Source organism: Rhinolophus hipposideros (assembly GCF_964194185.1).
Source record: "Rhinolophus hipposideros genome assembly, chromosome: 26".
Lineage (NCBI taxonomy): Eukaryota > Metazoa > Chordata > Mammalia > Chiroptera > Rhinolophidae > Rhinolophus > Rhinolophus hipposideros.
In genome coordinates this window covers 11,067,084-11,138,450 of record NC_138072.1, presented here as the reverse complement: position 1 = coordinate 11,138,450, position 71,367 = coordinate 11,067,084, and the positions used below count along the sequence as shown (strand labels likewise).

Here is a 71,367-nt window from a genome sequence, read left to right as displayed (position 1 = left end):
AAAGTAGGGATGCTTAGGTTTTCCCACATATTTCTTTACGTTTTTCTTCCTGCCAAGCTAGGTGGTCTCAGAAGAGGCAACTAATTGCCAGAAATCAGACCATGAAAGCCACCAGTCACTCTGAAAATCTCTAATCACCTCTCATTGTACAGGGAGGGAAACTGAGGCTCAGATGGAGTCAGCAGATTGCTCAAGATCTCATAGTTGCAGAGCTGGACTAGAAGCCTGGTGATCTGACTCCTACACCGGTGGTTTTTGCACGACACTGAGACTTTACATTGATACTGATTAATACTGAGGTCCCCTTTGGTTGAGCCTGAGCCCTGAGGGGGACATGTCCCTGTCTGTTACACTGCGTGGTCCCCCCCCAGGCATCTTCTCCCCCTTGTGTTAGGCATTGTGGAGGTATTTACTTCTTGGTCTGGACATTCACAGGAGAGAAGATCCATAGTGGGGAGTAGCAGCTGTACCTGGAAAACTAGGGAGGGATTTCTGGAGTTCTAGAGGCCTATGGAAATACAGTGTGGTGACTGTGGAAAAGAAGTGAGCTGGAGAGAGGGAGGCTGGCCTGGGGGAGAAGAGACCCTTTACTGATACCTAAATTGGCTTCACCTAGGTGATCTCTAGGAGGCCTTGCCTCTAATTTCCCTCCTGAGAAAGGAGAGTTTCAAGTAACCCTGGTTTTGCACATGGGACTTGGAGCTGCTAAATGAATTGCCTATTAGTTGAAGTTCTTCCAGGAGAACCAAGGAATGTTAGCATTCCAAGGAAACCTGAGTCCTGCAATTCATCCCTGCCTTTTATACTTGAAGAAACGGAGGCTAGGTGTGTGTGGGGGCCAGGGTGTGGGGTGGTACCTTGGCCAAAGTCACATAACAAGGTCAGGAGCAAGGTCAACTCCTTCGCTATTTTGCTTATTAAGAAGACGCCAAAGAAATACTGAAAGTGAGAATGAGGGAGTAAAGGCAGGTGTGAGGAGAGGATATGGAAATTTGGAACAAGGGCTCTGCGTTTAGAATAATCAGCACTCTGAATTCACAGGGGTTCTTCTTTTTTTTTTTTAAAGAAAGAAATGTGTTTTTATAATCCCACTTCATGGCTGGTGGGAAAAAAAGGCCTTCAAGTCCCCAAGGAATGTTAGGAAAACCTCCATTAAATTCTAGTCTTCAAATCTGTCTGAGTCATGATAACTATAATAAACTCTGGGAGTGTGTGTTTTCTTTGGTTTTCTCTTTTGGCCAGTCATGTGAGGGGTAGGGAGGGCTGACAAAAGGGAATAGGCGAGTTTTACGAGTATAATAAGAAAATGTATAATTGGGAGGGTTGTGTAATAAGCATAGCCTCTCTGTGTTGCATTGTCCCAGAAAAAGAAGGTGTTGGGATGAAGGCTAGGAGTGGGTTGGGGGTAGGTGGACTATTTATGGCATTATGTCATACACGTGCATGTTCCCTTTGCTGGGATCGCTAGTCCCCACTTCTGAACCCAGCCACCACCACCCCGTCCCTCGGCTGAGGCATTATACTTCCGGGTGCAGCTGAAACGCCTCCCTGGCACCCTACGCTTCCTGTTCATAACATGCACTACTCTTCCAATTACTGGTATCCCCCACTTTTTGAAAGTTCAAGTTATGCCTTCGTTTGTTTTTTAAATTAAAAAAAATATTTTTATTAAAGTATAGTTGGCACACAACATTATATTAGGTTTCAGGTATACAACATACTGATTCGACATTTATCTACCTTACGATGTGATCACTACACTGAGTCTACCGTGTTTCCCCGAAAATAAGACCGGGTCTTATATTAATTTTTGTTCCAAAAGATGCATTAGGGCTTATGTTCAGGGGATGTCATCCTGAAAAATCATGCAAAGGCTTATTTTTCCAGTTAGGTCTCATTTGGGGGGAAACACAGTAGTAACCATCATGCCTTCACTTTTGCAAAAGATCATTCCTACCTGTTTTTGCTAGCTGAAAGACATCCAAAGATGATTTTGCCTTTACAAAAAAAGACGAAAAGTGAAAAAAGCTTTGAGCGTTTGTTTAGCACAAGCCATTCTCAAGGCAGCAGGCACCACGAGCAGTGAGACTGGCCCCAACAAGCGTCTTCCTGGGAACTACATTCAGCATCTCACCATCAAGCTCCAGAGCTCTGAACCAAGACGATTAGCACCTGGGTTTTCTCTCGATTTACTCTGTGCGTCGGTTAGCAAGGTGTGTCCTAAGGTGATTGCTTCTTTGCTTTATACCAATTAGGCGTATGCAGTACAGGTTTCGTAGGCACGCTCTGCTCTCACGTAGTGGGGGAAACCTGTAATTCTTTGGGTCATTAGTTGCTTAATGCCTGGTTTCCCTACTGCGTGAAAGGTTCCATTCGTGACTGCTGGGTCTGTTGTGTGCTGCTCGTGACTAACCATGCCTAACCCGTAGTGGATGTTCAATGCATATTTAGTGACCAGCTTTAAGGTCTCTTCCCTGCCTCTAATATCTCACAGTCTTTATGGAGCCCATTCAGAAGGACACTCCTGGCATCTTCACCCTCTCCATACTACCCTGGCCCATCACATCTTCAAACTGAGCAGGGTGCTTGACAAGGCAGGTCTCACAGAGAGGGGGGTTCACTGGCCTGGGTGTAAACGAGCAATGCAGAGAAAACTTCTAGAGGCTTGACTGCTGTGGAAGAAGTGAGTTCCGTGCAGTGATCCCGTCACCGCGGTGGACGTGTGACCCAGCAGGACAGAAATGCCCCCGCCCCCAGGGGACTGAGAACAAAGTGATTTCAGATATGAGCCCCCAGATGCCATCCCAAGAACCTGGCTTTCTGTTGCTGCTTCTCTCTTCAGTATGAGCTCTGGGCAAGTGGTGGGGCTGACTGACCCAGCCAGGGTAACAAGTCTCCTTCAAGATGCCCTCAAGTATTATAAAAGCAGACCTTCTACACACAGGTGTTCTCCGAGTTCTTGGTAACGACTTACTTTCCACACACCTCATAGTACGCGGGCTGCCCACCTGCACCAGAAAGCTAATATTTAGGCAGTCTGCAGTTTGCCAAGTGCTTTTAACATATACGCCATCAGATCCCCAGGTATACGTGAGGTATTAGCATCAGCTAATGTATGTTGTGTTATCGTCATCCCTATCGTCATCCCTATTTTATGGATGTCTGAAGAAAGGCCCAGCAAGGTGAGGAAACCTGTCCCCGGTCACACTGCCAGCAGAGCCAGAGCTGGGCGTGGACAGGCTATTTGGTCTCCCAGCCACTTATCCTTCCCTCTCACCTGTCTCTTGAAGTCCAAAGTTGTTCCAAGGGAACCAGTTGATGTTGGTGTTGGAACCGGGAGTGCTCCCTCCAGAAGGTGGGCAGACCTGGCCATTAGTGATCATGTCCAGTTGTGACCCAAGACAAGGAAAACCTTTCCACAGGTGTACAACACTGGTATTAGGCAATCTTGACCCAAGACCCACGGTGACACCAGCATGTGGGGTCTCCTATGTGTGGGGTCCGGGGTCCAGCTGGTCACGTAGCCTTGGGCTCTTTGCACCTGTAGAGGTGGGGGCAGGGGTGTGAGCTTGTGGAAAGCCTGCCCGTGGCTGGCTCTGGGTAGCACGTCCAGCCGGCGGTGTTGTGTGGCAGTTCACTGCAAAGTACAGGGTGCAGGCCCAGGAGCTGGGACCCAGGCCTGCTTTTCAAAATCAGCCACCAGGCTGTTGTCCCCAGAAGAGGAGATGTCAGGGGAGACCTTGGTCCTGAGCACAAGACAAAAGGGCAATAAGGGAGGAAGCAAATGAAATGGCTTATCTCATTTATTTATTTTTCCTCCCCCATTTCCGCTTAGGCTCCTTCAACCCCAATCCCCCTCACCCCTGGTTTCCCGGCCACTATCTGGCTAATAACCTCCCACATTAGCATTGTCAGCCCCTCTCTGCTCCCCTAATCACTTCTCCAGGCTTGGCTGAGGGCTGTATTTACCACCACACAGGATTTCCGTAGGTGATAACCGCAGGGCCTGGTTACTCCCGAGCAATCCCTCCTCTCCTTGGGGGTGTCTATTTACAGCAAAGGGAGAATTCTAAACTCTCCCAAGAATGTGGCTGTCCTCGGGTGTCTCACCTACACCCACAACTGACCAAACCTCTAGGTAAGCAATACCTCACTCCCATGTCCCCTCTCCGTGGTCTCTAAGCATGTAGCTGCCCGAAATGGAGAGACGACAGATAAGGTACCCACGTGGATTTTCTGAGGTGAGTCACTCACTCACAAATCTCCAGTCTGAGGACGGTGGGTGGGGGGGACCTCCAGAGGCCACCTTATCTGGGCCTCCTTGACACGCCTTGTCAATCCAGGTCCCACAAGAAGGGGATACAGCGTCCCCAGGTAGCCATCCTCACGGAACACTTCACCCAGCCCACTGCACTCACTCACTCCAGGACTGTTAGCTTAACAGTCAAAAACATATACACCTCACAGGGTGATTGCTGTTTTGTGTTTTTTAATTGTGTGTTGATATGCACATTCAAAGACACACAAGTCACAGGCTCAGAAAGTTCCACCAAGTGGACACTGCGGTAATCTGTATGGACCAATAACAGAATAGTTCCCACTCCAGAAGCCCTCCCTGCTCACCCCCACAAGCTCTGACCACCACCAGGATGACTTCCAACGTGGAAGGCCAATTTTGCCTCTCAGGGTTTACACTGAAGAAGCTGGATTCCAGAGATGCACAGAAGAGACTTCAGTTTTTCTTAATCAACATATCTGGGAGGCAGGGGAGCTTGTTGAGCCTGACCTGGGTGTCCTATTCTCTTTTCAACTGTCAAGAACCCTAACTCCTTAACACCACACAAACTGCAAGGAATTTGGGGAAAAGAGTTATCTTAGTGAGAAACTTAGCAGTGGGCAGAATGCCAAGTGTGGAGGAAACGTGGAATGAGATAAAGATGAGGCACCGTGAAGAGATAGGGACCAGATGAAGCGAAGGCCTCCAGGGGGCTGCAAAGATGGCAGGAAACTGGAACACATGTACATATTTTTACCAAACGGAGAGACAAAAGCGTGCCAACAGCTCCCAGCAGTCTTCAGCCCATCCCTGCCTCTTTCTACGTTTTTCCCTATTTCTAGAGACACGGTTTTAAGCAAGGCCATACCTTCTGCCTCTTTACCTTAAAAAAGCATGAGTAACAGAAGTATAATGTGCACCACCTAGGTCATTATTCATTGTGTTAAAATACACATGACATAAAATATACCATTAGTGACATTTAGTACCTTCATAATATTGGGCCACCATCACCATGAGATCCAGAATATTTTTATCACCCCAGAAGGAAACCTCACACCCGTGAAGCCGTCACTCACCTTTCTCAAAACCATGTTGAGATGCTACCTGACAAGGAGATGGCGATGCCTTAGCCATCTGTGTGTTATACAGGCCAAGGATGTTTCCATCCTTGTAAGAGGACTGCTAACCTCCTATCCTTTACACCACACCCACACATGTAATTTTAAATTTTCTAGTAGCTACATTATCCAATTGTCTAGTAACCCCATTTATCCAATTGGTTATCATTTCAACACGTCACCATGACAAAAATAATTGCTGAGGTAGCTTGCACTCTTTTATTTGTACAAGTCTTTGAAATCTGGTGTGTATTTTACACATACGCTGTATCTCGATTTGGACCAGCACATTTCAACAGCTCCATTTCAATGGCTACCATGCCGGACCATGTGGCTCTCAACAATCAGTAGAATACTGTCGATACCCTAAATCACCTTTTACAAGATGATTATTAAATACACAAACATTCTGAAGCGAGAGTATTTTTTTATACATTCTTTTTTCTTAATTATAAAAAGTAATATATTTAGAAACTGCAGTTTCCAAAAACTTAAGAAAAATTAACCAGAAGCGCCAACACAAGAAAAACTATAATGACTTTCTGGCAGTCCTTATGTTATCACTTCTTTGTCATTCTTTTCTCACCATTGTCTGCACCATATAGTGGCATAACCATCACTTGCAGGTGGATAACTGAAGGCCCACGACCATTTACCAGAGGCAAACATGCAGCTTTCTCCAGGGTCATGACTATCATCACACAGGGCCGGGCTCACGGACATGACCTGGGTGATTAGAAAGTTGATGAACTAGATTGTGCCTAAGGTCCTTTCCAACCCAAACATTCCAGGGTGCTAGGATGCCATTCATCCACTCCACATGACAGACAGACAGACAAACAGACACACACACACACACACACACTCACACACACACACCTCTGCCCACTGCTGCTCAGGTCTCCAGTTCGACTTCCATGGAACAGCCCGCAAAGGAGTAAGAACGCCCCTACTCAGCCTTGCAAACTCTCTGGGGAAATAGAGAGAGCTAAACAGAAGGACTTTTATTTAGCGTTCCTGTTCAAAAAGAAGAAAACCTAGCTACAACCAGGCTTGGAATCCAAGACTGTAAAAACATTTTTCTTTTTTAACATTCCCAGAAGCTTCATGCCACAATGCCCCAAGTTGGAAAAAAAAAATGTGCCATTTCATGTGTTTATAACAACATCTGATTTAATATGATACAGTTTTGCTTAGTCACAAACCAGAACAAATACTTTCAGATTTATGACATCCTTCTATTCAGAGTCTAAAGTGATCGTAGCTAATAACGTGGCCATTCCACAGCCCAAGGAAAAGCTTTATAATTCTTTGGGACCAAAGATTGCTGAGAGACAGGTTATTTTCAAGAAAGTTTTAAGGTTTTAAAGCTCTCAATGAAGCTTGAGATTCATCTTTTCCAGTTCACATGAAAAGAGTTTCCTCTGAAGCTTAGTTGGGAGGTGGAAAGAGGAAAACCAGTTGGCACACACACAGTCTCCCTGAGCTCTTAGAGAACAAGGCAATCACTCACCATCTTTGCAAATCCTTACCTTGTCTTAAAAATAAACAAAACGCCATACCTTTGGCTCTCATGTTCTTTATATTGTTAATGCTGTGTTTGAAGCCTCGTATTTGTCCGTTCATTAAAAGGCACTATCTGATTTAAAAAAGAAGCACATATTCTTACAAAACATCCTTTCTCATTTATTTCTACCACCACACACATGCACACACAGGCATTTGGTACACAATTTGTACACAGTTAGTAAGCCCCAAGCATTGTCTTTTCCTGGCTCATGAATTCAGGTTTAGTTAATGATGGGGTAGTTAATTCAGTTGCTTGGAGGCCCAGGGTGTAGGCTTGGTACCTGCAGAGCTCTGCTGTTTTTCAAGGCACAGATGCTCCTCCACATATCCCAAAGTGGGTCCTGTTGTCCCCTGAGGGCTAGGGGACGTGTGTTTGGATTAGTTAAACCCAAAATGGACACATCCACGTTTAACCATGATATATTCGAGCGAGTTCTATTTTTCTAAGAAAGCCAGGATTTGTCATGCCTGTGTTTCCATACCATTAAAGAGAATGTCAACATTAAAGTGGGGTGAGGATGTGTGAGAACCTGATCTACAGAACATCAGGTAGGAGTTTAGAAAGTTGGGTCCATATGAAAACGAGAATTCCTGGGTCTTAGCGCAAACCCACGCTGGGATGTCTGGGAGTCAGATACAAAAATGTCCATTTCAAACAAGGTGCCCAGATGACCCACATACACACTACAGCTTGCACACACCAGTCTTACAGTTCTCTTTAACCAATGTTTCAAAACAAGATTGTAGGATTAAACCAGTTTCTAGTTGAAGATACTACCACTCTTCATATTAATTCTTGCCAACAAGTTGGCGTGATAAATTGCATTAACAGCACGTTGCCAGAACTCAAAAGCCTTGAGTTCTAATTGTAGCCGGTCACCTATAACATGGGCAAGTTACTTAACCTTTTCAAACCTCACTGACATGCATTATGCCGTTAGGGATACACGTGATTATCATTTTGGAGCAGTTAACAGACGGCTGTGACATCCATCTGGCCTCACTGGATTGTCAGGAAGATCCAAAGCATGCATTGGGCAAAAGTCCTGGGCAGACTTCTTGGCACTCCACAAATGTGAGGCACAATTAGGGTGTGGACGTAGTTTTAAAGTTTAAAACAATCCTTTTTTTTTTTTGAGATCAAAATATCTGTTTTATTACTGACAAAAGCTAGGCTGGAGGACTTGATTTAGGACTATAGAAGCAATGGAATTTCTAATACTGAGTCACGGTACAGCTGGCCCTTGAACAATGCAGAGTTAGGGGTACTGAGTCCCACACACTTATACCTATATAAGTTTTGCCTTCCCCAAATCTTTACTAATAGCCACTGTTGACTGGAAGCCTTACCAATAACATAAACAGCCGATGAACACATATTTTGTATGTTATATGTATTACGTACCGTATTCTTACAATAAAGAAAACATTATTAAGAAAGTCATAAGGAAGAGAAAATACATGACTGTATGTATTTATTGAAGAAAATCTGCGAATAAGTGGACCTGTACAGTTCAAACCTGTGTTGTTCAACTGTGTTGAGTTTAGTCTCCTCGCCAAGGCAGCGCTGGACAAAACTGCAGGCCTCTCCACGTAGGGCAGGGTTTCTCCGCCAAGTTCACACTTGGACTGGAGAAGTCAGGGTCCCAACACCTTGAAGGCAGCCGGAGTCCAAGAAGCAAGGGGGAGGCAGAGGAGCAGAGCTCAACTGTGCTCCCAAATTTACCTGTTAGATCTCTCCTGAGTAGGAAAGTGTGCAGAGGCAGACAGGGGCCAAGATTAATTCCTATCCCTCCATTAGGACACATGAGGGATACGTGTGATTATAATACAGAAGCAGCTTGTAGGGAAGCTATCAGCTCTACCCCACATTCTTCAGTTGTTTTTGTTCTTTGAACCCATTGTGTTTAACCATCATGCCTGTGGTCAACAGGAAGTTCTCACATCTTCAGAGAGGGAACTAACCCCCACCGCAACACCAGCCGCTGCTCCATTTATAGACCTTCCTGGTCCCATAAGGTTTTGAAATGGGTCAGGACAGTACATGATATTCTTCAAGGTCTTTCTATAGTCAGGAAGGAAAATGTTGATCGTCTTCTATTTCCCAACTCAACTTATTTCCAGCCACATTGACCAACATCACCTATTAGAGGTTACGCAGTGAAACCCAATGATATCATAAAGCCACTCCAGCAATAAGTTGACGACAGTACAAAGTTCTACCCTTGAACTTAACCCCCTCAAAATGTCAAATTACCAAGGAATCCCAAGTCCAAAATTAAATCCCCTTACAAGTTAAGGTCCAAAGAAGTTAAAACAAGAAATTAAAGTCTGAAGTTAAATTATGTTACCCTCAATCAAGGTTAAGTTCAAAGACATTACATTTCAATTCTTATTATCTTTAGTCTCAGCAAGAAGATTCGTTCTTGATGTTCTGGGTAGGGTTGGGTTCTTTCAGTGGCAGCAGCCGGGGCTGTCTTGCCAGGAAGGGGCCTTAGAGTTTGAATTAATTCAACTCCAAGTCTCTGATGTGCCTCACCTTATTTTCTTTATTATTATTATTTTTAATAGTAGTAAAATACACACAACTGAAATGTACCCTCTTAACCAATTTTAAGAGTACAGTTCACTGTCATTAAGTACATTCACACTGTTTTGCAACCATCACCACCCTCCATTCACAGAACTCTTTTCATCTTGCAAAACTGAAAGTCTACACCCATTAAACAATAATTCCCATTCTCCTCTCTCCCAGCCCCTGGCACTCAGCATTCTACATTCTGGTCCTATGAGTCTGACTATACTAGGTACCTCAGAGAAGTGGAATCATACAGTATTTGTCTTTTTGTGACTGGCTTATTGCACTTAGCATAACGTCCTCCATTTTGTAGCATCTGTCAGAATTTCCTTCCCTTTTGAGGCTAGTATTTCATTCTATGGATATACCACATTTTGTCTATGCATTCATCTGTTGGTGGACACCTAAGTTGCGTCCACCTTTTGGCACTGTGAATAGTGCTGCTATGATCCTTGGTGTATGTGCCTCACTTTTAAAAGAGATCAAAAAGTTTTAACCACACAGCCTATTATCACAGCACTGGCCTCACACCAACACAATTTTGAAAATAACCCAATCCCTAGTCCTAGGGAAGTTCCAGGTAAAATCACATTTCTAAAGCCCAATATGTGGTGTTGCCAAAGGCCACAGTAGATTTGGAAGAGAAGATTCTTCTAAGAGAAGAAGGGTACATGGTTTTATTGGAAGTGCTCATCAGTTATAGCCAGGTGACCATCATCCCCACAGAGGTTAATTACGACACTGTGTTTACCCCATCTGGGAGAGAGGAACTAAACTTCTGTGAACAGTCTGCTCTCTCAGAGAGAAGCATTTGAGACATTATGGTCTTCAGTGCATTTTTATGGTTCAAAATAAAAACACGATTCAAAGGGGTTTCTTAAACAAGGATTTATATCCTGCCTGAGAAGCTTAAAATGTGGACACCAGGAATAAAGGCCAATACTTCTGAGTGTGGCGTAACGAGGAGGAAGACGGAGTGTTTGATCCATCCTACAGCTTATGCCCAGAACATCATCTGCCAACATATGGACTGCCAACTGGAATGATGCAAAATGTCAGACAAACATCTGAGGGAGAGGGACTCCTCCCACAGGAAGCGCAATGTGGGGGCCAAAAGGATTAATATAATTAAAACGTGAAGACACCCTTGTAAGACTCAGGAAAATGTGGTTAAGCAATATACTGCTAAGACTTGAAATCTTTATTTCATTTCTTTTCTAAAGCCCTGTGAGGATAATGAGAAGAAGATGGCTTTAAGAACTAAGATTAATGGTGTCCAGAAACTATGTGAACAATCTTACTTGACATCCCCGAGACGTTTATATCTGTCCAACGTAAAACCAGAGGGAGAAACATGTTAATTTTCTCAGCCTTTTGATAGTACATATACAAGATCTCTTAGCTCCACAAAAAGCTCCAAATATATTCCCTAGGACTTCAACTGCCTTAAAATATAGACTTGCATTTGTCTTGGCCACATTAACGAGATCTGTTTGACCAATACATTTATATTTATGATGACTAAGGGCAGATTATGGTTGTTAAAATTTGTCCTTGGGACATGAAAACACTCCTCTGTCATTAATACATTTTGTAATATAAACTATGATGTCAGGTCAACGTAAAGGGTAAAAACGTTCCGAAAGTATGCACACATCATTTTTTAAAGCAATTGAGCCTAATGGAATAACAAAGGTCATCATAACAAACCATTACAGCCTTGGTCTTGGCAACTCTAGCCACAGAAGAATCTCCAAGAAACGATCATCATTCCTCCAATGTTATGGCATCCAGACGACAGGAATAGCTCGCAAATGAGTCAGACGGGCTCAGATCCTCGGTAGCTATGTGAGCGCTGGACGATCAATTATTCATGTGTTTACAAAGAGCTTTCCCGGTTGATGTTAACCAGAGCTGCTTGCAAAGAAGAGCTCTCCAGCTGTCCTCGGCCGTCCTGGGCCTTCAACTAACGAGCCACTTTAATTGCTAGGCAAGTCATCTGGAAGGCGGCCCTCCCCTAGTCCAAGGAAATGCAATCTCTCTGAGACTTTATTAGGTGTAAAAATATTTATCAAAAATAATTATGACAAGAATACTTTATCGACAGTACTCCCAGCAAATCCCAAAGAGAGAGATAGAGGTTAGAGTTGACGTAGAGCCCACAAGACTCCACTAGGACTGGAGTCTGGACTATTGAAGACATAGGTCAGGGATTGGTAGAGGGAAGAGAGAAAGGAATGCAGGGAAAATATCAGGGACCGTGGGCTTAGGAGGGAGGTAGGAGGAAGAGCAGCTTAGAATGTCGTGGAGGTAAGGGAGCATGACTGAGGACCACCAAGGGTAAATAGATTAGGTTGGTCAATAGCCAAACGAGAGTGTGAACTTGACCTACCCATCAGCCTTGGAAGAAGTTGGATGGGAAGTCATTTCTCAGCCCTTTTTGTTACTGAATGCAACCTACAGCCTGTCCATGAAGACGAATAATGCGATTAAGGCAACTCCTTCTTCTCAGCTAGCCGAAGAGCATGGGACCAGGTGGCCCCACCAGGTCCCCATCAGTTGTGTTTGAGGGAGAGCAGGATCATAGTCAAAGCTCTGGTCTGGGCTTCTTCCTCGGAACAGTGCAGTCAGAGCCAACATTGAGATACCTCAGATTTTTAAAAAATGCATTTTTATTATCCCAATTCCAAAAACATTTACGGTGCTGAGCCAGATTCTTTTCCTTGCTTGAAATGGGGTAACTTGAGATGCTAGCATGACTCACTTGTCCATTTCTAAGAACATGGCGGAAGCAAACAATATCTGTTCTTGCTGGTATGAGATCAGAGTATAAAGTGCATATTTGCATGTGGTCCTGGGGTAATTCTGGTGGGAGGTAAGTCTACTTGAGAGGAGTTGCAGTAGAGAAGTGAAGGATGGTACCCCTCCCTGGTGCATGGACCATCCTGGAGTGCCTACATCACATGGTATTCCTGTAAGTCTGGGACCAGAGTCTGGGTTACTCCCTCTCATCCTATCCATCCATGAATGTAGGTTTAGAAAATGAGTCCAAAGAAAGGGAATGCTTCTCCCTAAGACCCATAACAGGACAGCTGGTCTAAGATACCCTCTCCATACTCTCTTTAATCTTTTAAGCCCCAGTCCCATCCTTCTACAAGGAAGACAAGAGGTAGCATTATCCCCAAAGAGGCCTCCTCCATGTGGCAGGAGCCCCTTTTAACTTCTTCGACCTTCCCATGACACTCCTCTCCTGCTGACCACGATTCCATGTCCCTGACTGATGCTCCCTCTAGAGGTCAGAGCAACGTTTCTCTAAAGGAGTCAGAAATAGAGCTTTGGGGAGGGTGGTGTTAAATACCAATACAAGTTCTCATTGCAGAGCTCCAGCGCCTTCAGTGAGCTGCTGGCCTTTGAAGAGGAGTGAGGCATGCAGGACTTCCCAAAGTGACTGGTCTATGAGTTTCTTTGAGAAGCATCCCTTCAACTTTCAGAATTCCAGGGACCAATAGCCCTTTTCAGACAAACTTTCAGAATTCCACAGACCAAAAACACTTGGGGAAGTGCAGTGTTAGGATATGGCACCGACACCCTGATTACGCCTACAATGGAGGACTGGTCTGAGAGCCACTCTAGCACCTTGGAGTGACCTCCCACGTCCACTGTCTGCCCTCATGGATTGTTTTAAAGTGTCACACAGAGTTCCGGAGGGCACCTGCCTGGGGTTCTAGCATGCCAGCCCTGGTGGTGACCGCCTCATGGGTGGTTTCACAGAGTCACACTTGGCTAGTCAAACTCGCCCTGCCTCCACACCAAGTTTTACCAAATTGGCGGCCCTCCCCCCAGTGTATCTTCTTCCCCTCCCCCCCATCACTAAGGGTGGCAGCAGTGGAGGGGTAGTTCCCGTTGTCGGACAGCTGTTGCACCTCCAGCAGCCCATCCTGAGTTTTCTTTCCCATCATGTGCAGAAGTTGCGGCTTCTACTTCCTGCTTGTGAATTTCTAACTGTTTCAGCAGAACAGCCGTGAACGGGAGCCTTTACACAGCCCACCTAGAATCCTTTTCAAGATCTCCAGGTCTAGGTTTGTAACTCTCTGCTGTGACGGCAGGCTCAAGTTGCCACCCAGAATGAAACAGCCACCAGGAGTGGATGTTTTGGCCTGACCTCAAGTGTCTACCACCCGCAGCTCTAAGACCTTTCTGAAGGGCTGGATGGTCTGTATCCCTGATCCTATATTTCAAGCGGAATTGTGTGCACACGTTCAGTATCCAAAATAAACGAGACCTCAGCCCTGCCTCTGGCATTAACCGACTCATAAATATAAAATAAACACAAGTAAATGGCTTTTAAATCTCACTGACAGAAAGCTTGGCAGCTAATATGACATTCTAGAGGTCACTGGAACCTTTCTCTTCAAATGGTTGCCTTCCGCACACTCTGAGGAACAGAAGACTCCCCCCAAATCGGGAGGGTGTCTGGGTACGCCCTTCCATTTTAACATTACCCTGCAATGCAGAGAATGACTGGGTCTGCATGCAGTGTGGCCTTTGCACACACTGGGCCACGGGGGAAGCGGATTACTATTTACAAGAGGTTAGAAATTCATGACTAAGGCATTCAGCTTGCCGCTCATTATAAATCCCTAGGAATGGCCACCAGAGTGACCTTGAGTTTCTCTGCAGTCCCTAACTACGGGCTCCTCTCAGGAAGCCAATATTTCTTAAATCCTAAAGAAATAGGATTTGAGAAGCTATGGTTTCTTAAATCCTATGGGCATTCTCCTATCAGTTCCTGAGGTCCCTTAGTAAGACTACTGGCTGAACTCTTATTTTTGCCACAATCTAGCCATAGTTTCACCATAAAGTGGTTTTACGGGGGAAGGTGATGGGCCAGAGGAGTCGATTATTTTAATTCTTCACATCACATCAAGAATGCAGAAAACAAATTGCAGTAATTCACCAACCAGAAAACATATATACATGTACCTGTTAACTTGTAACTTGACCTCAGAGCTTAGGCTCGAGTCTCATGTCTGACCCTTTTTATAAAACCAGCGAAAAATGGACAGCTTTTGGTAAAAAGCATGGATACTCGACAGTCCTTCAAAAATGGGTGTTTGCCCAGGGGTGCTGTGTGTGAGTGGACCCATTTGTAAGAGACGCAGCTGTGGTCAGGTAGCAGGATTACTGGCTTTGTCCGTTCACCTCAGTCAGCTCTCAGAGCCTAACTCAGTGCCAAGAATTTAGTAAGATCTGAAACTAGTCAAAGTACCTTCCATTTATTAACAATTTTGAAATATTTTTTTCCATGATTCAGTCAGCTTCCTCATACATTCAAAGAACAAACTGGCAAGAAAAGATACTTTATCAGATTTTAGTTATATAATTCCATCAATGGAAACCTTGGATACTGATATTTAAACAAACTGACTTACGTTTTCCTTTTCTCCTGTGAAAGGTCTTCACTGGTTCCTTCGGAATCACACAGTCACGTTTCTTCTTATCCGTGGACTTCAGAACGTTTTCACCGTGAACTTGAAGAGAAGCACCCAGTTATGAATAGATGGGACCGGCAAGGATCCAAGACTATGTGACAGTACAGCCATCCTCCTGTGTGCTGTTAGAAAATCAAAAGCCTAACGCAGAGAAGCACAAAACACCTGGAGGGCACCCGGCATTCTTTAAAAAAAAAAAATTATAGGATAAAAAAACTAAAACCTATCCATCCACAGGTATTTTTTCAATCTTTTCAACGGTTGGGCTGAGCTCCCGATCAACGCCACTAGATGGCATCACCTCCTTTCAAAAAGGTGCCTTTTTGCTCTTCCGTGAAGAGGGGCATCATTTCCCTGGTAACATCCAACAGCATCTCAGACATCAAACTAGGGGTGTTGCCCTCTCTAGTGCTACTGTTCATTCACATATTGGAAGAAGTTCGGGATCATAAATGGGATATATATGATACTTCGGTTCATGGCAAGGAAGGTTTTTATTGATCTTGCTTTTCACACGTTCCATGTCAGAGTCTTACAGCAACACTGCTCTCAGAAGTGGTTTTCCCGCCTCACATTTCTGTTGTCCCACAGCCCAGAGGCGCTGTGTGCTATGAAGGATTCTTCCAATCCTCTTGGACACTGTCTACAGAGCAATGGTGACAGATCTAAGATGACGTATGGTTCTTAAGTGTTTCCTGAAGGTCAAGCTCTACATGGCTTTTCAAAAGCTAGCCTGGGCTTAAGGAGAAAAATGAAGTGACATTCCAGCCTTATTTGGGGACCTATTTAATTTCCATTGCATGCCCTGTGCATGAGATAATAAAACCTTCCAGGACTTTCCTCTCGCTCACCCACTATTCCCCTTTCTTTTCTCTGCTCTTTCCCTAAGGAGTGGTAATGAGATGATGGAGGTTAGCACTCTAGGTAGGTGAATGAAGAAGGAGAAAGAATTATTCCACAATCAAGAGTTAAGCAGGGAGTTTTCAAAATCTTGTCATGTAAGTGGCTTCCTGAGGTCCTACTAAGTTATCAAGACGATATTTCTTGGCTTTGAGCGCCAGGACACTGGAAGCATTGAAATACAAAGATGTGCAAAAAACTTGGAAATCACAGACCTAAAGAAAATGCTGAGGTTCCAAAACACCACACTTCAAGTGTTGACACTTTTGAGGACATTTTTAGAAGACATCTGATGATTCCTATTACTGGTCCAGCAGGTACATGGGGTCTCCCACTTTGTCCCTGGGTTTTCTAGAACAAAATACTGTCCACAGAGGTGATTTTCCGTATAATTTTTGTATCCCTCAGGCGATAACTGCAAGTTAGAAGTTAGACGAGAGTCCATGATGAGTCCCAGCCAAACAGAAGCAAGAGCTCAAACAGCATGTGGTTTCTTCTTGACTGAGGTAAGTATCCACCCCACACAGCACCGCCCTGTTGCCCAGCTGCAAAGACCATCATTCCATCAAAGGCTAACAGAACAGCGCCTCCTAAGCGCAAACACTGCAGAAGTGTCGCCAGTGGCGGTATCCCCACGTCTTCTCTCCACATGATAGTCCCTTTTTCAAGAGGTTGGGTGCTTGATATGATAGACATAGGCTGTTACCTTTCTTTTCCCAGACATGGCTCCTTCTGACTCTTCCATGTCTGTCACCAGAACCACCATCATTCCAGTCACGCAGGCTTGGAGCCCTGGAGTCATCCTTTACACCTTTCCCCTGGCTTTCCATCGCTTGCCCATGGCTGCCAAGTCCTGAGGTCCTTCCTGCACCACCTCATTTGAATTCGCTCCCTTTTTCACCCACTATCACAAGCGTGCTTTGTGCATGCTTGGATTAGGGTAATAACTTCTTCACCAACCTCTCTTCCTCATTCTCCCTCCCCCTCCCTTTCATTTCATTGTTGACCCTACACTATATTACGTTCTTAATTTTGCTCTGGCCCAATCATTCCTAGGCTCAGAAACTTTCAGTGGCTCCCCATTGACTCAAAATAAAACATTCCAACTCTTTAGTCTAGCGTGCAAGGCCTCCTACCAGGCCCCAGCCAGTTTTTTCAAACCTGTCACCCTCCGCCCCTTATATGTACCTATGCAGTTCCACATTGGATTCCTCAGTGTGATTTCATCTTTGCATTTTATTGACCCAGCCTGCCAGGGCTTCCCTTTGGTGCGGGCCTGCCAGGCCAGGCCTCCCCAGTTCTTGCCCCACCACCAGCTCCTGCTAATACCGCCTCTGCAGGGCTGTGGGAAGACTCAATAAATGAGATCAGCAACGCCCCCTTGTGGGGATCAGGAGTTAGTGTATGAGATAATGAATTCATGTGCACACCAAGCCTCGTTCAACAGACGGAAAACAGTATTGTCTCATACATGGATCTATGGTTCTTTCAAATAGATACATATGTTGGGATTAATAAATTACAAACTCTATTTAACTTAGAGGTCTCCATACTTCAAGGGTGTAACGAGTGGAAACCCTGTTACGTGTAAAGCGCTGTGCACCAGTGAAGGCTGCTCATCACTTATTCTGCCTGGTTTACTCATTAACTGGTCAGTGACTCGGCCACGACTAGAGACGTTCTCTGGTCACTGCTGGGTCCCCACCTAGGGGCACAAGCCACTTCTGAGGGTCACTACCTACTACCTGTCGAGTCAGGTTAAGACCTAAACAGAACTGTGGAAGTGCTGCAGACTGAACAGGCTGCGGCTGGGTTGCAGTTAATGCAGCCTCAGAGACTGCAAAGAAGTGTCTGCAGGCTACTCCTTTGCCCAGGTGTCAGGTACAGAAACTAAGACTGTCAATGACCAGAGCCTACATGGTCATTGTGTATGGTATTTTATCATCTATTTTTAAATAAATCATATTTATTGCCTTACTCTGACTAATGAGGAGAAGTAGTATTAGTCCAGTTTTTATAAATAAAGTAACGGAGACTATAAGAAGCGAGGTGACTTGTCGCTGTCACACAACGAGCAGGTGCTGAGCGGATTGCGGTGGCCTGTGTTACCACCACGATATCCTTCCCCCATTCGCTCAGCACAGCACAATCTAACACACGGAGCCAGTGACAATTGGCTTTATTGTCACAGTATGTATGCATCCAGCAAAAGCCTTGCGTCCACCGAGCAAACGTGCTTCCTCCTTTCTGTTAGGAGCAAGATATTTTGGAAGCACCAATGACAACCTCCTGCCACTTCGAAAGCCATGGGGACCAGCATGGAAGTCACTGTCCCGTAAGAAAGAACAGACCAATTCCCTCTCCAGGAAACTGCTGGCAGACAGGCCGCGCTGTGCCTCCTGCCTTGAATGTTTTACAGACAAACGCTCCCTTGCGCCTCTGGCCTGGGGATGACAGGCATCCTGGGTAAGGCTAGCAGAGACGTCTGCCTTCTGAGAACTTGCATTTGGAAGCAACACAGCCCTGGGGTACCATGAGGACACAGGAGAGGGAAAGCAGGGTGGCTCTGAGCATCCTGCCCCTGAGTGAAGAGGGTGTTCTCCACACACTGTTTGCCTTCCTTCCTGTGATTTATGGCTTGCGGCTAGGCCTTTCTCTGCCCGATTTATGGCCACCTGTCCCGGGGAGGACATAAATTACTACCTCTATGGCAGTTTAAATCTCAGTGAGAGATAGGAGAAGACACCTAGGCTGGCTGCTCTGTCTCCTGGGGCTTAAGGGCAGGTAGGGGGGATTGTGGGGCTGCACAAAGTCTGCAGAAGATCAGGAGAGCTGGACCGGTGCCCTGTGACCCCTGCCTGCCTGCCCTCACTCTGTGTTTGGGGTCGATTATCGTCTTTCTATAAACACAAACTCCCAATGCAGGAGCGGGGCGCTAAAGATTCAGAGGAGCAGCCCAAAGTCATGACATGCTTTTAGGAGGCTATTCCTGCCAGTGCAGACACTTTCTAAATCCAGAGAGAAAGGTGCCAGACACCAAGTGACGTGTTGGTGGCTGAGAGAACAAGATGTATGAAAAAAGGTGATGGTCAATTTCCCAAGCGACTTGGCTGGTTTGTCACAGAATCATTGCATTCTGCCCCATTCATTTCATGGGGAAGAACACCCAGGGCTGAGCGACAGGGAGACCAGCTGGTGATTGTGTGTGGCAGAGCAGGGCTTCTGACAGGGAGGGGACAGACAGTAGCTTCTAGGATGGCAGGATCAGCAGAGAGGGTGGGTGCTGACCAGAGGAAACTAAATTGTTGGCACCAAAAGGGCCATGAGCTCGGTGAGAGATTGAAAGGGAGGGGAGACAGCATGACTCACATTCCAGGGGGTCTGGTCCCACAAACCCCAAGTATAACCCCCCTCCCTTAATGTGCTCTTCATGATGGCTTCGATGCCAGATGGCCACACTGCAACTTCATTCCTTCATCAAGTCTTTCACAGGGCTTTGCCCCAAGCAGAGGTCACCACCCCCACGCCGTCCCCATCTACAAGTGATACCCAAGGACACAAGTCAGGGTCAAGGCCAAGAGGGCAATGAGACCTGACACCCCACCTGTGACCCTGTATTATGGGGGGGGGAAACCAATTAAGACAAGCATCATTAGTTCACTTTCAGAGTTTCAGTAATATCTTGGGCCCAGATTTGGCAGATAACAGCCCTGAAGTGTTTTAGAGAATGTAAATGAATATATATATATATGTAAATATATGTATTTTTTCTTATAATTCCATTACCAAAGAGCACCTCTATTAACATTTTGGTTTACAGGCGTCCAGCCTTTTACCTACTTATATGCATTTATGTATTTTACTAAGTAAAATCAAATAAACAAAAACAATAAAGTAAATATTATACATGTTATTTTGTAATCCACTTTTTAAAATTAATGTTATCTTAACTATCTTCTCATGCAATTTAGTTATTCTTTGTAATTGTCTTTCATTTAAAACTTTTTATTATGAAAATTATAAAGTAAACACAAAAGAAAGAATAGTGTAATGAATTCCCCCATAATTATCACCCAGATTGTATTTACTAAGATTTTTGGCACATTTTTTTGTGTGTGTCTTTTTTTTTTTTTTGGCTAACGTTACTATATAGCACACCCCAGACGTCATGCCACTTCCCCTCCGTACTTGAACACCCTTCTCCAGAATATATGGACATTTCTCGTATCACCACAATGCCATTATCACACCTAATAAAATTTTGGTATCGTCTAATACTCAGTCCATAGTATAATTTGCCAAAATACCGAAACAATGTTTTTATTTTTTAAATTGATTTGTTTGAATCATGAAATCCAAATGAAAAATAAAATTATTTGTGCGAGCATATATTCTGGGAACCAAAGCACCCAGGCACGCTGCTCAGATTACAGTCACAAGGACTGAACGTGTGTAGCATTTCACTGCTCCCTCAGAGATATTGAACTGCCTGCCCTACCTCTTCAGGGTCTCCAGCGGCCCCTTCCTGCTCCTGACGCCGGTGTCTGGGTCCACTGTGGTTAAAATGCACCTGGACACACACACACACACACACACACACACACAGAGCCTCAGGGACAAAGCAGACTGACCTCGCCCCTACACCGCATCCAAGCAGCAGCAGAAGTCGCTTACCTGGAACAAGCCATCATCCTTTTTAGTTCCACGTTGTGAATAAGAAGCTCGTTCCACGAATCCTAAGGGACAAAGCCCAAAATTCACATGAGCACTTCCGAGCCTTCACTCTAACACACTTATGGAAGGACTTCTCATGAGTTGACACCTCATGAAGCCACTTATGTCAAAAATGACAGACTTTACATCAGTCCTGAGAAACTTCACACCTTCCTTTTCCCTCCGTCTGCCTTTGATGGGTCAGTTCATTCACTTGACATGAAATGCTCCCTCTCCTCTCACTTGTCAAATTGTGGCGGAAACTCACCTCCTCCAGGAAGCCTCCCTGACTGATCCTGCTTGACTCCAGGGAGGCAGGGAAACAAGGGAGCAGAAGGAGTGGGTGAAAGAGAGGAAGGTATACGGAGAGGCTGTGTCAGACCCCTTTGTGAGTGACTAAGGTGTATTAAGATCCTTACACCATTATATGTGTGAGTCTTGTATCTCCCCTGGCCGCATGTGAACAAATCCAGAGCAGGCCCAACAGCCGGATTTCTCTTTGCATCTCCCCTGGAGGCCAAGAAGCCCCTCGGGCACCTGCCTACGGCTGGGGGTCACTGGAGCCTACTTTCAGGACAAATCAGATCAATGGATTGCGTCCCGCAAACCCAGCAGGGGAGACAGGACATACATATATGAAGTTAGTGATCAATGTTCTTTTACAAAGGTCCAGAAAAACTGAGTGAAGGCTCTTAGAAAGTAGCCAGCAACAAGCATGTGCTGGTTTATCTGTGCAGGTAAGAATCGTTTTGTCCATTTGGAGAACAAATCCCAGGCTCTCTGATTAGGGAAAGTTTGTGGAAAAGGTGGGGTCTGAACTGAGTTGTCCAGGGCAGAGATTTGGAGAAGCACAACAGAAGGGGAAGGGACTCCAGACAATCACTAGAAGGAAGGACACTGAGAAGACAAGAACATCTGATGGTACCCCTGAATGTACCCTCAAAAATCCGTGAGTTAAAATGAACCTGCCCAGTCCTTTGTCAGACATGAGTTCCAGACTCAGAATTCTAACTTTAATAGCGTGTATTATGCTTGAAATATGTATTGCCGATTTTGTGGCGGTTGTTAATCATGAAAAAGCTGGGCACCTACTGTAGGTTTGGAACAGCCCCAGCCGGTTCTGTGTAAGTTTCGCCACCAGGGGACACTGTGGTCACAAAAACCATAAAAATCCAAAACGAGAGAAATGAGGGTTCCAGTTAGGAAATTAATTTATTATTAATTAAAGAAATAGTTCCAGGGCCCCTTTTATGTGCAACCAAAACTGTTAAGGATGGAGTCACCGATAAATAGGGTAAAAAATACCACAATCAAGAAATTATCTATTGGGCAAAGGGGAGGAAAAGGAGAAACTATTGTAAGTTAAACACACACTATGCGTCCAGAAGTGTGTTAAACGCTGGAGAAGAGCCCATGAAAGTCTTCCAACCAGAACACGTTCCCTGGAGGTGGGAAGACATTTAAAAGCACCAGCTGGGTATGGGCACAGACACAGCACAGTGTGTCTTTAGAGAAGGATGGCAGCTCTTCTGGGTCCAGTAATCAGAACTGCCTTTTCAGGGGAGATGGCTTTTTATCTGGGCTTTTAAAGAAGGCCAGGGGTTTCTAAGTGGGGCAAGGGACAAGATTCAAGGTGACCAGCAGGGAAGAAGAAGAGGTAAGGGAGTGAGCCATACAGGGATGGGAGGGGAGGTGTGCCAGGCAGAGGCATCAGCATGTGCAAAGGTCCTGGGGTGGGAAGGAGGCAAGTGTGGCTGGAGCAGAGGGAGAAAGAAGGCGAGAGTGACAGGACATGGAGCCCTGGAGCTAGCAGGGTACAGGATCAGGTTGGTCCTTGACAGTCAACATAAAGAACCCATTTTTTACTTGAAGAGAGATGGAGAACCTTGAGAGGGTTTTGATAATGACATGATGTAACTTACATTTACAGTATTGCTCTGACTGATGTGCTGAGAATAGACCATGTATAATGGTGGGGTCGGTCAAGGGTAGAAGCAGGGCGACCAGTGAAGAGAGGCTATTGCAATAAATCACATGAAAGAGGGCAGCTCTTGTCTGGGCAACTGCACGTGGTCATTCTTCTGGTCACAGCTATTCATTTCTATTTTGGGACTTCCTTTCATTAGACCTAAATGTCACGGGTCCCATAGCTATGTGTGCCTCCTTTCTCAGATTTAGGAGGTTCCCAGTCTTTCCAGTCAAAATATGGCAGATCCTACGGTCATATGCAGATCTAGTCTCCCCTCTTCCCAACACTCTCCCATCACTCCCACCCCATTTCGGTCCTCTAGCCTTTGGTGGTGTTATTTGTCTTTTGATGATGTGTCAATATGCTTTTGCCCCCAGGATTTTCTACATAAGACTTTTATGTCCATCAACCTCATATCAACATACATTTCTGAAGCTGCTTCCTTGTTCCTCCTTCTTTTCGATGGTCATGATTTCGATGGTCACCCTCCCTATGGCACTCGCCATCAATGGTTAATTATCGATCATCTTTCTTAGGATTCCCTCCGGAGTCGGCACTTTCTCGAAACGGCATGACTAAACACTCAGGCCAGCGCTGAGAAGTGCCTTTTCCTTACCTGCCCTTGACCACTGCATTTGTGGTGGGTGTCTCGATGGGCAGCAGCAGGTCCTTCATATGGGCTGCACTGAGGGTCCGGGCATCAGCCTCACAGGTAAGGGAAATCAGGAGTAGGCGAGGTTCCTGGCGAGCAGTGACCATGTTCCCCTTCTTGCTGATCACAAGCCAAAACCTGCCATTTTCAAAACACAAGAAATGCATGGACCGCTATGACGGGCAGCCAGTGTCCACAGGGCCTGCAGCAATGCACAGTCATGTTTCATGCCCTCCCCGTAAGCCTGTATGGGAGTTGTGTGTGTGTGTTTGTGTCTGTTTGGAACATATTCTGCACACAGTAAGACTGAGTCTGTCAATTTACTCCAAAGGGTCTAATAATCACTCAAGCGTCTGACATAATATCTGCAGAATGTTTTGAGCTCCTTGATGGCACAGAAATCAAAGATGTTAATTCTATTCTGTCTCAATTGCCAGAAAGTCTGATCACTTTCACTGAACATGCCCTATGATCAGTGAAATAGACAAGAACCTATTTCCTAGGAAGACATTAAGGGCCCAAGGAAACACAGTACCTGGCACACAGTAGGCCTTGGGCTCCTGCTGAGTGAAATAACAAGACTGTTGCTGAATCGTTTGCAGAGCTTGGAGTTAAGCTGAGCAGCACACAATGCCACATACACCTTGCCAAATCCACCCTCCTCTTTAAAAAAAAAAAATCAATGTTTCAATATTCAGAACTGTGAATTCTGCAATTTACCTGAGAGGTCTATTGTTAATATGGACAGTATTTTTGGGGGGGCCAGTACTCCCAGTCTACAGGTACTTCGGGGGGTGGGGGGAAGAGGAGAAATAAGAGCAATAGGAAAAACCATTTCCAGAAAAAGAACAATGCAGTTGTGGAGGTTACATCTCCGCTACCCAGGAAGCGAAGCAGATGGCCATTTGGGTAATTTCCATTCACATTGGATTGAATGATTAGAATCATAGAAGTGAGGATCATTGTGTTTCTGGCATCCATAGACGTTAGAAAAGAAAAAAAAGCAGGTACTTTGGGTCATCACCACCAGCAGGTCCTATGGTCGATGTGTTGAGCTACACTAGAAAAATGAGATTAATGTAAGCCTTTCCCTTAACTGCCCTTTTATCAGCTTTTCATCCTGGGTGAGGACAGAGCTCTGCCCTGTGCCAAATTCTTGGTAGCAGCACATGAATATTCTTTCTAGTAATTCTTCCTAGTAACAGTGGTAGTCTGATCTTTCTAGAACACAAATCTGATCATGTCTCCCCCCCTCATGCAAAGTCCCTCCATGCTTTCCGGAATAAAATACTAACTCTTCAGCAAGCCAGGCAAGGTCCTCTTTATAATCCAGCTGCCCGTCCAGCCATTGTCACCCCCTGTGCCATCACCCATGCCAGCCTTTCTTATTTTTTTAATTTAAATTTATTGGTACAATGTTGGTAGCAGGAAACACCTGACATACTCTTAGGTAGATACCCTGTTTGAAAACAGGGACGCAGGCAGATACTTGTACACCCATGTTCATTATTCACAAGGTCAAAAGATAGAAACAACCCAAGTGTCCACCAACAGAGAATGGATGTTTTAAAACATGTGATTCTCACCATTTTAAGTACACAGTTCAGTGGCATTACGTGCACACACAATATTGCACAACCATCACCACTGTCTATTTCCAAAATCTTTTCATCACCCCAAACAGAAACTCTGTACTCCTTAAGCAATTACTCCCCATTCCGCTCTCCCCTCAGGCAACCTCTAACCCACTTCCTGTCTCTATGAATTTCCCTATTCTGGACATTTCCCATAATTGGAATCATACAATGTTTGTTCTTTTGTGCCTGGCTTACTTCACTTAACATAATGTTGTCAAGATTTATGTACGCTGCAGGAGGTTTCAGAACTTCATTCTTTTTTATGGCTGAATAATAGTCCACTGTGTATAGACCACATGTTTATCCATTCACCCGTTGATGGACATTCGGGCTGCTTCTACCTGTTAGCTATTGTGAATAATGCTGTCATGAACACTGGTGTACAAGTGTTTATTCAATCTCTGTTTTAAATTCCTTTGGGTGAATATTTAAGAGTGCACCAGCCTTTTTCCCCTGACATACCTGTACTCTTAAGCTGTCTTTACCCACCTTATTCCTTCTCTCCAGAATGTTTGCCTCCCAACTTCCTTGCCTGGAAAACTGATAATCATTTTAAAATTTTCAGTTCAAGCTATGAAGTCATTCCTGCATTCCTGACCTCCCCTATCAGTTTCAGTGCTTCTTTCTCTGTGTTTCCTGGCACTTGTCACATTGAGTCAGTTATCCCTGGATGCCTTTGTTTGCATCTCTTGGTCACACTTTCTGGTATTGTGATGACAAAAATAAAGAATTTACCATAGTGTCTGGTACAAATGCCAGTTCTTATTATAATATTATCCATTGTAATATGAGCTCAAAACATGTTTTTTGAATTGATACCATACAATTACAATGCTCTTGGCCTCTGGCCCTATAAAAACAATTTTTACATGTTTCAGAGCCCGCTGTACAAGCTATGGAAGAGCTAGGATTCTTGGCTTCCTTCCTGAAGCATAGATGCGTAGCTCACCTTTCAGCTGTGCCACGAATTGCCTTCTATCCCGGGAGCTGGAAGGAGGAAAAGTTGCAGCCCCCATCAGTCCTGGGTGTTACCTGCAGAAGCTGTGAGGGCTGGTCTGGGAGGAGGGAGTGTGAGGTACAGCCTTACAAGCTGCAGCCTGAAGCCAAACCCAGGGGAGGACAAAGCCACTCCCTCCTCTGGGCCTTTGCAACCTCCTCTGAAGCCCACGAGTTCACAGATAGTGCCTGCCCAGGTAGCACATTAATGAAACCACTGTTTTACAAAGCACCAGTGCTCTAAAGAGGAGAGTGCTGTTCCCACGTGGGGCCCTGAATCTCAGTTGCTTTATCCATAAAAGTGTGCTTGAGAGAATTAGGGAGAATAATCTACAGCGTTTTTTAAGCTGCAGGAAACTTAAGCATCAACTGCTGTCATTATGATTGTGCGCTCTTTGAGAACTGGGCTCCGTGGCTCCAAGTTGCCCCAAGGAGGCAGTGACTAAAAATAAAGTCAGGGACTACTTCCTGGCTCACCCGCTTCCACTAGATGGAGCTGAAATTTGCTAGTGCACAGGCAGACATTTGGGGACTGATGCCACACCTCAGCGGGAACGCGAGATCTGAAAGTGCCCGTGGGAGGTGGAAGGACAGCCATCCGGAAAAGCAGGTGGGGTCCCAGAGGCCCGGCGTCCCCGCCCTGGGTCCGCTGTTGGGAGGTGATGCCCCCTTTACTCTCTGCCCTCGCCCTTGCCCCACCCAGCTCCTGATCTTTTTGTAAGGGGAGGAAGGACCTGTTGGTGGAGTCTACAGACCTCCCCCACGGCACCCCCTCCCCAGCAGGTCCCGTGCTGTCCCCTGCCCGGCTCGCCATACCTGTCCGGCAGAAGGCTGCTGTGCAGAACCATGGCCGTGCACTGGGCCTCACCGGCATCCCCTTGCAGGCCTTGACCGGGTAGATCCAGAGCTGCACCTGCTGCAGCCGCGGGCAACGCCCGTCCCCGGAGCCACCGCGGCCTGTCCCAGCGCGGCCACCCTGAGCCAGGCGGGGAGGCAGAGGTGGGCCAGCGCCCAGGAGCCTGTGGCGCCCATGGCTGAGTGGTTGCGGGCGCGGCGGGAGCTGGGGCTGAACCACTGCTGTCGCTGGGCCAGAGCGCACCCGCCTCTGGGGGCTGCTGGGTGTGGTGTGACCCTTAGCCAGGAGCCCAGAAGGAGGGCAGCTGCAGAACCCTTCCCGGCCTATCAGAGTATGGAGTCTTTCTCCAGCGGCGTGGGCCCTGGTGGCTCAGCTCCCACACTGTCTTCTCACCACTTCCTCCTCTAGCTTCTGCCCCCTGCCTCTGCAAGGCCATGAGCATTCCAGGATGGCTACAAATGACCAGTTTATTTATATATTTGCGGATTGTTTGTTTAACCTAAAACAGACAAAACGATACATTTTGCAGGACAAAGTGTGATTTCGTTAGAAATCAGGCAGCGGGTAGATCCCTGCCTTGTGGGTAGTGGGGAGCGGCTTGGGCACCACGTGGCCTGCAGTATTCAGCTGCCTTTCGCCACTCTCCACGCGGGCCATGCAGGGGTGATGGAGTTTCTGGCCAGTGGGACTCTGAAGAAACAGATTATATCTGTCCTATTCACGTTTCCAACCTCAGGTCACCCTCTCCTGCCCCCAATCCTGTGAAATCCAAGAACTGTGTTCAGAGCACACAGGTCCGTGTTGCTTCAGCTATTAGGGTACGTCCATGAGCTCACCTCGTCCAGGAAGGAGGGAGAAGGGGTTTGGGTAAATCAAGTCCCCCTAGAAGAAGTGTTCATTGACGGTGATTTGTGCCATGGGGTGATTTGTGGGGGATAGAGTGAAGAGCAATGCATCTCAGAACAGTGCAGAACTTGAGCTCCATATTCTCCGTAGAAAAGACAACTCAGGGGCACTAAATTTTGTGTATTTCTGCTTCTCTCTCTCCCTAATTTCTATTCAGAAATGTAAAGGGAAATTTTTGCCTCTTTATGTTAATGGTTGACTTTGCTCCCCACTATCCCCAAGGCTGGGATCGGCTCGCTGCCTGATTTCTAATTCGAAATCACATTTTGTCCTGCAAAGTTTGTCTTTTTGTTAGCATGATTTTTCAATCTCATCATTTCTAAAAGTTACCAAGGGATTGAGCACACTTAACACTTTTCTCTTCGAGGGCGCTGGGAATGGAGGTTAATTTCAGTCCCAGAACCCAGCAAAGGAAAACGAGGAAGGGAGAGCTGCTCCTGATTGGCCACTGGGAAGTGTCCTCACACTCACTGGCCATCATGTCTCAGATGGGCGGGGGGTGTAGCTCCTGAGGTCCCCTGAACCCCACCAACGACAGGAGGTAATGTTCATGGAGTTCAGTTGTATCTCTGCTCGGCAATCAGAAAGGGGAAAGAAAGATGAATGAGTGACTGAAGTTCTAATATAAAATGAGAAGTCCCTGGAAACACATTCAAATACCAAATAAAAAGTACAATGGAGATTCCCGTTTATTAATATTAAAGAAACCACAAAATTATACGTGGGTATATTTCAGTCAGTGTAAATTTGTGCTTAATCATACAAAAAGAGTTCATTTCTCTTTGTTACCAAAAAAAAAAGATTCACACCAAAACATATGTTCAACTTCCTTCTCCCTACTCCAACTCTCAAAATTCCATTCTTCTAAATCCCATTTTCAACGTTATCACACCTGAAATTGCAGGTGGTGTACCCGAGGGTTACACACAATTATTTTTACATGGCTCAATAGAGGTGTAATCGAATATAAAAACAAGGTTTATAAAATAATTTCCATACTCAAGCACAAATTGATTCTATGATGGCTGGGTAAAAAACACATGAGCGAAACGTCAATCGGACTCAATAGCCACATAAAACCCAACTAATCGGATTTTGTGTGTTCACATATAAAGGCACATCAGGAAACCGATTGTTCCCGTTTCTCTTAAAACATGGAATGATAGGTAATAAAATGCAAAACATTCACAAAACGTTTTGCAGCTTTTTAGCTCATTGTTTAAACTTTAACAATATTAATGTCAAGGATGGGAGAAGTACAATAGCTTCAGTAACATTCAAAATAATTTTATAGACAATTTTATTTATTTAAAAAGTCTTCATTACCTAAAATCTATATAAGTTCTTATTCCCAAATCACCTCTAACACTTTCCTCGCATTAACTCGGAGCATATGTAACTCCAACAAGTCAAAAATAGATTCATTTCCAGGGTGAAGATGATCAGAAGCTGGGTAAGAAGAATTTGCCATGGTGCTATCGCTGCTGTTGTTAAAATCCTGATCAATGCCTCCTGATCGCTGAAACCTGAATAGATAATAAGAATCTCTGATTATTTGCTTATTTCTCTGACCGGTCATAAATAATTCAAGTACCCACAAAACAGTCAAGTATTGAGGTTCAAATGCAGGAAATATAATCATGTCCTGTACTGAATTACCTTTAAAACAAAGCAGCCTCAACATGGAGTCACCTACCCAGTTCTGGCAACAGCCCAGAGCAAGGGCTGTTTTTGTCTCACATGATACGTATATGGGGCTCGAATGGGAAGAACTCTTTCGAAAGCAATTTGTCAAGATGCTCAAAAAATATGCCTATGCCTCATGAGTCAATAATTCCATTTTAGGAATCTAATTTACAGAGAAATACAATTTTAAAATGCTCTGCGTAGAAAGACGTATACTACAATATTATTTATACTGAAACTGGATATAGTCCAAGTGTCAAATACTGTAAAATGGTATTTAAAAAGTGTCATATATTTATACAATGTAATGTTATGAAGCCATCAAAAATGACATTTAAAGACTGGAGGGCTATGAAAGTGCTCATGATATATACTACTGTATATATATCATACAACATATGATACACCTGTGAATATATATCATATGATATATAATATTTGTATGATATACATTATATATAATTATATGTATGTATATATATATGTATGATATATTGTATAATACATATGTGGTATATATCACAGACATCACAGCTACATTAATCAAACAAAAAAACCAACCAGAATAAAATTTATAAACACTGACAATGGATGACCACTTTCTTCTACTAGTCTCATATTTTCTAAATTTGCCACGATGAACAGGCATTGCATTTATAATGGACAGATAAACTGTTATGTGATTAAATTTTAAATGGATAAATAAACAACTCAAGTAACCCTGGTACAAGTATGAGCTGCTATTTTTTTTAAAGGCCTTAGTCAACCTGCTGTATACAGGAGATTGTCCAGAATGCAGAAATGATAGTAAGCTTCCGCTTAAAGTAAATGAGTAACAGCTCTTATTTTAAAAGTCCAACCGGAAGGGATCATCACAGAGTACACCTCTCAGTGCTCCTGGGAAGCAGGCGGCAGGAAAGACTTTATTCCAAGTTTCCCAGCAGGGACTCCGAGGGACTGGCACTCATTGAGGAGAAGCATGCTCAGAGCAGGGAAGCAGAAGTACCCGGGGTCTGTATGGGGGAGTGGTGGGTAATAAAGCCAAGAGGGAGCTTGGGGACAAATGACAAACAGCATCTATGCCACACTGAGGCCCTGGGCACTCCATGCTTCCCTCTCCATGCCCCTTCCTCCGACTTTAGTCACATGCCTGCCTGACCTTTCACTTCTCCTCTCACCCGCCTCCTGTCCATCCCAACATGGTCTTCAGCAGAATCTTCCAAAAGCACAGTTTTGATCACGATTTGGGCTTCGACATGTTCCACAGCTACCTTTCCCTGCAACCTAACTTTCAAGAACTGCCTCTCCCTCCTCATCTCCCTTTAACCTCCTAGGTCCTTACAGTAGGTTGGCCCTTCTAGGAGCTTCCATCACATTAGACCCCTGGAGCACTCTCCTGACTTTTATTCTTCAGCAAGCTCAGGTTTCATCTCTACCTTCGAACTTTGCTCCATCGCCCCACCCAGAAATAATCTGTTTCACCTCTGAAGCCAGAAAGCGCTGTGGTCTCTCCCTGAGTTGTAGTTTCTTTACACATAAAAATGTCTGGCATAAGCTGCGCAAAGAGTGTGGTCTCAGCTCTACCTCTTATCAGCTCCTTGGCCCCAAGTCAGTTGACATATCTGAGCCTCTGTTTTCTGTCCCTGAAAATGGTGATTCTCACACCTATCTCACAGAGACTCTAAAAGGATTAGGCTTTTTAACACACAAGCTTCCTGGGGAGCTGAGGGAACCCCAGGTATTCCTGGCCTCCATCCCCTGTGAAACAGGATGGGATTGAGTGGGTTTGAGATCCAGCAATCTGAAGGACCCCTAACTGGTAAAGTACCTCAGAGGCTGTGGGGCTCCCTCCAAGATAGACAACAAATGGAAGACCTTGGCTCAGGCACTGATCCAGGTCCAGTCAGTTGTGGCCCAAACAGCAGGAACAAAGAGGGTCAGCTTCACTCCAGCTACATGGCTCAGAGTTGGCTCCACGTTGCCCAGATAAGGCTTTTAGAAATGGAAGGCATTGAGGAATCGCACAGTTTTCCCTTTAGTACGGACTGGATTTCATCACATCCTAAGATGGATCATCACTGTCTGCATTGCTAAGTATTTTTCAAAAGTCATCCTGAATAGAAATCTTAAAATGTGGACAAAGGAAGCATCTTAGACGTGACGGAATATGGCTACGGTTATGCAAATGCCGGATCGCAATAGGTTGCCAACAGAAGTTTCTCTCCTTGTTGCCAACCTCAAGGGCAAAACCTGTCTCATCTTCATATCCACGATGGTATCTAGGGACTACGCCCCACATGGAATAACTGGTCCCAGGATAAATAACTCAAACGAGTTAGAACATGTCTGGACCACTATCCTTAAAAATGGTGGAATGAGGTCAGGCCACAGGGAGAAAGAAGGATGATCAAGAGTTTTGAACACGAGGTGACTTTAAGAACTGGGTTATGGATTTTACAAAACACGTTACTTAAAAACCTCAATTTGAGGGCTTCCCACTGACTTTCTCATTCCTGTAATTTTAGGGTCAGGCATTATGCTCCAGGAGTCAGACTTTTATTCGGCCTGATGAAATCAACGTGAGAATATTACTTCCTACCTTATGACTCAGAATCCAGGCACCTTGATACAAGGACTTTTCTCAAACGTTAAATATCTTATTTTAAAAAGTGATTGGATACAAAGCATGTAACATTTCCCCCCAAGTTAATTCGGAATACTTTAAATATTTTCCCTTCCTTTTTCTAACAGAGACAGAATAAAATAAGTATTTATCTCTTGAAGGTCACTCACCTTCATATCCTTACTCCTGAATAATATTCCTTAGTGAACTGAGCACATTCCTTAGTATCCCCCCGGGGATGGAGGGGGTGTCCTGCATCCAACATTGCATAATTGAATGGGAAAGTGGGAAGGTGGGTGGGAGAACACAGGTTCCTGAGGGGATTAAAAATGAAGGGCACTTCCCAACGCCAAAGGTCAGAACACAAGCTGCTCATTCTCCCAACAGTTAAAGCAATAAAACATAAAAATGTGTCCACACGAGACAACATGGCAGTGGCTTAAGGCCTTCCAGAAACAAAGCTGGCCATTTACCGTATCACCCTCATGGGTCTGTCACTGTACCATCAGATACACGGGATCACCAACTTTCAAGCTTCCAATTTTTTCCACTGCATAATAGACCCCAAAAAGGGGGGACGACTTATATATTTGCTTCTCAGAAGGATCACACAGGCGGTAGCTGAAAGAAGCAAAAATTGATCATCAGGCACAAAAAGGGAATCATAATCTAAGTGCTTTCAATAAAATTCAAGTTTTCATCTCCACGTTGTTTATAAGTAAATAACCAGCCTTTTCTGAAATGTTGACAGAGAAGTCTGTGGGCCATTAGTCAAACTGCAAATTCTGCTGTTTCTAGAAGTATCCTGAGAGTCTAAATAATTTTTCCATGGCTTCAGTTTGAGGCCAAAAAGAAAAAAACAAAACAAACTTTTATATGTTACTTAAAATAAATACTTCATTTATATGTGTACCTCCAATTTTACAACTCATTGAAACAAATACTCATGCAGTCTTAAAACGGAATTTTCTGTTTAATGCATTAAGCACTATGTTTTCCACCCTTCCAAGTTCATAAGCTCAAAGTTGAGGTTCTTTGATAAACAAAAATTAAGACAGAGACACAGTTGAAGGGTGGGCAAGACTATTGCTGAAATGAATTTTTTTCAAAGGGCCTATCTAAAGAAAACAAATTAACCTCACTGTATCTTAAAAATAAAAAACAAAACAGAATTGTAAATCTGAAGGCTTCAAGATATAACCTCTTTTGTAACCCAAACTTATTAGACTCCAACAACAAAACAGAGGAATGGGAAAGCAAATAGAACACATCTCCCCCCAAAAATGTTAACTTTGGCTTAAAAATATATTCTATATCATGAACGAAGTCAGCCCAAATTCTTTACATAACAAAACAAAAGAAATGAAAACACCCTGGCATAAAAGAAGCTTCTACATAAACAAACTCTGACAACTCATTACATTCCATTTTTTCTATTTTGTTATACAACTTCAATTATTCTCATATTCCTTCATATTGATTCTATTAAAGAAATGTGAGTTGCAATAAAAACAATACATATTTGAGGTTTAATTTGGAAAATACATGTAAATGTTATTAAAATTGACATGAGAGATATGAAAATTGCAAAACACACTGTTATACAATGAAAAATTTGTCAAAAGCACTAGAAGATCCATTCAGAAACAAAGAGGAAACAACGCTCACTCACAGATAGACACACACCAAACAGAAGGCAAAGTGGGAAGTGCTCAGACAGAGCACCTCCACCACAGGTAGTTCTAGGTGGGGATAATATTAAAAATAAGTGGCCACGTGTTCTACCTCTTCAGGGTTTCCAGCGGTTCCTTCCTGTCTATCACTCCAGTATCTGGGTCCACCGTGGTCATAATGCACCTGTCATGCAATAACCAAGGGTTATCTGATGATTAAGAACCAATGGGCAAGCCACACCCCAGAGGTGGAGTCTCACGAGCATCCTTACCTGGGGCAAGACATAGCCTTTTTCATTTCTACATTGCCAATTAGGAGTTCATCCCAAGTATCCTAGGAGAAAAGGAACAGTTATCTTTTGAATCAAGAATTCATTCATCTTTAAAGCCATTTATTCTTTGGCTGGTTCTAACGATGAAGCTAAGCAGAAGAGAAAAATGCAAGACGAGGCCAGGAAGTACCTCCAGAAAGGATTCAAGGAGAGGCAGCACCAGCTTCCACCTGGGACTCACAGTCTCAGAAATCTGATTCTATCAGCACTGTAAGAACAGACCTTCCCTGAGGGATAGTTTGCCACGAGAATCGTAAATTAACTCCAACACCAATTTATTGATATACAATGAGAAATGTGTAGTTGCAAGACAAGTCCACTCTTGCCTTAAAGCTAAGCTACAACGGAAGCCAAATTAAAATCTGACGGTTCTTTGTGGAGTGGGAAATCCCCTGAGGAAAGTCAGTTATAAGACACACACTCAACACTTCTACCTCCACAGAGAGGCAACCTGCTTATGGGTCTGGGCATTCCAAGGCCACTGATGCTGCTTCTTCCCGAGGCAGACACCCCATCCTCCTGACCCCAGAGTGAGTGGGGACCCAATGTGATTTTGCTAAGTGGCCTGGCAGTAGCTTAAAGAAGGCAGAGCTGTGGAGACAGCCTAAATTCATGGACTTCTGACAGACAGCTGGAGCACACACCCTCACATGGCACACATGAGCTAGGTGACCCTGGGCAAGTTACTCAACTTCTCTGAGTTTCAGTTTCCGCCTCTGGAAAATACTCACCTCAGTGCCTATCAAACATTTTCTACCACGAACTACCATGAACCAAGGTAGAAAATTACATTTCACAGTTGCCAAAATCCAGAAGCAACCAAAATGTCCTTCAGTAGGTGAATATGGGGTTATATGGGAAATCTCTGGACCTTCCTCTCACAAAAACCCTTTAGGTTTTTGTAAACCTAAAACTGTTCTTAAAGTCTTTTAAAAATTGCATTTTATATTGTCTCCTAATGTTCTTTCACACACACACCTCAGCTACAACTTAAACAAGTTTTGTAAATAGTTCTTAACCTTTCTACATATAGTTTATTCTGATATCTTTTACTCTAGTCTTTTTTTTTAATGCTGGTCAGAATCTAGTCAATTGACATTGTAACCCAACAATGGATTGTGGCCTACAGTTTGGAAAAGGTAACTAGGAGCATTAAATGAGATGGTGCATAAATGGTCTAGCAGAGTGCCTGCTACATAATACGCATTTGATAACTGCCAGCCATAATTGTTATTGTTATTTTTGTTATTGGTTTCTATATTGTTATTTTTATCATTGCTACTTCAGAAATCCTTGAAGCCAGGCAGACTTTGTTGTTCTTATGTCAAAACATAGGCTTCTTATCTAAGCACCCAAATAAAATCCTCTCATCCCAACTCTGGTTACTGGGGACAGAAAAGTCTGGTAATGATGATTTGCAAAAACTTTGTTTATCAGCAGCTGCAAAAGATCATCCTGGAGAACCCAATTTACATGGCAGCTGGAGAGTAGGGTAGGGGGTGGGGGTGACAACCACAGCTGTCTGGTTTCAAAATCCACTGCCTTTCTAGAAGCTTCTTGGAGAAGCACTTTCCAAGGGACAGATACGACACGGAGAGTTTTCTGCAGGCTTCTCTTTCCTAATGTGGAATGAGGAATGATACAAATAGGACATTCCAAAAAAAACATGTCAAGTCTTGCTCACCAGGACAGCAAGCAAAGAGACCCAAACAACAGTAAACTACAGAGATAAGAAGCATTGGTCAATTTTATTATTTTTAAAATTCATTGCTCTGCATTCCCAGAACTCAAACTAGCCCAAGGGAAGCTGTGTTTTAAAATCTGCTTAATATTCTGAGTGACGTGGGAAAAGCATGAAGTACTTTGGGTCACAAAGAGTAAACGTTGCACATTGTATTTTCCTATTACTCTATTTTTGCAATAAATATTGGCCTAAATTTTCCCACCATGCTTAGATTGCTATTTTTTTATTATTAGTTAGTTTATTAAATATTTATGTGCATTACCATTTCACATTAATATTTAACAGAGTCCCATTAATTGAATGGGTTATAGTTGTGCAATGGTGCCAGGTAGATATTAATGCATCAGACCACTAACTTTTGAGTTTCCTAATTTAAGAGAGAATAAATCAGCAACATTAGCATCATTTTATAGTAAGGATTTTTAAAAAATGTATATAGCCAGAGGAATCTTCTAGAAAACTTAGAGTATTCTAGAAAAATAAGTATTACTGTTTCTGTAAGCCCATTGTAATGCAGTAGTAATAAAACAACAAATGGACTTTGAAGCACAAGTCACTTAACATTTTTTTAATTATTAAAAAATTGCCTAAGAGAACATGATTAGGTTTACATTAGCCGTAGGTTCAGTTTGACAAGTTATAGGAGAGCAAAAATTCTTATTGGTCAAGTTACGGGAAAGCAAAACTTCTTTAGGCAGGAATGAGAGCTTCGTTTCTTTTTATTCCCCTGGCTCAAGATCTTAAACTAAAATTAATATCAGAACAATGTACCCTCAGTGGAGACAAATCAAGAAAAATTGTATTCCCTAAAAGAAAGTTTCTACACTTGATTTTAACCAAGAGGCCGAGAAGCTATAAAAAAAAAAAGAAAGTTTCTCAGAAAATGGCCCATTACAAGATTTCTGTGAAAGAATTTTTGCATCGTGGACCAATTTCGAATCCAATCTTTAGTAACATGCATTACTAACACTGAGAACGAATTCATTCGGTGTTCAAGAAGCATCTAATGACCCCATACTTATTTACATCCTAAGAGACAACACGGGGAAGTGGAAGAAGTAGAAATAGATGAGTTTACCGCACAGCCAATTGGACCCTTCCAAGGCCCTGCACCTAATTTTGTTTTTGTTATTTTCTTTTCTGAAGGAGGTCCCCCACATGGTATACACTTCAGTTCTCACAAAATCTGGGTGGATTCCTGAGCACAAAACCAAGTCCCTTCCTTCAAGGAGCCAATGGCCTGGGAAGGGCAGAGCGCCTCCTCTCCTGGCCCCTCTGTATCTCTCCGCCACTTTTCACTCCCCCTAAGTCAGTACTTCTCCAGGCAGCGTTTGCACAAGATTGACCTGGAATGGTTCTGCCAAAGCAGAGTCCCAGGCGGCGTCTTGATCCTGATGTAGGTCCCAGGGAAGGCCTTCCTAATCTATAGTTTTCCTAAAAGACCCTCTGGGGATTAAGCATGGTGCTGCTATTTCTGCCTCAGGTTTCCCTACCTCCTGATGCCCTTTCTAGAAGGTTGCCAGAGTAATAGCATGTCTGGCACTTTTTGGGCATCAGTAGGTATCTGTTGGATGATTGCAAATCATAATGACTTCCTTATTCAAAATCATTACCAGCTCGTCAATATACACGATATAAAATTTAAATTCCTTGGCATGGTGGCCTCCAGTCAGCTCCGGGTCCAGTCCCGTCCCGCCACTTCTCCTTTACCCTCGTGCTCCTGTGCTCCTGAAATGCTCCTGGGGACCCCCTAACGTCATGACCTCTCATGCTTTTAGGCCTTTCAGCTGGCCGTCTCCTCTGCCCACAATGACCCTCACTGGTCCTCACCAGCACACACAGCACATACACACAGCATGGCTATGTAGTTTGATCTGACGCCTCCCTGCCCCCACACCTTCCTTCTCCAGGCAGATTTAGGCATTTCTACTTTTGAGCATCCTTGGTACTTGCTAAGTATGTGCATTAAAGCACTTCTCACGCTGGGCTGACATTGTCTCATGCAGTTCCTTTCACATGGGGAAATTGTGAAGGGCAGAATCTGACCTTTGCATCTCTGTATCCAGGGCCCCTGGACGCAGTGCCTGGCCCATAATAGATGGTCAATTAAAAGACCTTTTTAACGAATATAAAGAGGGATTAAAGAAAATAGATTATAAATGACAGGATAAAATCAACACGTAGACAACTTCTGTATACACAGTTATTTTTTAAATCATGAAATAACATGAAGTGCTTACATGTGCAAGGATGTAGTACACTAGGCTCTCAGCAAAGGTTTCTGCTGAAGGACAATGCTGACCAGGAAATAGGGGCACATCTTACTCATATAAAAGGAAATGCAGTCACCCAAGGGAGCAAAGACTTGAGAAGGTGTTCAAGAGCCTTTCTAAATTGGAACCTTGACCTCAACACTTCAGAAACTGGAGTTGGCAAGGTTTGGGTTCTAATGCCAGAGTCACCACTTACACGCCTAACAAGTTGTGTGACACCACCAAGCTTCAGTTTCCTTATGAAAAGGAGAAAACAATACAGATTTCACAGGGTGATCTAAGGCTCAAATAAACTAATTTGTAGAAAGTGATTCCTTAGTTCAGTGCCCAGGCACACAGTAAACAGCCAATCAATGGTATTTGTTGTTGTTTGCCCCAGTGCTCATAGAGTTTAACTGCTCCCCCTGCCACACACCCCCGCCCCAATGTTTAACATGATTGATGGTGGTGATTGCCAAGTTACCACTGGGTTCTGACATGGTTGCCCCTTTAGGGTTCCTAGGGGCTGTGTCTGGAGAGGGTGGAAAGTTCTGGTGTCAGCCACATGTGGGTGCTCGGGGAGAGAACTCAGGCCACAGCATGGAATGTCCCACGGCCCCCTTCACAGGCAGAGCTCCTGTATCCTCTCAGCCACCACTTTGGGATGTAGGGCTTCCAGGAGTCTCACATCTTTGAAAGCACTCCTGGGTGGTACAATAGAGGGAGAGATGGCTTTTCGCTTCATCTTCATTCCCCTTTAGTTGTCTGTGACCTATGATTATATATTCCAACCTAGTGCCAGACTTCCTACAATTTGGAGTTCCCATGGCTTGCTTTGGGGGCCCTAGCATTAAAAGGTGAACAGCGCCCCCTACGACCAGTGAGGTGATGGCAGCAGCAATGAGTATACTCCACAAGGTCAAGGTGACTTGGGGAAGGACTTTCCCTTTCTGCCCACCTTGGAGTGTCTCAGCGGTTCCATCAGTATGTTGACCAGCACCTCTGAGTCTAACGCACAGAAGCACAGAGCCACTTACCTCCTCAAAAGCATGGCAGCCTGTCACCACGACATTTGGCCGGAACTGATCCATTTTCACTTTCTTCTCCAGCCTGGTATTCAGATCTGCCAGGGAGGCTTCCGAGAGGATCATGATGGGGCTGCAATCCGGGTAGGCGACCTGTGACAAGAGCACGGCACCATCAGGCCTCACTGCCCCATGAAATTCCTCAGACCAACAGCAAAGCTAAAGTCTAGAAGTGAAACCACTGGAGTGCAGAAAGGAAAGGCGGAGTCCGCCCAGGAAAGAGAGGTGGTGCTGCAGACTTAAAAAGATGGCCAACACAGCTGTGGGCGTAGGGCAGGGCTCCTCGTCCATGCACTGACGGCAGCAGTCCAGCTCGGGGCCAACCTTAACCTCCAGGCCTCCCTTTCTTTCTCGTTCCCTGCTCTAGCGCTGGTCAGGTGAGGGGCTTCCTACATCATCACCACCAAACAGGGGAAGGGTGTGCGGCCCATCAGCTCTACTCTACTAATGATTTCTTTCAGCCGCCACCATTCACTCAACACGCATTTAAGAAGCACCTATTATGTATCGGGCACTGTTCCAGGTGGGGAAATAGCAGTGAACAAAGCAGATAAAACCCCCTGCATTCAAGGAGCTTGTAGTTCAAGGAGTATAGGGGAGACACCCTGAGAAGTTTGCATTTTAAATCTTTCTCACTGTACAATCAAAGGCTTTGGGCTTTGGGCTGTAGGTGACACAGAGGGAGGTTTTCTTCTGAAGGAAGTATCTTCTCAGTGCCTGAAATAACCATCCCATACTAACTGTGAAGGCAGCGCTGGGAGAAAATCTGCTTCTGTAATTTCAGGAAACTTGGATTTAGTCCCAAATCTTGCATGTTCACCTTCCCCTCCCATTTTCTCCTGAGTTCCCATCGCCCTGGAAGTCACTCGTGGCTTCTCCCTGCACAGTATCTCCCACATTCCATCCCCCATGCATGCTGGAGGGCCCCCCTCACACTCTCATATCCACCTCCCTCTCTATCCCCAATACCTGCACAGGTGGCACCCTCAGTACCACTCACTTGCGCTGTGATGACACTTTCCTAACTGGGATCCCAAGACAGGCTCTTTGTGGGCCAAGAAGGAAGCCAGAAAGAAAAGAGTGTGTGGTAGAAGTGAAGGGCAGCTCTCTGTCAGCTCACCTGGTAATTCTGTACAATAGCCGGGAGAATGTCCCTTGATTCTCTTCCCTTCATGTTCTTTTCAAACTGAACCAGCCTGAAAGCGTCTGTTTTCAAAAAGTTGGTGAACCATTGAGCTGCCGCGTCGCCACAGTCCCTGCCCTTAATGTCAAGACCAAAAATCCTGAAAGGGTGGTGAGAGAATACCAGAGTTACATTCTTACACCAACACACTGGGTGATGGTCTCACCCAGTTGGGAACAGCTGGGCCATTGGGACCAGACTATCGCAGGGGGCCAGTGAGTGACCTGTGGGCCAAAGCTGGGCAGACACAGTGGGGGAAGGGAGCAGCATGTGCTCCAGGAAAGAGCTTTTTACACCCCCTTAGGCATGCCACTCACCAGGATCTTGTAAAAAAGCATATTGAGTTTCTGTAGGTTGGGTGGGAGCCTGAGATTCTGCATTCCTGACAAGCTTCAGGCTGAGATTCTGCATTCCTGACAAGCTTCAGGCTGCTAGTCTGTCTGTGGACCACACTTCGAGTAGCAAGGATTTAGGATGCCCCTAAATCCTTGCGGTAGGTACACCCTGAGCTTGGAGGCTGGCAGACCTGGTCCAGACTCTGTTACTCTAGTCTGTGACCTTCAGCAAATTATCGGACTCCTCGGACCTTCTGTCTCCAGTTGCAAATTGGAGATAATAATACAGTACCTACCCACATGATAGGCACACATTTCATTAGATAATACAATGGTCTTCACGGTTTTTTCGCTTGAGTGCCCCTAAAAGAGTTCTTTAATGCTTTGTACCCCTCACAGAATTGTAAATTAACATGCAAACTTTTTTATAAGTCTAATATGTTGTGAAAGATATCATTTCCATTGAATTGTAAATATTAATCTTTAAAAAGAAATATTATAAAGTATATTCTATATTAATATTATAAATCTATAAAAATTATATTAAAATAAAGTTATGCTTTTAAAAGTATGCGATGGAATCTAATGCCATGGCAGTTTGATTTCTATCCCTACCGATTTTTTAAAATACATTATTAAGGTCTTCCTTTATGGTCCACATTTAAAAAAATTTTTTTCTAGTTTCATTGAGATGGAATTGACATACAGCACCATGTAAGTTTAAGGTGTAGAACATAATGATTTGACATATATATGTTGTGAAATGATTACCACAGTTAACTTTAGTTGACATCCTTCACCTCATAAAGATACAAATGAAAAAACACACAAAAAAGTTGTTTTTTCTTTGTGATGAGAACTCAAGATCAACTCTCTTATCAACTTTCAAAAATAGCACATAAGAGTGTTAACCAGTCATCACGCTGTACATTACATCTCTAGTATTTATCTTAAAACTAGAAGTTTCTACCTTGTGACCACCTTCCTCCAATTCACTGCCTCCCAGTTTCTGCTAAGCACAAATCTGAGCTCTTTTTTCTCTGAGTTTGGTTTTGGTGGTGGGGGGGTGAGGAGATGGAGGGTGTTTTTTGTTGTTTAACTTTATTCCACATATAAATGAAGTCATACAGTATTTGTCTTCCTCTGCCTGAATTATTGCACGTAGCATAATGCCCTCAAGTTCCATCCATGTTGTCGCAACGGTCATGATTTCTTTCTTTCTCATGGCCAAATAAAAGGACTGGTAACAAAACTTAGTTGATGAGAACAGGAGACAATGGAGCCTTACTCTGATAAAATACAAATCTGGCATTTTCTTATAAAAATTAGCACACACTCCCCTCCGTTCAGATGGCTATGTTCAAGCATTTCTTTTACTTTTTTCCAACTTGAGGTTGTTGGTTTATTTCAGTTTAGTTTAGGCGCTGGTGAGGTAGCTGTGGTAATCACTCTGCTTGTCACTTACCATCTATTTCATACCATTTCTTTGTGTTTTAGCATTTCCCATGACAACCAATCCAAATTAGCATGACTAGCTGGACAGGATGAGATGCTGACTGCATTCAGGCCCTCTCTGTGTCAATCCTAGGTGCACAGTTCCTAGGGCTGGTTTCTCCAAACTCTCAGGGCTCTCGACTCCCATGTGCTCCAGAAACCTTGGAAAGCTCCAGAATCCTTATCACCCAACCCTGAGATACAGCTGGTGACATCTCCACTAACTCCCTTATCTGCCTGGCTGGCGGGCTGACAACTCTGAACAGAAGTCCATTCAACTTGAATAAAAAGAGACAAACCCTAAAGATTGGCTCTTTGCTTTCCCCCGGTATTTGTATTAATCATGCTTTTTAAAATTTCCTGTATTTTTGATGCTTTGACATTTCAGGGGCCTTGCTGATTCTAAAGAAACTGCCCCTCCTAGACCTAGTCAATTCCTAGAGATAGTAAACCACTGGACTTTTGTATGCATGCCAACCAGGGCACAGCCCCCAGCCCCAACCACCTCCTCTGTTGTGCTCTTACCCTCCTGACTATCTCCTGCCCTAATCCCCTAGGACCAGGTACCAGACAACTAGGGACGGCCTCTGTGCCCCAGAGCCCACTGGAATGATTCAAATTAGCCAATCCTAAGCCTGTTTATCCTGCCTCACCCAGCCCTTCCTGTACAAACCACTCTTGCTCACCTGTACAAGCCTGTACAAAGGCTCTTGCTCACATTTTTCCCGTTTCCTCTGCCTCCTGACCAACCCTGGTGCTTCCTACTAGGCCTCCTGTTTCTAGGGACCGGTGAATATGAAAAACTTCTTTCTTCATGACCGTCATTTCCGTGTCTGCATGTCTTCCCACACCTGATTGAAACAAATCCCACATACCCTAAAATAATGTCCTGAGTCACCCACTCACACCTGACCACTGGCTGTATCCCAACCCAGACTAGACTTCTCTTCAATAATTCCTTTACCAATATCCTTACCTACTGTACCAACTTTAGCAAGACAGTGTACACAAAGCAGACTAAAAGGAAATCAGGCCTGGTCGCAGGTCCCCGAGGCCCTCAGGCAGAGTACCTGCAGTCATGGAGCGCGTGTGAAGAAGGCAGCTTGCTCTGCAAAACCAGCGGGTCCACACCTGGAGCCCTGAAGACCAGGCAGTCGCCCTCACAGGTGATGGAGATTAGGGCCAGCCGTGGTTCCTGCCGGGCTGTGACCATGTGTCCGTCTTCCTTAATCACCAGCCAAAACCTGCCGAGAAACAAGCAAGGGCACACTCAGGACACCCACTTCTATCCTCTCAACAGCTTCCCTCTAGCTTTCTATTTCTATTTCTATTTCTTTAAAACCCTCTCCCTGCCCCAACTCAGGAAGCAACCACTGTTTTCTAGACAATAATACAGATGCAGCCATATTCTTTGGGTTCAAAAGTTGGTGCCACTCAAGGGAGCTTCTGTGGCAGAAAGAAACAGACCTGGGAACGAGTGTCTGGCTAATGTCTGAAAATGCCCAGTTCCAAAAATCCAGAAAATTCGCCCTTCTCTCACTGCTTAGACAACTATATGGCTCACTTGGGGGCCTCCGCTTTGGTCAGAAACTTCCCCAGGCCTGTGGAATATGTCTCTGAGCCCCAAGTTGAAGTGAAATGTCTTCCAGGTCTTTCTGTTGTGGAATCAGATGCAGTTTGCCAAAATCACGGGCCCACGTAACCTGAAACCCTACACAAAGGTCATGTAATGTTTGTGACTCCAAGAAGATGCAAATCGGCCTCTATCTCGTGTAACTTGCTGTGACAAGCAGATGGTACATCAGCAACCCCCTGAACAGGCTTTCCCCTTCGTGCACACATCCTGACTCTGAGAATAAAGATTCATGAAAGTCAACTGTGAGATAAGAATTCCATTCACCTGCTGGAGCAACCACTGTTCTGAACACCCCCTCCCCCCATATCATGTCCGCTGGGAACAATGGGGTGAACTGAAGAATGGGAAGGGAGGTTGAACTGGTTAGGCTGGTTATGCTTTTATCATAGCAGACTATATGTTTGGGGTTACACCACACAAATGATTTGATTACTAAAAAAAAGGGGGGAGTACTAGCCCTAGGGGAAACAGATTTCAATATCACTATTTTAAAGCATAGAATTGGCAGACCAGTACAGTGCGTGAGGAACTTTGCGACACTGATGAGTGAGCAAAGCAGGAAAAGGACAGCCCCTTTTAGAATGAGGGGTGCTTCCTCCCACTGAAGACATTGGAGCCAGATGGAGTGTCTGAGATAACCTGATGAGGACATCTAAGATCAGAAGGGAGAGAGCCCCTCTCTGCCCTCACCTCACCCTGATGGGTAATCTCACCTCTGGAATCTTCCAATCAGGTTACCTTCCCCTGCCTGTCCACGTGCTGGCTAAACTGTCCCTTCTTAAGCAGCACACTCTGGCTGGCACCTGTGCCCTGCTAACTGGCATGTGTACGGTTGGGAGGGTATAGCAGTGGTGGTGACAACAGTACAGAGACGTTTATTTTAGGAATTGTCTTGGCTACTCCCTTCCTGTGATGCTGGGCAGTAGCAGGTCCCCACACCTCTGAGGAGGCCACTGTTTTCTTTCCAGGTTTCTTTTGTTCCCAGAGTTCTCTGGCCTGCTCGCCTGTGGAGTTCTGTAACCTATCCCAACCAGCCTCATCACCCTGGCAATAGAGTACTGATTCTTCACCTCTTGCACACAGTGATGCTCGGTGAATGAGTAATTAGCTCTATTCTACCAGATCTAAAAGAAAGGATAAGTCGGGAGTGTACATTGTTTCATGACCACGTTCTCACAACCTAGTCTGACACACTAAAAGCCACACCTTCATTGCACACGTAACATGTGAGTCTGTGGTGTGGGGATCAGTGGAGAGCCCAGCACTGAGCCCAGCCCAACAGTGCCCTGAGCAGCCAATAGCAGTGGGGAAGCAAAGCCAGAAAATCTCATTTCTAAACTTACATGTTGGCCTGGGAAGCAGGAAGGACTGAGGCTGAAAATGGGGGGAAGAAAAAGAGACCCCACCAAAGAAAGGAGGGTGAAGGCAGAAAGAACCCAAGTGAAAATGACACATGGGATAATAAAGTTAGGGAATTCCTTTCTCCAAGAGGTAATAATAGTCTGTGTAGAAGAAATAAGGGGCTGACTTCAGAAAGGGTTTGGACAGATTTATAAATGATCGAGTACTGTGTGGCTGCTAAGGAGAGGGGTTATTTACAAGGTGAAGAAGGGCAGCCATCGCTCTGAGAGTTGGTGCCAGACAGCCCATGCCAGTGTTTTGCTGGGTGGACTTTAAACACGCTCAAAGCTCAGAGTGCGGAAGCCAGGCATTCACAAATCTGTTAAGAGCTTTGATAAAATATCTCTAGAAATGTGAGACACAGAGCACTTATAGAGGAAGACCCCAGCTTCTTGGAACAGTTCCAAAGACATGAGTTCAAAATAGAATTACATAAAGAGGTCTTTTTCTGCATTCTACTGAACTCTGAAGATGAGGGAACAACAGCAATCATTTAGCAGAGTTGTTTTTTCTCCCCAAGCTTGCTTTCAAGTTTCAATTATCTTTTAATAAACAAAATCTAGATTAGATAGAATCTAAGAGATCAAGTTCACCCTCTTTCTTTTGCAATTGAAAAAAAAAAATGAGGCTCAGAGAGGTTGATGTCTTTGCCCAAGCGGTCTCCTGATCCGGGGTGACAATCCTTGTACTTTCAAATCACACACTGGTTTCATCGAAAGAGCACAAGGGCTGTGCTCACAGAGATCTGGGTTCACATCCCTCCAGCGCATAGCGGTTTTGTGATCTTGGGGGAAACGCTGCAGGTACTTGCATAACGTCATTTCGTTCACCATCATTTCGTTATTAACATTGATGAGATGCTGTAGGAGCTTGACTCTTGTTTATATGTTAGCCTCTGGTAAAACTGGTTTCCTGATAAGCCCTTTGGCTTACAGTCACAGAACCTATTGAGGACTTACTTTACTCATCCTTTCTGATACTGTTTCCTTATTTGCCAAGTAACGACGCTATCAAGCCCACAAGAAAGTCATGAAACTTAAATAAGATCATCGATGTGACAGGATTTAGCTCAGAGTCTCTGCATATGAAGCACTGAATAAATGTCCCTTCCACTGACTTCCCCTCCACCCCGGTCTCCACACCACAACACCCATCCCAACCACTTATTGTTCAAAACAAAGGAAAGTTGATACCGTTCCATTTATTTTAGGACGTCCACGGAAGCAGAAAAGCAAAGGACAAATACGTTCTTTCTGTGGGAACAATAGTCACAGCGAGGTACTGACGACGAGAAGTGGGAAAGCAAGTCATTAAGACGATCTGAAGGAACATAGGTAAGAACTGGAACTCTCTCTGTGAAATAACTTCAGTCCTTCATGGAAAGAAGGAAGTAGCACAAATTCATTTTCCATGGGTGCAAATCATGAACATTTGCCTCTCCAGGATTTTGGAAGGTGTCCAGCCAAGTGTGCCTGAAGTCTTTCCAGTAAGAAGAAACCTCTTGGAGTCCTTCACACCTGAATAAAGTCTAAAGATGTTCTTGTGCCTCTTTATGGTCCTAGGTAAACCCTTTACTTCCAGCATCAGAGTCACCCTGGGAGATGCCAACACTACACCAGCCGATTTCCCTCTGGGTGATTCTGACTCCATAGGCTTGGGATGGGAATCGTAGGAAATTACAACTTTTAAAAACGCTCCAGGATTAGACATCTGGGGTATAAGGGGGATGGACAATCCCCCCATGAGTTACATGGTCTTCATACACAATGACAATAAGTTGAAGTTTTTCTATGTCGAGGGAGCCCGCATTTCTTTGAAGGGACAGCATTCTTCAGAGAAGAGTGAGTACGTGTGTTCTGGAGGGACCTCAGGGCAGCTGACTCCCTCTGCTAGAAGGTTTCTTGAATGACCAACTGGCAAACCTCCCTCTCTCTAGACACAAGATTAGAGCTAAACCATCCAGCCAGATAGGAAGGCAACTTGACCCTAAGGAAGCAAAGGAGGTTTCATTCTTCCGTGGTCACTCTTCCTACTACTTCCCTGTCAGGAGACCCCTCGCCATATTCAGCTGCGTAATTCTGTGTCAGTGATATGCGTCTGTGCCTCAGCTTTGGGGTGAGGTAAATGACAGCGCACCTTTTCTTTTCTGAGAGAGAATGAAATGTCTATGTTCCAGGTCCTATGTGGGTAGGGACTTGACCTAAAGTTCTTCTCTGAGGACCATTCTGCCTCCGGGAGAAGGGGACACACAATCCCCTTAATGGTAAATATTACACTTGCAGTCCCCCTGACACCCCCTGTCCCCAACAGAAGACTTCACTCTGCTCATTACTAATTAAAGTGGGTCAGATGTCCCCACCTCTTGGATCCCCCAGGCACCTTGTCCAGGACTGGAGATGATGACCGACAAGCCCCAGGAAGACCAAAGCCAATGTCCTTGAACAAGACTTGGTTTCCGTGTTGCTCAGTCCGCCCACGAGTGCCAATGGCATTTTACTTTTCTACTATTGTGTCACTTACCCAGATAGAATCAGCAAGTTTAGAACTAATAGGAGCCTTGGAGACAACCAGGTCAGACCCCCTCCTTTTACAGAGGACGAACCTCTCCCCCCAAAAAGAGCAGGGGCTTGCCCCGACCTACCTTTCCAAACCTGAATCGGGTATGAACTTGACCTTCCCAGCTGAGGGATCAAAGGCAGAGCCTCCAACAAGCAGCCCAGGAAACCACGTGGCAAACCTCTATTTTCCTTCCCGGGGACCAGCCCCACCTCCCCCACCGCATCAGATCCCCAGCAGGTCCCGCGCTGTCCCCTGCCGGTGCACAGCATACCTGTCCCGCAGGTGGCCGCTGCATAGCCCCATGGCCGTGCACTGGGCCTCGCTCACCGGCACCCCCTTGCAGGACTTGACCGGGTAGATCCAGAGCTCCGACACGGTGCCCACCTGCTGCAGTCGTCGGCGTCGCCGGGGTCGCGCTTGGCGCCAGACGACCGTCCCCAGGGCCACCGCGGCCAGGCCCAGCGCGGCCACCCCGAGCCAGGTGCGCCGGGGCTGCGCGGGGAGGCGCAGCGCGGGGAGGCCGAGGCGGGCGAGCGCGGAGGAGCCCGCAGCGCCCATGGCCTAGCGCTCGCTCGCTCGTGGGCAGTGCCTCCCGCAGGCACCGGCCTGCAGGCTCCGGAGGCCTCGGCGCGGGGAGGAGCCAGAGTTGGCCCAATCCCGGGTTGGGACGCCGTGACCCGTGGGCGGATGGGTTACAGGGGGGGGGGGGGGAGGGACCGGGACCGCGCGCTAAGCGGTGGCAGGGACTAGGCAGCAATGGGGAAATCGAGGCACAGAGCAGCCGGGGACTCATGCGCCCCGGAAGGCGATCGCGATGCCCAAAGCGAGCAGGCTGGCCCACCCCTTTGTCTAGGGTGGTCACTTTTGCTTCACTTCTCCCTCTTCCAGGCACGACAATCACCCAGCAGCATAACCCCTCTCTCACCCACCCCCATCTATTGCCCCTTCCCTTCTAATACACCCCGCTTGGTTGCTTGAGGAGGGGGGTGCGGTGCACCCCACTGTGAAAGTGATTGTGTGTGGGTTGCAGAATGGGAGATTTAACAACGTGTACAAACTCCTTTTTTCTGGCCCATCGCTCAAGAATGGCAGAACTTTCGGCCCTCAGCCCACTCCGTGGAAACTTGTACACTGTGACCAAACTCCAGCACGGCTTCCTACAGCCTAAGGCCAAATGCTCAGGGTGACCCTGAAACAGGGCCCGGTTGGCACCCCCATAGCAGAGGCCTCTCCAAGCCCTGGCCTCATCTTTCCTTGACCTACCTATAGCTTAATAATAGATCATCTCCCTGTAGCTTGAGCTCAGAATGTCCCCTGTCCCACCCAGTTCCCTGTTTTAGAAAATTACCCTGAAATTTATGATGAATGCCCTTAGGCTTATTGATCAATGGTCTATCAGGCTGATCCCGTCATCGTTCCTGGGTTGCTGACTCCACCATAGAATCACGTGGCCTCTGGAGAACACCCAGATTTTCCCTTAAAAACCCCACGCCGGTCTGAGAATGTTAAAGCAGTTTTTGGAGGTGTTAACCTGCTGCCTTCTCACACCACTGGTGCTCTGATAATAAACGCTTATTTTACAACCCAACTCCTGTGTCTTCTATTGGCTGAGCGGTGCAGGCAGCGCGAGCCCTGGACTCCTTTGGCCTCTGATTTAAACCCCAGCCCCCAGCCCACCCCATTAAAATGCATGCCTGAGACCCCTCAGTGCTGCCAGGAGATATCACTGTCCCAGCCAACTTGGGAGAAGAGCCCCTGGCCTCCTTTTCTTAGAGCACTTCCTACAAAGGGCTTATAATTGTAAATCCTTCCTTTGTTACTCTGAGATGTGTGTGTACAGCCTACAACTCAGAAATGTCTTTCTCAAGGACTTGAAGCCACTCCTTTGAGATGTAATCAGCAGAAGGACGGGACCTATCTCCCAATTGCTGTGGGAGGACAGACTCCTACCTTCAATTGCCAGCCAGCAGACACAGCTGGCCTAATCCCATTTACACCTACTAACCCTTTCTCATTTTTCACAGAGCCCCTGCTCTTTCCTCCTCCCTATTCTCTGATTCTCCCTTTAAAAACGCCCAGTCACCACTGAGTAAATCTACAGAGCTCAGCTCTTTCCTCTACTGTCAGCAGTAACTGAATACAACCTGTTTTCACTGCTTAAAACAGTCTGCTTGTTTATCTTTAACAGCTCCATTCAAACAGTCTATTTGGTTAACAGCGGATTTTCCTAGATAAGTTAAGGTTTGAGGTCATTCATTTATTTTTCAAAGATTGACCCATAAATTGTAACACAGTTAGAGGAGAGCTTACGGAGGCAGCCAGTGGGCCACCTCCCAAATCCAGATTAGTCACCCTCTAGAAAAGAGGGCTGTCCTCCAGGAGTAGGGAGAGACTGGAGGATGGAAGGGAAACCCAGGAGCCACGCTCCCTTTGGCTGTTTCTAAAATAAAGCAAAAGTCAAAACTGGCCAGAAGTTCTCCCCAAACAGCCCCCGTTTGAAATCCCAGGCCAATGAAATCTGCCTCTGCAACAAACACACACTGTCATCACATTCACTGGCCAAGACTTGGGTTTCTTTTCCAAGCATGGTGGTGTGATGAGGTGTGCGTAAACTTGCACGAGATCCCCTTTTTCTACCCTTGAGGAAGATCAGAGCCCTGCCTCCTCATAAGCCTGCTGTCAGAATAAACTTAAGTAAGCAGAATGCTAAGTAAAAAAGCAAAACTAGTCTCTTTAGGTCCCTTGGGCCCTTGCACAAAAACAACAACAATAAAACTCTCTCTCTCTCTCTATATATATATATATACACATATATATATTATATGTGTATATATATATATAATATATGTATACATTATATATATAATGGGCTTTTGTGACATTCCAGAATCACTCAGTGTCAGTAAGTAACTGGAGTTAAAATCATAATAACCGTAATGATCATAACACCTTTCATTTCGCAGGACTTCACCATTTATGGAGTAATTTGACATTCAGTGAGGTGGGGGCTGAAGTTTGAAAGAATGCAGTAAGTGGCCCTGTGGTGTCTGGCGGAATGGAGAGGACCACCAGCTGGGATGTCATCTACAAAGTCCCCTGGACATGACTGATCGAGGCAAATATACCATGGTTCAGAATCTGCTTTTGAGCCTCTTAAGGTAGAAAATCTAACTTTTCCGTGCCCAAGAGTAAATGGGGCTCAGGGATACTAACCTTTGCTAACAACCTTCACGAGAGACTGATGAAGAGAACATTCAGGCCGTTTTACCATTCCCAATAAGTAATATCTTTGCATGCCCACACGCTCCTGCACCAGTGTGACCCCTATTTCCTCTTCGTGCCCCCAGGGAAAACATGCAGCTCACAGGGTTACTTGTGTGTTAGCCTGGCTCCTCCTTCAGGCTGCAAGGAGGAGACTCACCCAGATAATGTTAGAGTTGGGGATTTGTGGTCTCCATACCCAGGGAAGTTGTGTCTCAACTGCCAATCGCCAGCCCCAGAATTCTGAGGCTGAGAGCTCAGAAGGCCTCCAGGAAAACACATACAATGGCCGATTGTTGTTCACTGCCATTCCAGCTAGATGCTGGTCTCCAGTCTTGAGCAATGACTGAGAAACAGTCTCTGAGCTCAAGGAGTCAGGAGTCTGCAAAGCCTCACATCCAGAAACAATTGGTTACAAGGTGACAAGAGCTAGATGAGGGGAGGGGAAGGGAGCTCTTGGAACTCACTGGACACTGGGCTCCCACTTCAGACAGAGACGCTGAGGCCAGGAGGATAAAGGACATATTTTGCTAAAGGAAGAGAGAGTGGGGGGAGGGGGACAGAGAACATGGCTAAATTCAGCGCTGGCTCGAAAACAGAGGGCAAAGTCTGAGTGTAGGGAGAGGGCTGGGAAGATAAACAAGCCCAGGTGGGAGAGGGAGTTACACTGTGTGGAAAGGAATGTGGACTTTCATCCAGAGGATATTTTTAAAAAATGAGGAGCATGATTTACTGATAAGAAGAGAAACTGCATGGCTGGAAACATGGAAGATATGGAAACTTATCACTCGTATACACATTTATATCTTTTGCCTTTTGGGCCATAAAAATTATTACTATTCCAAAAATTCAAAAATAAAATTATTTTTAAAAAATACTTTGAAATTACTCTATTTACAATGAGTCTGTCAGTATAGGCTCTGGGTGAGCAAAACAGACAGCAAACCTGCCCTACCAGCTTCTAATCTATGAGGAGTTTTCAAAGCTTTATGTCTTTGCATAGACTTCAAGTAAACAAGTAATTATTGCTTAAACAATATGGTTGTGATAGTAGAGATACAGGCTTCGAACTCTGAGCATAGGTTGGGGTAGGCAGCTTACTATGCCTGAAGGCTTGGGGTGGTGTTATGTAAACAGGGTTTTGGTGGGAGGTAACCTGTAAATGGGGTTTTGAAGAATGAGTAGGAGTTTTGAAAAATGGAAAAGTGAGGAAGAGCACGTCAAAGAGAGATGGAAATGTTCTTGGAGGAAAATAGTTTAGGATGATGATTAACGTAGCTTAGGAAATTATAGGAGGTGAGGCTATTGGGCAAGATGAGACCAAATTGTGCCGGCTTTGCATGTTGCGTTAGGGAATATGAATTTCTTTCCTAAAAAGTTCAGACACACCTGCATGGACATTGTCATTTTGCAAGCTGGTGAATTATCTTTAGATGATTCTTTTCCCAAATACTAGGAAGAAAAACTTAATGAAAAGAATTTTTTCCATTTTCAGTTTTTCCTCCCATAATTTTTACTGAAACTTCCTAGTTTCTGCTGGTTAATATAAGAAGTGTGTGTGGGGGAATCAATATAATAAGCAGATATAAATGGGAAAAATCAGAAGTGAGCGAATAGGCTTGTACTTTTTTTCTCCTTAGCAAGTATGTTCATAGTTGCGATTTTTACATTTTATATAAAATGTTTCTATTACCAAGATTGTTCCTCGTTTGTGTGTTGGGATTAACTATTATTAATGTTTCATCTTTAATGAAATGGAGGCTTCCTGATGGCTTGCAGCCCTAAACCCTGGCCTACCTCTTGTTTTCTTTGGCTTACACAGTTAGTTTTGGTTTTGGTTTTTTTCAGTAGAGAAGTTTCTAGCTTATTTTGAAAAACCAAAATAATTGGTAATGCGAGATTTATATGCTTCATGACAACAATCAGCTGAGCCTGACTGGAGCCTGTCCCCTTTTGGGGGGACTTAGGTTCCTGCCCAGACTAAGTTCAACCGGACTCCTCTAGGCCTTTGGGTCCCTGTGGGCTCCCCCAGGCAGTTGCTCCGGATTTCCACCAGGGGGCGCTGCCATCAGCGTTTTGGAGAGAAGGGCGGGGAGGAAGTGCTTGCCGCTGGTCCTATTGGGCAGTGCAAGGAAGTGCTCCTTTCCTTCCTGGCGAATAAGTCCTAAGACAACACTTCACTTGACCCAACTCAGTGCAGAATCGGGACTAAGAGTAGTTTGGGGACTAAATATTTTGAAATTGACTGGGGAGAAACAAAGCCACACTTTCTACTACCCTTGATAATTGAATATTTTGCAGTCTATACATGCTGTCAGGGACAGAATGTTATTTGGTCCTCACAGCAATGCCGCATCAGAAGTAGAATAAGGTGTTTATTCCCGTAGTAGCCGAGTCACTTAATGTGTCTGTTCTCACCTAAGAACACCCACCTGACAAGAAAGAGGCAGGTCGCCCACCATGGTGGCGTCCTCATACTTTCCCTGTGCGGAGAGGAGAAGAAACAAAAGCCCTGGACAAAGATAGGGTGCCAAGAATATGGGGCTAGAGGCAGGGAGCAAGGAATGGACCGGCCACAAGAAAGAAGCTGAGATGTGTCTGTCACAGCAAGTTTCCTCATTGCTTGGTGGCCTTCCATCAGCTGGAACTTGTGTGTCCACCTGTATATGGTGGGCACAGTAAACTCTGTTTACAGTTGATCAATAAATGATCCAAGGAAATGTTGGGCCTCTATGTGTATATGGGAAGGGCCCTGATATCCCTTTGGCATCAAAGGCCAAATTGTGGGGGCTTGGGCTAATGACACCGAAGGCCAAGGACCTTTTCACCACTGGCCAACCTGGTCCTGAGTGTCCCCCAAGCTCCTTTGTTGGCTATGACCACGTGTCTTGCAGCTTTAATTTTGAGGATGTTATCAGCCAGGATGCAGAATCCTGCTTCCTCTCTCCGTTTTCAGTTGGTTTTTCTCTGTGTTTGTTTTCTTTGGCTGCTGCAGGGAGGTTAGCTTTTCATCTCAGCAGCATGTGCCCTGCTCAGAGTGAAGGAGGAAGGGCTATAGTAGGATTCAGGTGTCTGGGAAGAGAAAGAATCTCCTCGCATGGGGCTGGCCTTTCCAAAACATGGCCCCTATAAAGTAAATGCCTGTTGACATGTCCCTTCAACCTTCCTCTGTCCCTTCAACCTGTCAGAAACAATTATATAATGTGTTTCCTGACCCATGCTTTCTCACAAAATAACCTCTGTTTCCCAGGCTCCCTTTCATTCTATTAATTTATTAACTTATTTAACCTGCCAATGTCTTGAACATCTTTTGTAAGTATGACTAGAAAATCATGGTTTAGGTATGATCTACTCTATCACACCTGGGCTTCAAACATCATCCTGTTCTTGTCTTAAAACAGATGCAATGCACGTAGAAGGCATGGAACTGTCTGCAGATGTCTGCCAGAGTAATCGCTGGATGGTAGAATTACCAACCTTTTTCATTGTCCTCTTTTCTTCCATTCAAATCTCCTCTGATTAAACATTCAGAACACAATAAATGTTAATAAAACAAAAACCCTTTCAGGACATTTCAATCTTCAAAGTTTTAGAAGCACGCATGCGCAGGTACCTATGGGTCCACCGCACAGGTTACGCCAGGTACGGTCGTTGCTGGAGGTGTTGGCGCCAAAGTCCAAGTGGCTGACGCCCCCCACAGGAGATCATCTCACGATGTGATCCCAGAGGCCCCACCCAATCGATCCACCTGAACGCTGTCTCCCCAGGGACGGCATTCCCCTCCCCCTTTGCCTGCAACATCACAGAGGATCACCCCTTAATTGAACAACCAGGGTGATGGGGCAGGTAGAAAGCTCCCCCGCATATTTCCGGGAGAGGGGGATGCCACAGAATCCTCCTAATAGTTTGGACCAACAGTCATTTTGGACACCACACAAAGTCTAAGCGTACAGATCCCCTGGAAAACCAGCACACAATATGTGGGGGGTGGAGAGAAGGCTGACCAGAGCAGGAATAGCAAGCGTTTCAGGTTCTACCTGGAAGGAAAGCATGGCCAAGAAGGTGGGGTTTGGAATCTAGTGGACCTGAGCTGTCTCCTGTAAGGCTTGGTGCCTGAGTGAGGCCTCTCTGCCTCCGTTTCCTTCCTTAAATAATGGGGATAACAGTATCTGTATCATTGGGTTGTTACGAGGATTAAACCCTAGGTGGTACTAAACACCTAGCTGGGCCTGAATTTTCCCCACGAAAGAGAGTTGCTTTCCTCCACACAGCTGTGCCTCACATGCATGCACATAAGACACCCCACCCCCCACCCCCCAGGGCCTGGAATGTGCCTTTCAGCAGACTCCAGTGTTGGGAGAGACCAACTGGGAGAGTGTGTGTACAGTAAGTCCCACCTACCCTGGGAAGCCAAGGTCAGGGGCTGGGCCAGTCACGTAACTGCCCAGGCTCCAAGGTGAAAATGACAACGGCGCAGTAAATACTGTGAAGCGGCAGAAAGCCCTAGCACTTGGTTTTGTACATCATATTTCTCGCCCAGTGTGCAAATTAAATAAACAGCATTCTTGGCCTGGAGCTCAAAAGACTTTTGGCATTCTTCTGTTTCTCCCCGCAGCTGGTACCTTCTCTGCTGCTCAGGCCAGAATCAGAGAGAATTCTTTGATTCCTTTCTTTCCCTCATCCCTACACCCACCTCAGCAAATCCTGTCACTTCAGTTTTCTCAATAAGCTCCAGGGAGCCCTACTCCTTCTCATTGTCCCAGGCAACAGGCTGTCTCTCCTGAAACACCAGTGGCCCAGGCACCCCTCACTTCAGCGATGCCCATCCTACGCCCAGCGTGTCCCCACTGCAGCGAGGAGGGTCCTTTCAAAGCATGGAATTGACCCCACTATACCCCTCCCCCACCTCACTAAGAACCCATCAGAAGTTTCCACGCACTTACCCTCACCGCTGAGGTCCCCAGGGCCCTTTGCAGCCTGCCTCTCACCTCTCCATGGGACACCCCCGCCCCCAGCCCCTGTATGGTGCTCCAGCCAGACTAGCTTCCCTTTCGTGAACAGTGCTGAGCTCCTGCCCCTCCAGGCGTCCCTCCTTCTGACAGCTTTGTGCGGCCTTCTCCACTCCTGCCCCATGGTCATGTCTTCTGACAGGCCTTCCTGCCCACCCACTAGAGGCTCTGGTCCCCTGGTTTGCTTCCTTCACAGCAGTTGTTGATTCATTTGTATTTTCCCTTTGATCTGCCCCTCACTAGGACACAAGGGGCGGGTGCCACGACCTTGGCTCTGTGTCCCCCCTCAGTGCTGGGCACAGAGTAGGTGCTCAGGTAACACTTGTGGGACAATTGTCTGAGCGCTAAGTGTGTGACAGAAGGAAGGAACTGATAAAGGAATGACACTATACGGTCAAGCATCGTTCTCTGACTCTCCAAGACACAGCGCCATGGTAAAATAAGGGGAGGTCCAAGCAGACACCCACATATCCGACCTCAGGCTGGCTTAGAGCCCCAGGAATCCCCAAGGGAACCTTGAGTGCTGGGCCTCCAGTGCCCCAACGCTCCTCTCTGGACTGTCTGCATTTCATCGGTCCTTGGCCGCTCATCAGCAAAGCCCCTACTATGTGCCAGGCATTGCCCAAGGCCCTGAGGACGCAGCGTGAACCACAGTCCTGTCTGTCACGGAGCTTACATTCAAGTGGGGGGAATGAGACCCCCCCAAAAGCAAGCAATAGATGGAACAGGAACTGCACAGGGGGATGGCAGTGAAAGGGTGCTGGGATGGAGAGTCACACCCTCAGATGGGGGGGCAGCTTGAATGAGATCCCCACCTTCTCTGCTACAGTCTCCTCATCCATAAGATGGGCTGATGGCACCATGGAGCACTGTTAACACATAAATCAGGTCCTACCCTTGTCTGCTCAAAGCCTACAATGGTGCCTCGTCTCACTCTGAGCAAAAGCCATGGCTTCACCACACCCCACAAGGCCTGCTTCACAGCTGTCCCCAGCTCCATGCCCCCAGCCTCCTAAATGCATTCCTTCCCACTCTATCCCCCAACTCCTTCTGGGCATCCTGCTGCTTCTCACTCAGTCAGGCCAAGCCACACACGGGACCAAGTCCACTCACTTCCATATCATTCCTAGGGCAGCCCCATGACCAGACCCCTGAACTGTCTGGTCAGGGTCCCACCCTTCCTGCCACCTACACACACTTTCTATACACTCAGGAGGAGGGGCCGCTGAGGGCAGCAGCAGGTTCGTTCTGAGAGACTTTTTTCAGTGCTATCAACAATCACACAGGGAGACCTTGCTAATTAATAGCCTATGTCCTCATTCCTTCACGGGGCTTCCAATGGACGTGCCTAGGGCCCACACACTCTCCACAGATTTTTGTCTCATGTTGGCCATAAAATTGATAAACAGGGACCCATTTTGCCCTAGAGGTACCACCAAGCTTCCTATAGAAATTTGTGCTATTTTCTTTCTTTTCTTCCTTCCTTCTCTCCCTCCCATCTTCCCCCCACCCCTAACCCAACCACTTATCCAGCACCTACTCTATGCACACATCAGGCCAGAGACAGTGTACGCAGGACACACCTAACGCTGCCGTTCCCAGAAGCACTGACTCATTCCAGCAGCTGAGATCAGGGAAGTTTTCAGGGAGGAAGCGGCCTTGAGCCGAGAGAGAGAGAGAGAGAGAGAGAGAGAAGCACAGTTTCAAGCACCAGGCTGGGAGGTGGCTTTGTCCCAGAAAGCCGGGACAAAGGCCAGGGGGTGGCTTCCCCTGGCCAACCCCGGCAGTCCTTCTGCCATGGGGAACTTGGTCAGGAGAGAGAGCAGGGCAGAGGGTGTGGTGGGACCGGGGAAATAGCTGTGCCAGAAAAACATCTTGGTACCTCTCCTGGCGGGGGGCCAGAGGCTGCTGGGGAAGTGATCCCCATTGTTTCTGTTTCCTCCTGGAGGGGCTGCTGGAGAGCAGGCTGCAGGCCTGTGAATGTCAGAGTGGCCTGGAGAGCTCCTTAAGAGGTCAAGAGGGAGGCAGAGTAAGGAATGAACCCCTTGAAATAAAAGAGAAGCAATGATCAAAGAGCAAAGATGTGAGACAATTCCTCAAACTCAGACTCCCAGAGCAAGGGTGGACTAAGGCACGCCAAACTCACTGTTTTACAGAAGATGCCTGGGTCCAGAGAGCTGAAGCGACCGGTTAGGGCTCAGATTACTTCCTGGGGCTGAGAGCAAGACCTGGATCCCTCCTCCCCGCATCCTGTGTTAACAGAGGATGGTTCTCAATTCCCCGTCAGGCAGGACAGCCCCTGCTCACGTGCCCATGAAGACCCCATGGCCCAAGGCCTCAGCAGGGCTCCAGGACAGGGGCTCAAAACAGATTTGTTGAATAAATGAATGAGCGCAAACAAATAAGAGACTCCCGGGTGATTAACGAAAGTGCAGATTCACCTTCCCGGTTCTCACAGTGGTTACTACTGAGTAGTAGGTCCTCTGCATGTGTGCCGTGAGCCCCGCACCCCTCCCGAGAGCCCCAGGATCTTCCCAGTGGTCCCCAGGCAGCCTGCTTGTCCTCTGAACACTGGTGCTGGAGGAATTGACAGGACTTGTGCATCTCGTGTTCCAGATAAGACAGTCTGAGTTTTGGGAAACCAGCCACCGGCAAAACAAACTGAGTTCAGAGTGAAAGATCAGAGTCCTTCCTTTGGAAGAGACAAAACACTACAAACAAACCCTTTCCTGCCCATGGAGTCTCCCCTCTGGGATAAATTGTTCATCTCTGTCCTCTGCAGCCTTTGATCCTCTCGCCCCTACAGCTCCAGGCGGGTTTGTTTTCAAGCAAAGGGAAAGATACGACTCCGGTCCCCATCATGAACCTGAAAGCCACGCTCAGCGGATGAAGGATGAGTTGAGGGAGAAGAGGGGAAAGCACCAATGGTGGTGGAGAGGCAGGTTGTATGTCCTCTCTCCTTTTCCTCACTCCCATTCTGTTACCACTGAGCTCTCTAAGGCTTTCTTTCTGTGCTTCCCTTAGGTCGGGGGCAAAGGAAGACCTGAATTTCAGGTAGGGGCAGCTGGGGAAGATAGATATCCTGCATACTCGGTGTGGTGCAGGGGACCCTGCTCGCTGCGCCATGTGTCGTGTGGGGTCTCCTGCGGGGTCTCTGCTCCTGCTCCCCACATAAGAACGCAGGATATAGTGAGGCCAAAAAGGAACACCCACGGAGCCATACATAGGGGAGTCATATCACTATATTCTCACTGGCGGCATCCACCTCTCTGCAATCAGCTCTTGCTAGCCCCCATTTTCTGCTAGCGTAGCCACGGCTGTTATATTAGTGGCCAATGGCTCACTGGTTACAGCTGACGGCCAACTAGCTACAGCTGATGGCCATCCAATCACAGTTGATGGCCATTTACTACCTGAGCCAGCACCTTTCGATGTGAGGCCGAGAGCCTGGAAACTGCTTTCTGGGGCTCTGTCCCCACGCTCGATTCTTAGTGCAATGCCTATTGAATCTTCCAAATAACCCTCTAAAGTAGATAGTATTTACAAACGACACCAAATCAAATCCTGAAATTCGAAAGAGTTGGGGAACTTGTCCAAGGTCACACAGCTAAAGGATTTGAAGTTAGGCAGTGCCAGCACTCTTCCTGTTAGGAGGGTGGCTTCCTGCTGGCCTTGGGGCCTGGCCTGTGGCTCCTGCGTCCTGCGGTGAATGATGGAGGCCTGGCTCCACGGGAACACAGTTACCAGTCAATGGGAATAGTAATGCTGCCACAGAAATCACGCAAAGGAAGTGTGACAAAATAAATTCAACCGCACTGACTCAGGGGCACAGAGCCCTTCCCAGACCCATCCCCATGTTCTCCCTTCTGTACCCTGACCTTGGCAATCAGCAGTTAGCAACCTCGGCACCTCAAAAATCCAGAGTAGGATGGGCTGGTGAGCACCTTCACTCTCATTTTAGAGTGTTTTTAAGTACTTGGACCACAATATTGGAACCAGGAATGCAAGTTGGATGTGCTTCCATTTAAAGCTTCCCTCTTCCTCACGTCACGGGTGGTAACAGAAGCCTGAGAAGAAACAGAAACGAGTGGCAGCTGAAACTGGCAGAACGAGAACAGCTGTGAGCTCTCGCCATAGCCTGGGAGCAAATTCCCTCCCTCCCTGAGCTTTAGTTTTTGCGTAAAACCCAGATAATTATAATATTATCTGTTATTATCATTATATGAAAGAGTGAAGAATTAAAAGGAGGTCACTATGGTCAAGCTGCTAAATTACTAAAATCAAGTAGATTGAGGCATGAGGAAATAATTCTATTCTTGCTTTAACTAGCCTGGTAACTTAAACTTTTGAACTCCAGTTATGTGCGTGTATGTATACATATACATATATATATACACATATACATACACGTGTATGTGTATATATACATGCGTATGTGTTTGTGCGTATATATATATATATATATATATGTATATGTATAAATAATCTTTGGATTACCCCCTGAAGGACTTAGGAAAGAATGTTGCGTGTCTAGACTGCCTGATATCCATTATCCAGACCATTGGACATGTGGAAAATGACCATCTCGGACCAATCCAGAGGCTAATGAGAATGCAGGACTGAGTGTCCTCAAGCATGTACTTTTTACTACAGGAACTCTTAGCTTTTCTTTCTTCTTTGGAACGGTCTGGGTATTGCCTAGTTATGTTTCTGGTTTTTAAACCCTAAGACCCTTGAATAAATCTTTGCCATTTCTTTCTAGCGAAGACCTCCTGATTCATTTACGCTCAGGACACATGTGTCATTGACTCTGTTAATGAGAAGGAAATAAAATTGGGAATCAAATAAACTGATGTCACTAAGGCAGCAGCACACCCCATCCTCGTAGATGCTGAATGCATCTTTGTTTCTCTTCTCTGATCCTACGGGCAGCAGAAACGAGAAGCAGGTGAACTGGGGGCTTGTGGGGTCACACGAATGGCTCTTTGATTTACGGCAATGAAAACACAGAAAGACAAGTTCACGTCTGTGTCTGTATGGAAAAATGACGGCGATAAAGAAATTTCACTTATATGCCCTTTTGTCCTCAAACACTAGAGATCTCAAAATACACAAAGTGTCGTCCCCAACAGAAAGTGTCCCTGCTTCCTAGTTTCGTGACTGTGAGCATGATGATGATACCTAACTCAGGTTTCTTTCAATGATTAAAGACAAACATGTAAAGTGTTTTTTCCTATCCCTAAGTCCCCTGCCAAAAAAAAAAGTGTTATCTTACCATCTTACCACTTTCTACTTCTGAGGCAATTCTACACATTTCTCAGAGGAAGCCAAACAAAAACAAAACAAATTATCTCCCTCCATTTAAGTTGTTTCCCTCCATTTTAAATGAAGAAAGTGAGTCTGGAAGTGGTCCAGTTTGGAATGAAAGAGCCAGTGACAGGAAGGGTGAGCTCTGAGGTCTACGCCTGCTGGCACTTTCGCCCTGATGTTTATGTCAGCCTTGAACCAGACGCATGTGTTTAGAGCCTTGTGAACGGGTTATGTGAGAGGGCTCACCTGGGAAACACCTTTAAAGAAAGCAAAGGCAGTCCTGGAGGTGTTCAATTCTGATCATGATTTGTGTCTCTAGACGGAGCTGCAGGGTTGAGGGCACTGAGCACCCCAGAGGCAGAGACCTTTCCCACCGCTGCTGTGAGGACTGAGTGGGCACGGGACCCATGCCCAGCACGGGGCTGGCAGCGGGCAGGCCAGACCCCAGGCTGCCACCTGGCAGGTGCAAACTGCAGCAGCCCCTAAAGGGCCAGCATTTCTCAGCTCAGGGAGAGAAACAGCTGCTTCAGAATCTTCTAATCTACTTGTGGAAAATCTCTAAATTCAAATCGGAGGTTCTGGAAATTTTCATTTTTAACAAGTGCGTGAGCTGAAGCTCCTACACAGGGAAGCCTGCTCTGCTGGATTTGTGGAGAACGGCCCCACCTGTACCAGCCAAGCAGAGTTCCAGGTGAGTCGGGGCCTCTCTCCTCGCTCCTGGGCCTCAGAGCCTCACTGGGCTTCTCCACTTGTCCCAGGGGGGTCCCCCGATGGGCCGTCACCTGCTGTAGGAAATCCACAGTCTTGGCTGGCATCTCTCAGGCAAGGCTAGAAAGTGAGGGAACCAAAAAAAAAAATCTTCCTACGCAAAAAATTAAACCAATTGGAGTTTTATTTACACCAGAGGGCAACAAAAGGATACAAAAGAAGCCTCAACATCAAGCATGTAAAGCAAAACCTCCAAAACTCAATTCTCAGTAGGGTGTGGGCCCTGATATTTAAAAAAAAAAAAAGTGAATAGAAACAAGAGGCAAGAAGATCATTTGCAATGCGGGTGCCCCGTCGTGGAGTAAGTGACTACTCAGGCTGAGCAACAAGGTGAAGCTCATCTCTGTCCCATGAATCTGGCTCCCAGGACAATCCCTGTGAGGTTTTGACTTTTCAAATTCCTGGGTTAATTCTTAACTAGACTTCAGATGTACTTCAAGTACATGCAGGGCCAAATGCACTTGACCCGATGGTATCTCCAATTTGGGGGGCAGGGAGGGAAGGTCTTCCTCTCACAGGCCTCAGTCACTCTTGTCCCTTCCTGGGCTCACATTTCCATTTCCCCAGAGACTCAGTGGGCGTCTCTGGGGCTGGGCAGCATCCCTGGGCCCCGGGGGAGGGGTGTCCTCCATGCCCACCGCGGGCTCCCTCCTTTCGGCTTCCTTCCTATGACCAGTAGGCAGAGCAGACCTGACTTTCCCACGAAACTGTGCTTGGCTTTTTCTCCAACTCACATCTCTTCTCTTTCCGAATCCCAGGGTGGACAGGGGAGCTATAATTATCTTACATGTGTGAGAACGTGCCATTATCCACATTCATCATTTGAGCGAAAATGAGGATACTTGTTTTCCCTTTTCCTCACCAATATTAATGATGCAGGAATTGGGTCCAAGTTCATCTCCACGTGAGCCTGCAGAACGGGAAGCCGAGTCTCGCTTCATGACGGCAGCTTCTTCCTCAACCCCTTCCTTTTTCTGTCTGTTCCCCTGTCTTCCCACTTCTCCACATCCCACTGCCATCTGGTTGGGCTTGATTGGTGAAGCACAACCAGAGGCCTCCTTTCCATGGCCTGAGAAACTTCTAGGAGCAACAGGTCGGTGTTGCCACTGACCCTGGTCAGCGCTAACTGTTTTGGACTTCTGGATATTCTGGAAACAAAGTCAGAATAGTGGCCAATCATGGGGGCACGGCAAGAGGGACCTCTCTTTCTTTCACCTCCCTGTCCAATGATCCAGTGAAAGTCCATGGGTCATCCTGGGGGAGAGTCAGGACCACGCCCACCCTAACCTTTGGATCCAAGTGAGATGAGGTCAAGATGGGCAGCACACAAGTGGAGAGAATGCCACAAAGTCAGCCCATGTGAGCTCATGGGCCTCAGAAGGGTTTCAAGCACCCGCCATGGCACCTCTGGCCACTCAGCTTCCGCAAGTCCCTCATAGAGCCGGAGGCCTGGCCCACCTAAGATTTCCCAATGCTGATAACCCAGAACTAGATCCTGCACTTCCACTTGTCTCATCCAATGTCCTTTTGTCTTATTTCCACTTCCTTTGCACCTGTTTCCTACTTACTGGTTTCTTCTCTAAATCATACACCATCATTTCCAGATATAGTGTCTCCCTGTCTCCCAAGCCTTCATTGGCATGGCGTAGAGATGTTGAGCCGATGTTGCTGGCACCTGAGTCAGGTGGCCCAGGACACCAGTCAGTCACGTATGTGAGTGAGTCTGGCTAGCCGCTAACATGTGGCTGGGCTGGACTGAGCCCATGAACTGTCAGGAGCACTCCCTTCCTCGACCTTCCCCACCCACCCAGGCTGCACCTGAACTTGCCATTCCTTTTCACATTCATGTCAGAGAAGGGTGACAGTGACAAGCTTTCATCTACTTTAAACAGTCACGACACACTGTGAACAGTTTCAAAGTGTCACAGCCTTCAAAGAGACTTTTCTTCCTTCCTTCTTCTCAAGCCTGTAATTAAACTGCTGGTGACACAGGGGTGGAGGAAGGAAGGAGACGGGGGACATGATTTCAGAAACAAGCCGCTCCCTTGGTGCCTTTAGAACCCAAGTCGCCAAGGGCTGTGAGTGCCTGAAGGTCATAGGTGGTGGAAAGGTCGTGGCCTTTGGCCTTTCCAGAAGAATGTAGCAAATTATCTCACTCCCGTATTTTTCCACCTTACCACCCCCACTTAACCCCGCTCTGCTTGCCACCCAGAGTGCTTACATCTGTCAAGGGTTTGCTTGCATGCCAGTCCCCTGCCATCTAGCAAAGGAACTCTATCCCCAAACCTAATACCAGCTAATTCTCGGTGGGATTGTCCAGAGGACCCACCGCGTCGGAGAGACGTGAGCAGCTCAGCAGGTGGGTAGGGGTGTCCCATTCACAACGTCCATCCAGTTCAACAAAGAAAGGCCTTTTTTTTTGTCTTCTTCCAAGTATCTTGTGGGTTCAAGTTTAAGATGCTTCTGGATTTGCATGGCTCCGGCAGCAGAGGCTTCCATTATTCTGGAGGGATCCGCCTCAGCAGCTCCCACTAGCGGACAAATGACACCACGCTGGTGGCCACGCCAAAAGGGGCGGAGTAAGCCGCGGCGAAGCCCTGCAGGCCCAGGACCATGTAGCGGCATCCTTTGGTGATGACCTTCCCAACGTTCTATTTTTAGGAAGAAAAGAGAAGAGCAGAGGGTCAGGTTAAGCAACTTTGTAATTCCTCAGGCACAAGGGTGACCTACAGAAAGCATCACTGTGGTGCCTCATTTTCCCAGGGCAAATTAGCAAGTTTCCAGGTTTGTCTCAAGCCCACCCCTGGCCCAAGAACACATGGGGGCTCAGAACAGATGTCACCACCTTGCAAAGGCCTTTCCAGCACTGCATATTTCCAGACAATTCTGAGGTCTTGGAGACAGCAGTGAGGCTGCTGGCAAAGCCTGCCTGGACCTCCCTCTACGTCCAGGGTATATTCCCATCTGACCCACACCTCATTGTGGGGATACTGCTCTGTGGACTTCTCAAGGAGACATTAGGGTGCATGCTTGTGTGTGTGTGTGTGTGTGTGTGTGTGTGTGTGTGTGTAGGGGGGAGTGATATTGCTAAGAGCTACATCTCTATGAAAGGGTAGTAAGAGTCAGTAGGAGGGGGCCAGCCCGGTGGCTCAGGCGGTTAGAGCTCCATGCTCCTAACTCCGAAGGCTGCCAGTTCGATTCCCACATGGGCCAGTGGGCTCTCAACCACAAGGTTGCCAGTTCTAGTCCCTTGTGGTGGGCTGCGCCCCCTGCAACTAGCAAAAGCAACTGGACCTGGAGCTGAGCTGCGCCCTCCATGACTAAGATTGACAGGACAACAACTTGACTTGGAAAAAAGTCCTGGAAGTATACACTGTTCCCCAATAAGGTCCTGTTCCCCTTCCCCCCCAAAAAAAATCTTAAAAAAAAAAAAAGTCAGTGGGAGAATTTGAGGAACCTGTTTGAAACAACACCAAAAGTGTCCCTCTGGGCAGCACATCTAACACTCAAGAGCGTCCCTTATAAATGGTGCCACCAGAATCACGGATGGCCTGCGTTAGACTTGACGTTTTGAGGACCTGCACTTCCATTATCCTCAGCCTGGTATTCAAAAAAAGGAATAAAAAGGGGAAAAAACCTGCTGGTATTTAAAAAAAAGAAAAAAACCCTGCTTGTCACTTCATCTTTGCAATTTGGGGGAAAAAACTACTGAAATAGCTCATTAGTGGGAACACTGTCAAAGCACAGATTTGAGAATACGTGAGGCAAAGAAATGTGAAATATCTATCAATAGCCATTTCAGTATCATTTGAGGGAGGAGATGTGCATCAGCCCATGCTACAGATGAGGAAACTGAGGCAGAGAGAGGTGAGCATAGCCCGAGGATGGACGCAGTAGGTGTGCAGGTAGTCTGGCTCCAATGCCCACGCCTCATGGCAAATCTTTTCTCCCTCTTGAGCTAAAGGTTATTCCACACCCTACGTTTCCCCTCTTCAGCCCTCTTCTAGCTGCCCGACTAACAAAATTTAATGACTTTCCTTATCCACACCTCCCCCTGTGGCTCTCAGAGGTGACTGGGAAAGGCACCTCTTATTTTACGCTAAGTTTTGGGGTTAGTTCCCTCACCCCAACTCCTCCCTCATCCCAACTGCTTCTGCACAGGCAGGGACCAGGTGACACTGTGGCCTCCAGCTCTGCTGCTCTCTAGCTGCGCAGCCTTGAACAAATAGCTTCACTTCTTTAAACTCCCGTTTCCTTTACTGCAAAATGGGGTCCCCAGTTGAGCAGATTCAGAGACAATGCACGTGACCACGTGTGCACAGAGCACTAGGCACCCTGTGGGAGCACAGCCAACGTATGTCGCTTCCCCTTCCCTGAGCCCAGAACTGCAACCACCATGAAGGTACCATATGAAGACCAGTATCATTCCTTCAAAATGAACTGGGGACACTGGACCAGCTCAGCACCGGGGTCGGCCCCAGGTTGGAGCCAGGGGGCTGCAGGGCAGTGTGATCAATCCTTTCCCATCTCACAAGGGCCACACATTTTCCTTTCCCTAGGAGCAGGAAGGGACGTGGGTGAAGAATTTGGGCAGTTCACAGATGAATGGGAACTTTTATCACCTTTCCTTGAAGGAAAAGCCAGCCATTCCTTCATATAGTCACATGTCGCTTAATAGACAGGGATACGTCTGAGACATGCATCATGAGGGGATTGCACTGTGGGTGAGCACCATAGGGCTCATTCACACCAACCTATGTGGTCCAGCACACCTAGGCTGCTCCTGGGCTACAAGCCTGCACAGCGCGTGACTGTCCTGAATACTGCGGGCAGCTGTCACCCAGTGGCAGGCATAGTACTTTTATACGTATGACAGGCAACCCACTCCGGGTCCCTTCAGTGCTACAATGTTACAATGGCTAGGACCTCACTAGGGGACAGGAATTTTTCAGCTCCATGATAATCTCACGGGACCACTGTCGTATATGTGGTCCCCCATTGACTGGATCCTCATTATAGGGCAGAAGACTTCAATGTGGAGCTGTTTCCAGGTCACTCGTTATTCACTGAGCCCAAGTAAGATAAAGTTTCACCTGGTGACAAAAGCAGGGAAAAAACGTCCCCATGTTTCTAGCTGAGCTGTGGCTGTTCTCCTGGATTTTCAGCAAAGAAGGGTCAGCTGTCTCACCGACTCGGTTGTTTCGGAAAAACTGGAAGCTGAAACTGGCTTTTGTTTTGAAAGGCAGAAAGGGCACAGCCAACCCTCACATGACCATGTTCTCTCCCCTGGCCTGCTGGGTCTACCGGACCAGTGTGTAACACGCTAGCGCTTTCACGTGTCCTCATCTCTGCTCGTGCTGTTCCCTCCGCCTTGGATGTCACCCCCTGTCTATCTGATGATTTTTTTTTCTTTTTTCTTTAACTGAAGTGCAATTCACCTAACATAAAACCTAATCATTTGAAAATAAACAATTCCGTGGCACTGGGTACATTCACAGTGTTGTGTGACCACCACGTCTATGAACTTCCAAAACATTTTCATCACCCCAAGGGACCCCCGGACCCATTAGGCAGCTGCTCTCCATCCCTTTCCCCTCCCCAGGCCTTGGCAACCACCAGTCTGTGCTCTGTCTCTCTGGGTTTCCCCAGTCTGGATATTTTATATAAATGAAATCATACATGCAGCATGTGACCTTCTTTTACTTAGCACCATGCTTTAGAGGTTCACCCATGTTATAGCGTGTGTCAGAACTTCATTCCTTTTTATGGTTGAATAATAATCCACTGTATGTATAAATTTTGTTTATACATACAAAATGATCAGTTGATACACATTTGAGTTGTTTCTACCTTTTGGCTACTATGAAAATGTATATATATATATATATATATATATATATATATATATATATATACATGTACATATTATATGCACACATATATGCATGTGTAAGTATACATGTGTGTGTCTGAGTACCTCTTTTCAATTCTTTTGGGTATATTGCCAGGAGTGGAATTGCTGAGTTATAGGGTAGTTCTATATTTCACTTTTTTGAGGACCTGCCGAATTGTTTATAGCATCTGCTCCATTTGATATTTCCACCAAGAATTCACAAGAATTCCAATTTCTCCACATCCTTGCCACCACTTGTTATTTGGGAGTTTCTCTGTTTTCTTTTCTTTTTCTCGATAATAGCCATCCTCGTGGGTATGAAGAATAGTACCTCAAACTTCCCCGGGGAAACCTCAAGTCCTTCTGAGCCCACTTTTCATCTCACCATTGATTTGAGAACTTTCCTGTTTTCATAGCCTCGTCCCTGAGAATTCACTGCCAAGGTCTGAACCGTGCAGCCCCAGGGCGGTGCCCCAGCTACCCCAGGTCTCCCTGGGAGGCTGTGGATTTCTCTAGGGCAGGGCTGTATGGTATATCCACTTTGTATCTCTGGTGCTGAGCGCAATGCCTGGCACGTAGTGAGCACCCAGAAAGCACCTGCAAGTGCCAGCCTCTGAGCTGACAGCTCCACATTATCAGCTCACCAGCTGAGGCAAATGATGGCCTCTTGGTGCTCAACAGGGACCAGGAAGGATGATTAATCCTAGCATGACACTAAACCTGAAAGTCCCAACTTTACAGTTTGTATTAATATATTTTATCTCTGCTGGCTTGTATACTGCTCCTAAAGCTGCTGATATACCTTCGATGAGGATGATAACCCTCAGCTTCGCGGTATGGAGACTGGCTGGTGTCAGGTCTGATGAGGGCCACTGCACGACACAGATAACTGGACAATAAATCAGATGGGGCCCTCGGCCTTTGGCCAGGACACAAGGAGTTTCGGATTTCCCCCTGGGTGGCTGTGTTCAGCCGCAGGGAACAGGAGCAACAGCAGCTCCCAGTGCTTCCAGGCAGGGGCACCTGGGCTTTGCTCTCCAAGGAGGACACTGATGTTTTATCCCACATCCGTGCCCCTATTCCCTCTCTATTTCTCCACCCCTCACCCACACTCGAGGCAAATGGCAGTAAGTTTACAGGTCCCAGAACACACAGATCGCTGCATATTTGTGCAGTTGTTGAGTTTCCAGGCCCTGGAAATAATCTTGGGAATATGTGGGGGACTAACCCAAACAGTTCTCAGCTAGTGGGCTATCCGGGAGAGACTGTTGCGGGAACACAGATAAACGGGGCTGCAACTTTCTTCTTTCCAACTGGGTCACCTTCTGCGAGTCACCTGACCACGCTCATGCTCAGTATTCCCATCTCTAATGCCGGGACACTGACTTCTGTCCTGCCGAGGACACAAGGGGTGTAAGGCCCACCTGGGATAAGGACGCACCTTGCTAAGTGACCCTTAGCAACAGGGTCACAGCAACGGGGGTAGCAGGTGGAGCGGGGCCCGGCGACCCCTCTGCTTTAGTTTCCATCGTTACCTGCAACTGACTTTTTCCTCACTTCCCGGGTCACAGAGGGAACCGTTTTGGGGGTTTTGGCCATGAGTGCCGGCGAGAAGCTGGGGGTGGGGCCGCGGGGGGCGCAGGGGCAGCCCCGGGCAGCTGAGAGCAGCCGGCAGGTGGCCCCTACCTTGCCGTACTTCTTCAGCTTCTGCCGGTACCTCCTCTTGGGCTGGTCGTCCTGCGCGGGCTCCTGCAGCGGCTCGTAGCGCTCGGGCAGCACCGCCAGGTGCACGCGCCGCGCGCTGCGGGTCCCCGGGCGCTCCGCGCTCGCCGCGCCGTCGGTCCCCGCGTCCCCCAGCTCCAGCTGCTCCAGGATGGCGGTCGTGTCCTCGTCCCCCTCCGCCCGCCCTCGCCCCCGGAGACCGCGGCGCGGGAGGCTGCTCGCCGCCTTGCTTCGGAGCCTGGCTCCCACCGTCATGATGCCGCGGCCCCTCCGGCGACGGTCGGAGCCTGAGTGTGGAGACAGCAACCTTTGCTCCCCGCGGGCGGCGCCACCCCAGCCGCCCGGCCGCCGGGACGGGGCGGGGCGGGGCACTTGAGGTGTCGGCGCCCTCTGGCGGTGGGGCCCGGGACTGCGGCGGCGCCACCCGGGCTGGGCCTCGGGGTGGGAGCGCTCAGCCCGCCGCCCGCATCGCCACCTGTGGGCGAGGGATACGCCGACAGGTCAGGGCATCCTGAACTTGCAAACCGCGTTCCACCGCGTGCCACGAAAAATAATGAACCCCAAACAATGAGACTTCATTGGTCCGCGTGCAAACTGGCGGATGATAGTGATGATGACGATAGTACTGAAGATGACACTCCGTGCTGGGGGAGGTATGGCGACATGGTCGTGGTAATACCGTATTCATAGGATGCCGATGGGTGACAAGCTTTGGGGAAGGCAATTGGAAAATATGGATCAGACGTCCTGAAAAATGGCCATACCTTTCTAGGTACCTCTCTTAAGGAAATACTCAGGCGAAGCACTGTGTCCTTGGTGTTAATCCCAGTCTGACGCCAGTGAAAAATGGAGCAAACCAAGGGGGACGGGCCCGGCGAATTCTGGTGCAATCATAAGACGTCATGTGACGTAATCATTAAAATCACAATTTTCAAGAATATCATTCTGGTAGATATGCATTCTGTATATTGTGAATCTCAACCTGTTCAGGATGCCTTATTTTCTTAGGTGGGCAAATGTCTTTTATTGCTTGGAAACTTAGAGTTGAATATAAAATAATATGGGTTATTATTCCATTACTACTTTAATATTATTAAAATGTGTAATACATTTAAGAATGATTTGGATATATTGCTGTAAATCGATAAGATATTTATAATTTAGCAGATTAAAATATTTAAAAAAACTAGTTTTGTGATTCCAACTTAAAGTATATATAATCAAGTGACTTAGACTTATAAGTTTAAATGGAAAGGCATATAAAACTAAGTTTAATTTACTATATTTAGAAGAATTAAACAGTCTTGCACATGGTTGAAGAATTTGAAAAGAAAATCAAATACATTAAATTTGTAAAAGTCACTTAAAATGGTTAAGATAATTAAAGTAAGTGAATGGTAAAACTCCCTTACAGTGATTGTTAAATTCTGTTAGACTTGTAAATAAAATAAAATAAAATAGACACGTTGAATTTAAAAGGTTATGGGAAGGTAGATTTGCGGATTTATAACTTTACTAAAGTAACTATTAAGTTATACACTAAAGCAGATCTAAACAGTCCCTTTTCTGTGTACAAAACTGACTTCAGAGATACTCCCCTCCCAAGACTGCATAGCAAACGGAGACAAAGGTAGAATGCCCGTGGGATCTAAAATGTGTTTTGTCCAAAATACTTTCCAAATGTCACAACAACATTTAGCTTGCTTGTTAAAGGCAAAACACTACAGCAACTGAAA

The 71,367-nt window shown here is 46.2% G+C and overlaps 2 protein-coding genes and 1 pseudogene across 4 annotated transcripts; all 3 read right to left on the bottom strand.

Moving 5' to 3' along the window:
- Window positions 1–16,238: 16,238 nt before the first annotated feature.
- LOC308493237 (mitochondrial amidoxime-reducing component 1-like) lies at window positions 16,239–30,667 on the bottom strand (annotated as a pseudogene). The gene is made up of 7 exons: window positions 30,530–30,667; window positions 26,720–27,035; window positions 23,235–23,408; window positions 21,742–21,796; window positions 20,611–20,672; window positions 20,435–20,506; window positions 16,239–16,351 (listed from the first exon to the last, which is right to left on the bottom strand). The product of its transcript is annotated as a mitochondrial amidoxime-reducing component 1-like (transcript).
- On the bottom strand, window positions 28,337–48,337 carry MTARC2 (mitochondrial amidoxime reducing component 2). 2 transcript variants are annotated; one of them, XR_013992671.1, is made up of 9 exons: window positions 47,940–48,299; window positions 43,143–43,316; window positions 40,181–40,343; window positions 39,013–39,153; window positions 33,920–33,981; window positions 33,760–33,831; window positions 32,448–32,595; window positions 31,180–31,476; window positions 28,337–29,191 (listed from the first exon to the last, which is right to left on the bottom strand). XR_013992671.1 is itself a non-coding variant. In XM_081039355.1 (8 exons), the coding sequence occupies exons 1-7, from the start codon at window positions 48,224–48,226 to the stop codon at window positions 32,469–32,471; spliced, it is 1,026 nt and encodes a 341-aa protein (XP_080895481.1). In that variant the 5' UTR covers window positions 48,227–48,337; the 3' UTR covers window positions 28,337–29,191; window positions 32,448–32,468. The 2 variants fall into 2 exon arrangements, 1 of the variants encoding a protein (XP_080895481.1); XM_081039355.1 differs by lacking the exon at window positions 31,180–31,476 and having other exon boundaries at window positions 47,940–48,337.
- A 13,772-nt stretch (window positions 48,338–62,109) lies between these two features.
- On the bottom strand, window positions 62,110–69,972 carry LOC308493349 (required for drug-induced death protein 1). The gene is made up of 2 exons (XM_081039354.1): window positions 69,596–69,972; window positions 62,110–64,667 (listed from the first exon to the last, which is right to left on the bottom strand). Exons 1-2 carry the CDS (start codon window positions 69,884–69,886, stop codon window positions 64,548–64,550), a joined length of 411 nt encoding a protein of 136 aa, XP_080895480.1. The 5' UTR covers window positions 69,887–69,972; the 3' UTR covers window positions 62,110–64,547.
- Between the last annotated feature and the right edge of the window lie 1,395 nt (window positions 69,973–71,367).

Bases quoted from the DNA above. Each gene is read 5' to 3' on its own strand.
- MTARC2 (XM_081039355.1), bottom strand. From the start codon at position 48,226: ATGGGCGCTGCGGGCTCCTCCGCGCTCGCCCGCCTCGGCCTCCCCGCG. The intron at 43,317-47,939 runs GTATGCTGTGCA...GTTTCTCGGCAG, and splicing joins AGCGGCCACCTGCGGGACAG to GTTTTGGCTGGTGATTAAGG. The intron at 40,344-43,142 runs GTACTCTGCCTG...CCACCCTTTCAG, and splicing joins CACGCGCTCCATGACTGCAG to GATTTTTGGTCTTGACATTA.
- LOC308493349 (XM_081039354.1), bottom strand. From the start codon at position 69,886: ATGACGGTGGGAGCCAGGCTCCGAAGCAAGGCGGCGAGCAGCCTCCCG. The intron at 64,668-69,595 runs GTAGGGGCCACC...TCCTAAAAATAG, and splicing joins AGCTGAAGAAGTACGGCAAG to AACGTTGGGAAGGTCATCAC.